The following is a 72,089-nucleotide window of genomic DNA, read 5'->3' as shown; positions in this document are numbered from 1 at the left end:
GCTATGCTATATAATTATAACTTATATTGATATTTATCTATTGATGACCATAACAGGTATATAGCTCAGTGGTTAGTGTGTTGGCTTACAAAGTGCATGGTCCGCGGTTCGATTCTCCGTCCAGGCGAAAGGTAAAAAAATTTTAAAAATTTATAAAACCGTATAATTTCTTCTACATTGTTGGTATTACATGAAAAGGTGTTAAGAACTAAAAAACCTCATGTGTGTGAGAAAGTGTGAGGGTAAATGCAATTAGCAAGAAAACAATGTTTTTTTTTTTTTTTGAGTTTGTCTTTATGAAATTGTTTTTACATCCAGGAAAAGAATAAACGTTTATCACAAAAAGTGTATACTTGTATACATTTGAGCGTAATAATTTTTGAAATCACTCAAATTCCAAATGAAAGAGTCATGACACGAACCAGGCCTACTAGCATCCACGACTCTTATTCTCATTTGGTAGTCACAGACCTAAATTTGACCGAAATTATCAATTAAAGCTAATCAAAGTTTAGTATGAATACGATCATTGCAGTTAGGCTGAAGTAGCCCTTTCTGTTGTAGTATAATGCTTCCTGTTCAGAAGGCTTTATCATACGAACGTGTGTGCCGTCTATGCAGCCGACTATGCCGGGTATACCATAATTTTGAAAAAAATATAACTTTGATGCATTTATTTCTACAGAACTCATATCCATTGTAATCCACGATGGACATATGTGATCCTCTATGGCATTTACAACTTTCCACAATATTTTACAAAACGTAGTTCTTCCAATGTTTAGATACATATCATTGGCTATAACTCCTTGAAAAGAACCAACTGCAATAAACCTTAAAGCAGCCGCCACTTGAATTGGGGCTGGTATGGACCCATGTCCAAGATATGGAGAAATCTTGTCAAGAATAAGCGAAAATCCTTCCTTGTTCAAACGGAATAAGCCCACAAAACTAAAAAAATAAAAGAAGTCAGCCGAGTAAATATTATAAAGTCATCTTACCAAGAATTTGGAATATCCATTGGATTTGTAACATCGCGCAATCGGCGCCTTTGTATCCGTGTGTCAGAAAATGAGTTTCTTCGTATACCATTAACCATTAACAAAAACGAAGCAGGCATTTTGATTTTTTTCAAAAAAATTTGAAAAATACTTAGTTTATGACAACAATGTAAACAACTTGTTTACTTTTTTCTGCAAACCATATGATTTGCAGATTTTCATTTTTCGGCAAGCGAATTCGAAAAATCTTGTTTCACGGGAAACACAGAACATGAATGTCCGTACAAAGTTCTCCCATCTGTGAGGTGAAAAGTTGCATGCAGAACAACTCCTACGGGAACAATTCCCCGCAAGTCTTTCTACCCTTGCAGGTAGACAGGCCTTGTAATGGTAATTTTTTGGAATATTCTTACTATTTAATACTAACTAAGCTGATATCGTTATCGGCTCTAGGAAATACTCTTGAAAACCGTAAGTTAAAAATCAATATGTACGATAGAATTTGATATTATTCTTATATTTTGTATAACTTTGCAATTTAAGATGCTTATAAAACAAATCCGCACAACAAATTTTTTGAAATAAAATACTGGTGGTTATAGCAAATTGACTTGTTTTGTACGAAAAATTTCTTAGTTGCATACAGGCTTGTTGTACCTTTGATTCCTCAATTTCTCTACTTTTTTGAAAATTATACTGACAAACAGTTTATTTCAAACCAATTTCTTAATACCGGTTTCCCAAAAAATTGTTCATTTTCCGGATAGCAGGAATATTTTGAATGAGTTTAAGTATATTCTTCCCACAGCGTAGTAATAGTGAACTAAAATACGATGCAATACATGAACTAATTTATAAGAAAATCATGAACTTATCTAGATGATAAAAATCTTTGGCACCAAATCATGGTCATTCTTACTATGGGTTAGTTAATTATACCCACCACCATAGAATGGTGACGGGGGTATAATAAGTTTGTCATTCCGTTTGTAACACATCGAAATATCGATTTCCGACTATATAAAGTATATATATTCTTGATCAGGGAGAAATTCTAAGACGATATAACGATGTCCGTCTGTCTGTTGTAATCACGCTACAGTCTTCAATAATGAAGCAATCGTGCTGAAATTTTGCTCAAACTCGTCTTTTGTCTGCAGGCAGGCCAAGTTCGAAGATGGGCTATATCGGTCCAGGTTTTGATATAGTCCCCATATAAACCGACCTCCCGAGTTGGGGTCTTGGGTTTATAGAAATCGAAGATTTTATCCAATTTGCCTGAAATTTGAAATCTAGAGGTGTTTTATGACCATAAAGAGGTGTACCAAAAATCGTGAATATCGGTCCATGATTTGGTATAGCCCCATATAGACCGATCTCCCGATTTTACTTCTTGGACTTATAAAAACCGCAGTTTTTATTCAATTTACCTGAAATTGGAAATCTAGAGGTATTGTAGGACCACAAATACGTGTGCCAAAAATTGTGAGTATCGGTCCATATTTTGGTATAGCCCCCATATAGACCCATCTCCCGATTTTACTTCTTGGGCTTCTAGAATCCGTAGTTTTTACCCAATTTGCCTGAAATTGGAAATCTATAGGTATTTTTGGACAATAAAGAGGTGTGCGATGGTCCATGTTTTGTTATGGTCCCCATATAAAACGACCTCCCGATTTGGGGTCTTGGGCTTATAGAAACCGTAGTTTTTATCCAATTTGTCTGAAATTGGAAATCTAGAGGTATTTTAGGACCATAAAGAGGTGTGCCGAAAATGGTGGGTATCGGTCCATATTTTTGTATAGCCCCCAAATAGACTGATTTCCCGATTTTACTTCTTGGGCTTCTAGAATCCGAAGTTTTTATCCTATTTGCCTGAAATTGGAAATCTAGAGGTATTTTCGGGTCATAAAGAGGTGTGCCGAAAACGGTGAGTATCGGTTCATATTTTAGTATAGCCCCCATAAGAACGATCTCCCGATGTAACTCCTTGGGTTTCTAGAAACCGTAGTTTTTATCTGATTTGCCTGAAATTGTAAATATTCTGGTATTTTAAGCTCACAAAAACGTGTATCGGATTAAGTTTTTATCGGTCCATTTGGTAATGCCTCCATATAGACCGACTTCACTTCTTGAGGGTGTAGAAGGCGCACTGATCATGAAAATTTCCAGAATTTACTTCTACAGATTTAAGATTTCAAATCAAGACGTTATTTTATAATTTTCTTGCACACTTACAAGAGATGTTAATGATTCCTCTAAAACTCAAACAAAAATGGTTCTTATAAATCCAGAATCTGACATAGTCCTCATAGGTGAAATCTTTAAATTTATCTTCGGGAAGTGTCCTCAAGTCCTCAAGCCCTCGTGAAATTTCAAAGGAAATCCTAATATTTGGTTCATGGTGGTGTGTATTTAAGATTCGGCCCGGCCGAACTTAGTGCTGTATATACTTGTTTTTCATAAAAAATAGTAAACTTTTTTTCGGTGTAGCACCCTGTAATATTTTCTTCTTTAATGACGTTTTTTTTTGTATTCACATATTTATCCCTAATAGTTATAAGTACCTAAAAGAGAATATATTAATATATTAGAAAAAAGTGACCCCTTCTTTAAGTTAAAATGAACTCATTGAGAAGAAAGTTGAACTTCGTATAGTGCCAAAGACATTTGTATTTTTTTGAACGATGTGATTTTCATTGAAATTAGGTAGAATGCATTCCATATATTAGTTAACATTTCCCTATATTTATGTACCCTTATACTAACAGGTTGGCTGATAAGTCCCCGGTCTAAGAAAGAAAAACACATTTTTTGGCATAATTCGTTTTTATTATTCAACATAGTTCCCTTCAAGAGCGATACAATGATTATAACGACCTTCCAATTTTTTGATACCATTCTCGTAGTACTCCTTCGGTTTTGCCTAAAAATAGGCCTCAGTTTCGGCGATCACCTCTTCATTGCAAACAAATTCTTTCCCTGCGAGCATCCTTTTGAGGTCTGAGAACAAGAAAAAGTCGCTGGGGCCAGATCTGGAGAAAACGGTGGGTGGGGAAGCAATTCGAAGCCCAATTCATGAATTTTTGCCATCGTTCTCAATGACTTGTGGCACGGTGCGTTGTCTTGGTGGAACAACACTTTTTTCTTCTTCATATGGGGCCGTTTTGCCGCGATTTGCCCTTCAAATTATTCCATGCTCATCCAAAAAAACAGAGGCCATTACTTTGCCAGCGGACTTTTGAGTCTTTCCACGCTTCGGAGCCGGTTCACCGGCCACTGTCCACTCAGCCGACTGTCGATTGCACTCAGGAGTGTAGTGATGGAGCCATGTTTCATCCATTGGCACATATCGACGGAAAAACTCGGGTGTATTACGAGTTAACAGCTGCAAACACCGCTCAGAATCATCAACACATTGTTGTTTTTGGTCAAATGTGAGCTCGCGCGGCACCCATTTTGCACAGAGCTTCCGCATATCCAAATATTGATGAATGATATGACCAACACGTTCCTGCGATATCTTTAAGGCCTCTGCTATCTCGATCAACTTAATTTTGCGGCCATTCAAAATCATTTTGTGGATTTTTTTTGATGTTTTCGTCGGTAACCACCTCTTTCGGGCGTCCACTGCCACTGCTTCCGCATATCCAAATATTGATGAATGATATGACCAATACGTTCCTTTTATATCTTTAAGGCCTCTGCTATCTCGATCAACTTCATTTTACGGTCATTCAAATTCATTTTGTGGATTTTTTTGATGTTTTCGTCGGTAACCACCTCTTTCGGGCGTCCACTGCGTTCACCGTCCTCCGTGCTCATTTCACCACGCTTGAATTTTGCATACCAATCAATTATTATTGATTTCCCTGGGGGCAGAGTCCGGAAACTCATTATCAAGCCAAGTGTTTGCTTCCACCGTATTTTTTCCCTTCAGAAATCAGTATTTTATCAAAACACGAAATTCCTTTTTTCACAATAACAAAAGTTGCTTCACAAAAGACGCTCTATCTCACAAACTAATTGACTTACAAACGTCAAATTTTGACACGAATCATTTGAGGGTTGGTACTATATAAAAACAATAAGCATTGTTACAGAATGAAAAAATTTAACTGAATTGAATTCATATATGGAATGATTTTATTGAACTTTTTCATTCATTGGGACAAATCTTACATATTTGTGGTAAACCTTTTTACTTCAAACTTAGAACTACTTACCTTCGTTTTTAAATATAATTTTATTTATATATAGGCAATTTTTCTTCAATAAAATACACGTTTTATTAATATATTAAATATATTTATTAAGAATCAACAGCATCGACTGGCCTTGAAATATTACGTAGTTTATTGTTCCACAGTTTCCAATTTCCATATAATGTCATCAACTGTAAACGCATTTTTTCTTCTTCTTGTACCTTTCACTTTTAATAAGTTGCTGCGTAACGATTTTGTCCTCCTTTTACAATTCCAATACCTACAAATATAAAAAATCATAAACCAATATTTTCCCAAAAGGTTAGCGTCACTGAAAGTTACCTGTTAATTGAAGATTCCAAAATGAAGACGAATGAAGGGGTTGTTATTCTGTTTGCTTTCTTTATAAACCATCACGAACATATTTTTTTCTCACTAATTTGAAATAACAAATATTATATATATTTTATTTGTTATTTATTATATTATTACTATATTATTTTTAACAATCCCTCCGTATACCATAACAACGCGATTCCAAAAAAAAAAAAAAAAAAACAACCCACGCACAAACATATCGATTACATCGATGACAGGTATCGATTACAGGTAGATAAAAGAAATATAGGAAAATTTCCTATATTCTAACAAGTGTATTTCCTTAAGTTTTGAAAGGATTGAATACTTCTTAGTACGAATGAACTAAAATAATTTTCTATGCCAAGTGTTATTCGTATGTATGATAAGCTTTCTATAATAAAGGAAGTCAGAATTATCATTTTATAAAAAATTTACTAAATTTGAGGAAACTTGGTTTTAGTTCATATTTTGCTTATTTTTACGAATGTAAAAAAAATTTCTTTTTCAGTAGTAAATTATTATACCCAGCGAAGAAAACAGTATTATTAAAATTCAATGCTTTATTGTAGTTAATGAACTATTCCTAACTGCTTTCAGTTTAGGATTTTTTTACTGAAGCAAGTAAATTTTATTATTTTAAACAAGACTTTATCTTATTGGAAATAAATTGGCTAAACTAAATTGATGAACATTTTTTCTTTTAGTTCCGTAAGCACTTTTTTCTGGGTGTAGGCCTTTATGCCCTATTTTTGGAATAATTTGGAATAAATATAATAAACATATTAAAACGCAAAACAGAAGATTTTAACGTTGGGGTATCACAAAAATTGATTTTGGAAGAGTACACAGAAAAAAAGTGTCTCGTATTTAAATAATTAATTTAAGAAGATTTTTACAATAATTTAATATTACAATATTACAATAACTTATTACAAGAATTTTCCAGAATTTTAGTTCATTTTTCGTATCTTCAACGAAAATTAACTACTCGAAAGGAAATTTTACAAATTCTAAGTAGCAATCGTTTAGTTCATGGCCTACAAAATACGATGGAAATTTCCTTAAAAAATTTCTTAAGTGGTAGTTAAAAATTCGTTTGTTATGCTATAAAACTACTTGTGAAATGTAAAGTACTTTCTGAATAATAAGTGCAAGTTACTATAAGATTTTTTTGTATGAGAAAATATTTTTTTACGAAAAATGAACTTGAAAGTGGATAGCAATTTCTTACTGACAATTCCTATAGTTAATAATTGTTGGTAGAAAATTACCCAATAAAATATTTTTAGTTCACATGTAATTAAATTTCAGGAAAATCTTGCAAATTTTAAGTTAAACGTTTCATCGTTCATAAACTGGTGTGCCTTTACGAATATTATTCTTAGAGTAAATTGTCAGCAGATGCGATGAACTAATGCATAGTACAGAGATCTTTATCGGCATATTGGAATGTGATTAATGTAAAGATGATGTTACTTGAGTTTTGTTGTGTATACATGAGCGTGTTGTTGTTTTTATTTTTGCTCATTTAGTGGCTTGTGTGTGTGTTTGTTATTCGCGGATGTTTTATTTGGCTGGATGAGGTGTTGTTTTCAATAAAGGCACATGTGTTTTTGTTATTGTAGGAATGTTTTGGCTTTGCTTGGTTTTGTTTGGCATGCTTCAGTAGAGGTGGAGAACTATCGATAGCACTATCGGCACTATCGACTGTTGGGCACTATCGAGCTACTATCGATAGCAGCCAGACATTTTCGATAGTACTATCGATAGTTAGTCGATAGTTTGGCTTTCACATCACCAAATATTTTCCTTTTTTGTGACGTCTGCTGCAGCATTAAAAGGAATGGATCGCTTTCTCCAAAGAGGTGTAATATTTACTTTTAAAGTAGTTCTGAGTTTTGACTATGTGTTGAATTTCAGCTAAACTTCGGAGCTCCATGACAGTCAGTGAGTCGACCATGTCAGGCATGTGATTACAACAGCACAGACTCAGAGAAAGATTTCGGTACCGAGAGAAAAAAAAAAATAAAATCTTTCAAGTATGGAAATATTTTAAAAGGTCAGAGGACAAACAATTTTCAAAGTGCCTTAAATGCGGAAAGGAGTATAAAACGAGCAGAAACACATCGAATTTTCACGACCATCTAAAAACATACCATTCTGGCTTGGAAATTCTAGCCTCTGATTCCAGCTATTTCGGCGGATACTGCCAATATTGCACCGACAAGCAGAAGTTGTAGATCGTCAATACATTCAGTAGATTCTTACTTTAAAAGAGGCGTTTTGTACGACACAAACATCCCTGAAACAAAGCGGGACAAATTGTTTTCGAGAGGCGAAAAATGTTAACATTATTTTATTTTTAAACCAAATCTTTTGAATCAAATAACTTTAATATCGTAAAATATTCATATTAAAATATTAAACAAATTTTAAATACGAACCAAATATGTAAATTATTGTGGACGATACTATCGTCGAATATCGATAGTACTATCGTCAACTATCGATGGTTGTGAAATTACTATCGTCGACTATCGATGGCGCCGACTATCGATAGTTCTCCACCTCTTTTAAGCAGGTATGCAACAAGGGAATAAAAAGGCATGGAATATTTTGAATTTTTGAGACATATATTGGTGTTTGTTTATTAAACCTTTTAAATGAAAGTTATTAATATTTTATCGGTAGTTTAGAAAAAAATTATTAAGAATATTTAAGAAAATATGTTGAAATTGAAAGTGTATTGAAATTTTTATTATTCAATGTAAAAAATTAATATTCAATTCCAGATCAATTTGGAAAATTTTTGTTATATCTTAGCGTATAGTTTAGTCATAAATTGGTAAGTATTTTTTTAATATGACTTTCTTTTAAAAAGAATGTTTTTTATGTATATTATTATTATTTGTTAATTAATTTTTTTGGAAACCAGTTTAATGTTTTTCTTTGTTGTAAAAGCAATATTTAATTTCAGAGCAACTCTAGATGGATTCTAACAAATTTGAAAAATAGAGAATTGGTAAGTTTTCTTTAAAAAATTGGCTTTCTTTCATCTAGAATAATTACGCTTTTATGACCTTTTTATCATCAAAACTACAGGTTTTAATACCTTATTTTAGTATTTCTTTAATCAAATTTTATGGAAACCAATGTAATATTTTCAATGTAAAAAAACAAATATTTAATTTCGGAATAACCCCTTAAAAATGTGGAAACATTTTTAGTACTCCTTTGCCCGTAATTTAATATTGAATTGGTAAGGATTCTTTAACTTTCTTTTAACCCTGGACAGTCATTCTTATTTTTTGTACATTAACGTCATCCTTCGTCATTTTGACTACGGCTCATTTCAAGACGCTATAATTTTTATCGTGAGCGAAAAAGTGAACCAAACTCAAATTTATTTTGTTATTCAATTTGGGTTTAATTAGTATAAAACAAAAATTCATAAAACGCTCGAATTAGTATAACTTAAATTTACCATTTCCCAATAGACTAAAATGTATTTTAAATCGAAAATGAAATTACGTGTCGTCATTTTGACGAATGATGACTGTCTAGGGTTAACCAGAATATTTGGTTTTTTTATGCAAATTATTATTTTTTTCATTAGTTTTTTTTTTGGATATCTATTTTATAATTTTATTTAATGTAAAAAATAAATATTTAATTTCAGAGTAACCCAAATAAATTTCGACAACTTTTTATATTTCCCTCAGCATACAATTTAATAGAGAATTGGTAATTTTTATATTAAAACTTTGGCTTTCTTTCAACTAGAATATTTATTTTATTATATCCTTCACATCGATAACAACACAGTTTTATGAGTTTATATAGAATACTTCATTATTTCTCTTATTGTTTCAGGTACAAATTTTATGAGATACGTTTTCCAAAGAAAAGTTGAATTCCTGACACCATTTGATAAACTGCCCCCACATATGGTAAGTTACAAGTTAAAATGAAGAATTGTAAAATTATATTTCATTACATGGTGTTAATTTTTAACAATTTTCATTATTGCTTCCATTTTTTCCAGCAAGATGTGTTAAAAAATACCTACGATGAATAAAAACAGGATAAATCAAAATTTCCAAACAGCGAGTTCAAATGAATTACTCTCTGTTCCACGTGGTCATAATTTCTACACCCAGAAAAAAGTGACCCCTTCTTTAAGTTAAAATGAACTCATTGTGAAGAAAGTTGAACTTCGTATAGCGCCAAAGACATTTTTATTTGTTTGAACGATGTGATTTTCGTAGAAATTAGGAATAATGCATTCCATATATTAGTTAACATTTTCCTATATTTATATACCACTATACTACAGAATGAAAAAATTTAACTAATTTGAATTCATATATGGAACGATTTTATTGAAATTTTTTCATTCATTTCGACAAATCTTACACATTTGTGGTAAAACTTTTACTTCATAATTAGAACTGCTTACCTTCGTTTTTAAATACAATTTTATTTATTTCTATAAGCAATTTTATCCTCAATAAAAGACATGTTTTATTAATATTTTGAATATATTTATTAAGAATCAACAGCATCGAATCTCTTTGAAATATTAATTTATTATTCCACTATTTCCAATTTCCGTGTGATATTACACGGATGAAAAAGACTGTTTTTCATTGTTTGGCTATAAACATTATATGTTTGGAACACAAATTTTTAAACACAATATTTTTGAGTGCAAGCATATAATGTTCATAAACTAGCATAACATGTTTGGGACATATATGTTAATATGTTAGAACATATTATGTTTGGGACATAAAATGTTTTTAAATATAATATGCTTGGATGCAAACATATATTAATTTAGAAATAGCCTATAAACATATATGTGTTTAGTAGCTTGGAGCGCTATTTAACAGGGAGCGATATTGAATTAAGTTGGTGGTTGTTGCTTGTTATTACAAAATTAACATTTTATTTTTCCTTGGGCAATTGATCAGCTACTTCTTTGATCCTTACAAACTGTGTGGTCCGCTGTTCGAATCCCCGTCCGGCAAAAGGTAAAATTAAAATAAAAAAATCATACAATTGAATAATTTCTTCTACAATGTTTGTATTACAGAAAAAGGTGCTAAGAACTAAAAAATCTCGTGGAAGTGAGAAAGATGTGGGGGAATATACAATTGGGCAGAAACAAAATTTTGAGCATTCAGGTCGAAAACCTATGTTGTTAGCACCTATATTACCTGTTTATTTTCATAATTCATTATGATTGTAAATATATAAATAAATAAATAAAATTTTGAGCACAATATTGTTTGGGAGAATTTTTTTTAAGCATATAATATTTTTGGGTGCAAAATGCTTCCAAACATATTATATGTTCACATAATAACATATTGTTTTTTGGAAGACAACATTATTGAATTTGGATGCAAAAATACAAAATGTTTGGAAATTGACTACCCAAACATATATTGTTTAGACCAATATGCTTTCAAACATATTATATATTGGAAGAGATCAAACATATAAATGTTTGGGCAATAGCCAAAAATGTATATGCTTGAAGCAAAATATGTTTGGGAGTATATGTTACAGAAGCGATTTTTTGTGAGCGTGTATCAACTGTAAAACGCACTTTTTCTTCTTCTTGTACTTTTCACTTTTAATAAGTTGCTGCCTAACGATTTTGTCCTCCTTTTACAATTTCAATACCTACAAATATAAAAAAGCATAAAACATTTTTGTTGCAAAAGGTTAGCGTCACTGAATATTACCTGATAATTGAAGATTCCAAAATGAAGACAAATGAAAGGGTTGTTATTCTGCTTGTGTTTTCTTTCTTTATACACTATCACGAACATTGATAGATTTATTTAAAAAAAAAAAACGAAAATTTTTCTCACTAATTTAAAATAACAAATATTTTATATATTTTATTTATTATTTATTATATTATTTTACCATATTATTTTTTAACAATCTCTCCGTATACCAAAACAACGCGATTCCAACTAAAAAACCAACCGACGCGCAAATATATCGATTACACTCACGCGCAAACACATCGATTACGATGACAGGTATCGATTACAGGTAGACAATAGAAATGTAGGAAAATTTCCTATATTCTAACAAGTGTGTTTCCTTAAGTTTTGAAAGGATTGCATACTTCTTAGTACGAATGAACTAAAATATTTTTCTATGCCAAGTGTTGTTCGTATGTATGAAAAACTTTCTATTATAAAGGAAGTCGCAATTATCATTTTATAAGAAATTTTACTAATTTTGAGGAAACTTGGTTTTAGTTCGGTTTTTGTTTATTTTTACGAATGCTTTGTTATCGGTGAATAAAATTTTCTTTTTCAGTAGTAAATTCTTATACCCAGCGAAGAAAATAGTATGAGTAAAATTCCATGCCTTATTCTAGTTAATGAACTAATCCTAACTGCTTACAGTTTGGGATTTTTTTACTGAAACGAGTAAATTTTATTATTTTTCACAAAAATTTACCTTAATGGAAATAAAATGGATAAACTATATTGATGAAAATTTTTTCCTTTAGTTTCGAAGGCACTTTTTTCTGGGTGTATTCACAAAAAACATTGTATTAAGAACTTTCATCATAAGTTTTTATAATAAAGTACTTTTGCTTACAGAAAGTTTAATTTTAATGTATGAAAATTTTAATAATAGTAAAACGGTTTGTTGTCCCTTTAATTATTTAATTTCTCTGTACTGTGGAAGGATTGATTTAAAAATAGTTTAGTTGTCGACATTTTAAAGAGACTGTTAACCAATTTTTATTATCCGGTTTCCCACAAAATAAGCAAGTAAACCAAAATAATACTGACTTTTTAACTTGGTAGGGGTATATAAATCTTATGGTGTTGTAAAAATGAACTACAATACAATGTTATAGATGAACTAAAATTTAAGAGATTTATAAACTAGACAAGTTGAAAAAAATCTTAAGGGCTAAATCATAGTCAATATTACTACAGTTTAGTTCATTTTGCAATGGAAAAGGGTTCACTGTTTTTTCAGTGTACAGTGTTCACACATTAACTGCGCCTTGAGTTATAAACAGAGGATGCACCAAAACTGTGCACTGAGGTAGAAGAAACCCTAAGACTACCACAGAAGAATATCATATAATCAAATGAACTGTGCAAAAATTCATTCAGATATCAACTAAAGGAGTCAAAAATCCAATTAAACTGGATAAAACAACCATAGCGATCAGATGTAGAGCTTTAGAAGTCGGAGTGCGAATATACAAAAATGTTAAAAACCCCTCATTTCCAAGAAAAATAGGTAAACTCGCCTTCAATTTTCAAAAAAACACCATAAATGGCCAGAGGAGCAGTCGACATGTGTTATATTTTCCTGAGACTCAAAGTTTAACTTGCACGGATCGGATGGAAGAAATGTACTACGAAGGCTGAAGGGAAAGTCTTTACCCAAGAAATACAAAAAGTTCCGTCAATCAAAGTGGGGGCAATATTATGGTCTGGGGTGTTTTTCTGGACAAGTTATTGGCCCGATTAATACAGTCGAGGGTATTATACCATCAGAAGACTACAAAAACATTTTGTCCCATGTGATATTATCCTGCATTCCGGAAAATGCCGTCTGCATGGATTATTCAGCGCGATCATGACCTCCAGCACACGTGTAAAGTGGTAAAACAAGGGATTTCCGGGTGCTTGACTGGCCTGCTCAGTTGACTTAAACCATTAAACCATTGGATATCATTGGATATCATTGGACATTTAAACCTAATTACTGACAAGAAGTTGCGCAGAAGTAATCAAACGGCACTGTGACACTTAATATTAGCTACAAATGTTTTGGACATGAGAAAACTCATATTTTTAAATAATTTTATAAATTATCAAAAAGTCTCTGTCCTTAACTCCCTTATTCCCTGAAATCTTTAAAATTGGCATAATAAGCAACAACATTGCATTAAAAGTTTGGTTGTAATATTTTTATTTTCATTATAATTTCGGTTTATATTCAACAGGGAATGTGGTTGCAAATGTTTTGAACAGCACTGTATATGGGGGCTATAATGACCAAAATTGGCACACATTGCTTAAATATTAATTTTATTCTCTATGCTAAATATCAGAATTTTCGAAGTGAAACTTTACCCTCCATGGTCATGTGAATCTAAATCGGGCAAATGATATATATGGGAGCCATATCTAAATCTGTACCGATTTCGACCAAATTTGGCATGCATATCTCAAATGCAAATTCTATTCTCTGTAAGTAGCCACCGCTCAATGGTTAGCAAAACCTGATTTAGATATATGGGAACCGAACCGAACAAACTCAATAGTATTCTATTCTGACCCAAAATTGATACTTGTGCCAAATTTGAAGTCGATTGGACTAAAACTGCGACTTATACTTAAATAACAAAAATGTGTACACATACATACAGACAGTCATGGCTAGAGGGAAATGGTCGACCTTGAGCAATATTGCCAAAGACATCATGTGTATATCTCGTTTCCTTCTGCACTTCCACAGAGTGGGGCAGGGTATTATTACATGGTACCTTAATGTATCATCATAGATGATAAATTCGTAATTTAATGCATATATATATATATATATATATATATATATATATATATATATATATATATATATATATATATATATATATATATATATATATATATATATATATATATATATATAATATAATATAATATTTTTAGAAAATTTGAACTAAACAGTATTACAAACGCTGGCATCACGTCGATAAGTACATATTTTTCGACAAATTCAAGAAAAAATTTTTGACATAAATAATTTTTTCCACTTGTTGAAGAAAATTTTGTAGTGAATTGAAGGAAAAAATTGGACTTAAAAATTGAAATACGAATTTAGTAAATCTTTATGCTGGATTTGTGTATAATTTTTTTCCCGTTGTTTAGTTCAATTAACTAACGTACGCAAAAAAAAAATATTAGAGTAAAGAAGACTTTCTCCAAACATTATAATTCCATGAACTATAATAAAGTCAAATTGGCTTTAGTTAAATAGAGAGTTAATTTTTTTTTGAGTGTAGCTAAACAATATTTATTTCGGCCCAAGCTATTATATACTTCCGTAAGAGAAGACTCTTATCTCTACCCAACCTATATGAATGACGTAAACAATTTTAAATTGAAAGATATAATATTAAAATACATTTCCAAAAAAATATTTTTAAGAAATTACGCCATTTAGCTTATAATGTACGTTATGGGTATTGCAATATAGACCAAAAATGATTCGGCGAAAACAGTGACGTAGTTTGCGTATACTTCATACACATAAACACTCAAATTTGCACAGAGAAACAGAAAAGCAACCAATGTGATATTAAAATCAAATATTTTAGATACGATAATATTATAATGATTTATATTTTAATAGTATGTTATGTACACACAAAAAATAATACATTTATTTTATGAATAGTGTTCACAAAATTTTAGAAACACGGAATTCATAAATTGTATGAAAAAACTTTATAAATTATAAAATACAGGTTTTCATTGACTATGATCGTATACATCATATAATTAAAAAAATTTACTATTATAAATAAAATATATACATTTTGCGACATTGAAAAGTATGTACTTCTTGCATAATTGATCAAAATGTGTGAACGCATTTATTAAAAACCACATTAAAACCCAGTAAGTAAAGAACATAATTTTATAATATTTTATATAACTTATAAACAAGAGCACCAACGCTTCCAGTTAATTTTGTTTTATTTCGTGAATCTTTTCCAGCATAAATAATTTTCGAATCACGACCGCGACTCAAACTGTACTGAAAAATCCAAACACAACAAATACACGAGTTACCTTCAAAAACGTTTCTTTTTATATTATATATTTGTATTGTATACATCTGAGAGTAACTCTATGTTGTGGCTCTCTCACGCTAAGAGAAAATCAGCATTTTTGGATATATTATATACACTGGTAGAAAAAGTTTCGTTATATTAATGAAATGTGTCATTAAAATTGAGCCAATGAAAAAAATTCATTGATATAACGAAATTTTTCGTTATTATAATGAATTTTCTGTTAGTCAACGAAACGTTTCATACTATTAACGAACATTTTCATTGTCCTAATGAAAATGTTTCGTTATATCAATGAAACATTTTCGTTGGCTCAATTTTAATGAAATTTTCTTTGTGTGTATAAGTTTTATTAATTTTATGAAAGAGTCCATGCACATTAATAAACATTTAATAATTAAATAACATGTATTTAAGAAAAAATATATTACATAAACGTACATCTATTTTATGGAAAATTCCATAGATTTATAAAAGTGTAAAAATTTATGTACAAATTCATATTTTATTTTTTTTTGTGTAGTAGGCACGTAGGGAAATTTATAGTGTTCCAGCCAAAACAGGAGTACAGTGCACTCGCGGTAACGTGAACTAAATAAAACCAAGAGAGTTCATGTTAGCGAAAATGTTCACGTTAGCGAATTTCAGAACCAAACATAACCATATCCGGGATTTGTACACGATCTAGCGAAATAGCCTTTTATTTTTGTTATTAGTAATAATAAAAAATTAATTTAATTTCATGAAAAAAATTAAAAACAAAGAGATGGGAAAAATATCAGTGGGTATGGAATTATAAAGCAATTTAAATTAATAATTCAAATTCACGAAAAAAGCCAAACTAGATCACTAAAAAATTCCGTGTGTGTATTTGAAATTGTACACCTAGACCTCGCTTTGCGTTTCAGATACGTTCCAAAAAAAAACACGACGCAAGGTGAATTATTAGTTTTTATGGCAAACCATGCAAAGATTGGAGCATTGCATGGGAACATTCATTCATAGCGCACACAACTGCACTCTTGAAACAGTTCGAGAAGACTGAATCATCGTCGATAACACTAGGCAACAAATAACAAACTTTTCTCTGTTAATTGTTTCTAGCATATTTTTTCTTATTGGTTATGACCTACTAAACACGAAAATAATTTTTAAGTAGTTTGGATGTTAGCGGCTTAAAAAGGTAAAAAAACGGCGTTTTTTAAGTAAAAATGTGGCAAAAAAAACATATAAAAATTCATATAAAATATAAAAAAAATTCTAACGGCAATTTTTTGTTTTCATCTCATAATCAATAAGAAAAAATATGCTAGAAACAATTCACAAAATGGTTGTTAGCTAGTGTAATCGAATGAATAGAATCCGAGCAGGGCTGCCAATTTTGCCGATTTATCGGCATTTTGACGATTTTTTACTCACAAAATGAACAATTCCGATTTTTTCCCGATTTTAACTCCGTTCATTAGACACATAGTTTAGGGAGTTAAAGTTTTTACATTTTGAAGAAGTTTTTGAAAATATTAAAATAAATTTGAAAAATTTTGAGAAAAATTCTGAAAAAAAAACATGGAGTACTTTGGCTATTCGAGTTTTGTCAAAATTCGTACAAATAATCACGATTCTTCCACGCTCCACAGCAAACGTAGAAATTTATTACTAATTATGATAAAATTCTAGTACAGTATAAACAACTAACCACATATAGACATATCTACCGGAAACACCACAAAAAATCACCTGTTTCTGAAAACACGGGACTTTTTCTTGAGTTTCAAAATATTTAATTTTTAAATAAAAATGTTACTCAATTAATAACAATATTTATAAAAATAGATTTTTTATAAAAAATTAAGAAATATTTTTGTTTAACTAGAAAATGATTTTTATGTTAATGTTATTTGCATACAAACCTGATTTCTTTGCATTTTATTTAATTGAAATGCATAGTTGTGTACATTAATTTTCTGTTTTCTAACATATGTAAAATAAATACTTCTGTTTTGTGTTCGTTTCAAACCATGTCCACCAATCATACAATTACATGCATTCGAACCGATTCGATCAAGCGAGTGCTCGTATTCAGGGCTGCCAATAAAATGTCAAAAAAATTGTCACTTTTTTCGATAAAAATCGTCATAATCGGCACTTGCATTATAAAAATCGGCAATATAAATAATATTATAATTAAACATATTTTTTGGGTAAACACAAAACAAAGGTATTTATTTCACATACAAAACAGAAAATTAATAATAAAGAAATCAGTTTTGTACGCAAATAACATTAACATAAAAATCATTTTCTAGTTAAACAAAAATATTTCGTAATTTTTGTATAAAAAATTTATTTTTCTAAAATAGTGTTATTAATTGAGTAACATTTTTATTTAAAAATTAAATATTTTGAAACTCAAGAAAAAGCCCCGTGTTTTCAAAAACAGGTGATTTTTTATGGTGTTTCCGATAGATATTTCTATACGAGTATGTGGTTATTTGTTTATACTGTACTAGAATTTTATCATATTTAGTAAAAGTTGCTTTTGCACATTCTGAGTAAATCATTATCAATTTTGGTATTAAAACAACTTGAGTTATTTCATTTTACGTTATATTCTCCACACTGTTAGAAAAATATGTTTTTCATATGTTCCGATATAAACAAAATGTGTTTCGGGCACGATTTTAAACCACAATATATTTAAGTGCGAACATGTAATGTTCCTGAACTAACACTAAATGTTTGGGACATCTATGTTAATATGTTAGAATATATTATGTTTGGGGCATGAATGTTTCATAAAAATCATATATGTGAATACAAACATATATAAATTTACAAATTTCGACTAAACATACATATGTTGTGATATTTTATTCAAAGCGACAGAGAGAGTATAGAGAGAACTAGAGATGGAAACCGGGAGAGTTGACGAAAGATATCAATATAACACAGCAAAAGAGTCAAAAGAGAACAATTTCTGTGAAACCGCTTGTATGTTGTTTCGGAAAACTGTTTTATGATAAGGCCAAAAATTTGATATGTTTAAGTCTAAATATTATTTAATTTGAATAAAGAGAATATACATTCTGAACCAAGAGAATAGACATTTGAAAAACAAACAGCTTATGTTTTCGCCTTGAGAGCAGCATTTTATGTATTTGTGGACATGGGTTTTGTTTATCATTTTTGCATTATGGGCACAATTTTTTTCTTGGTTCGTTAAAAGAAATCAGGGGTCTTCCTAAAAATAACGAAAGGGCACTATACTCTTTTTAGAGTTGGGACAGTAAAATGAAATAAGGAGGAAATTGTGAAAAATTACACAGTAAAATGTAAAAAACAAACTTTAGTTCCTCTTTATTAAAAAGTAGTCCACGAGGAGTTGACGGACACCATCAAATATAAAAGCGGGCATTAAGTTCGAGTTTTACAGCTAAAACAATTTAAAAAGTTTATTTTCTTTAAAATGAATTATTAAAGAAAAATAAAAGGAATTTTAGAGCGATGGTGTTAAATGCTAGTAAAAAACTGTTCACTCCTAAATAAATTTATGTTTATATTATAAAATTATGTATGTATGTTTATACTCGACTCCACGTTCTTCTTTTGTTAGTTTTTGAATTCCTTCCAAATTTTAAAGTTTTGTACAAAAACAGTTTTTTATTAAAGATTGTTATTTTTGCAATAAAAAATAATATTTTATCCAAAAATCAGTCAATTTCGTTTATATCAAGCACTGTTACTGACTATAAATCTTTAATAACGCACATTTCGAAGTTTCATTTAAAAAAAAAATTAATATAGTATAAATATAAATGTGTAAATTAAAAAAAAAACAACAAAAATATTCGGTCGGAGCAGGGATTGAACCCACGACCCTTTGCATGCAAGGCAGACATGCCAACCACTGCTCCACGTGGCAAAAAAATGTATGTTTCTGTTAAATAATGTTATGTTTGCATAGGCTCGTGGGCGCTGCAAACTATGCTATATAAATGTAACTTAAAACGATAATTATCTACTGGTGACTATAACAGCTACGTAGCCCAGTGGATAGTGTGTTGGCTTACAAACTGTATGGTCCTCGGTTCGATTCTCCGTGCAGGCGAAAGGTAAAATTTAAAAAATTTATAAAAGTGAATAATTTCTTCAACATTATTTGTATTACAGAGAAAGGTGCCAATAACTAAAAAAATTCGTGGAAGTGAAAACTACGAGTATGTTAGGGAATGAGCACAATCGTGTTTGGGAAAAATTCTTCCAAGCATATAATATTTTTGGCTCAAAATGCTTCCAAACATATAATATGTTCACATAAAACAAACATATTAATGTTTCGGCAGTATGCAATAATATATGTGCTTCCTGCAAAATATGTTTGGAACATATGTTAAAGAAGCGATTTTTTTTGAGGGTGCAGCTATCATCTAATTTTAGTTTTTTGCTTAAAAATTTCTACGTTTGCTGTGGAGTGTGGAAGAATCATGATTATTTGTACGAATTTTGACAAAACTAGAAAAGCCAAAGTACTCCATGTTTTGTTTCCGAATTTTTTCCCAAATTTTTTCAAATTTATTTTAATATTTTCAAAATTTTTTTCACAATGTAAAAACTTTAACTCCGTAAACTATGTGTCTAATGAACGGAGTTAATATATCGTTAAAATCGGAATTGTCCATTTTGTGCACGCAGAGAAGAAATATGATTGTCACAATCATATTCGAAGAGCAAAATAATATGATAGGAGCTATTTTTGCGGCGACCATGTAACATTTTAACCTGCAACCATGTTGGATCAGTGAACATGGTTCTAAGAAAAATATAATTGTCCTCATCTAAAATGTTATTATATTGATACAAAGAATTTTGTTTGAATGAAAAGACAATGGTCACGATTTAAAATGTTATGGTATTCATTCAAAATGTTTTTCTTCTAGTTAAAAGAACATGGTCACAAACTAAAATGTTTTGATCTTTATTAAAACACTTTTTTCATCGTCGAAAAAAGGACGCCACTTGAGAAAAGAAAACACAAAATTACATTTATTTGTTTGTTTTTATTTATTTATAAACTAATTCATTGTTTATGTGTATTTATAATGCCGTTCAAGCAAACATCATATATTTTTACACATTCTTTTTTTTTCAATTTCAACAATAAGTAATTATTATACCCTCCATCATAGGATGGGGGTATATTAACTTTGTCATTCCGTTTGTAACACATCGAAATATTGCTCTAAGACCCCATAAAGTATATATATTCTGGGTCGTGGTGAAATTCTGAGTCGATCTAAGCATGTCCGTCCGTCCGTCCGTCCGTCCGTCCGTCTGTTGAAATCACGCTAACTTCCGAACGAAACAAGCTATCGACTTGAAACTTGGCACAAGTAGTTGTTATCGATGTAGGTCGGATGGTATTGAAAATGGGCCATATCGGTCCACTTTTACGTATAGCCCCCATATAAAGGGACCCTCAGATTTGGCTTGTGGAGCCTCTAACAGAAGCATATTTCATCCGATCCGGCTGAAATTTGGTACATGGTGTTGGTATATGGTCTCTAACAACCATGCAAAAATTGGTCCACATCGGTCCAAAATTATATATAGCCCCCATATAAACCGATCCCCAGATTTGGCTGGTGGAGCCTCTAAGAGAAGCAAATTTCATCCGATCTGGCTGAAATTTGGTACATGGTGTTGGTATATGGTCTCTAACAATCATGCAAAAATTGGTCCACATCGGTCCATAATTATATATAGACCCCATATAAACCGATCTCCAGATTTGGCTTGCGAAGCCTCAAAGAGGAGCAAATTGCATCCGATCCGGCTGAAATTTGGTACATGGTATTGGTATATGGTCTCTAACAACCGTGCAAAAATTGATCCACATCGGTCCATAATTATATATAGCGCCCATATAAACCGATCCCCAGATTTTGGTTGCGGAGCCTCAAAGAGAAGCAAATTTCATCCGATCTGGCTGAAATTTGGTACATGGTGTTGGTATATGGTCTCTAACAATCATGCAAAAATTGGTCCACATCGGTCCATAATTATATATAGCCCCCATATAAACCGATCCCCAGATTTGGCTTGAGGAGCCTCAAAGAGAAGCAAATTTCATCCGATCCGGCTGAAATTTGGTACATGATGTTGGTATATGGTATCTAACAACCATGCAAAAATTGGTCCACATCGGTCCATAATTATATATAGACCCCATATAAACCGATCTCCAGATTTGGCTTGCGAAGCCTCAAAGAGGAGCAAATTGCATCCGATCCGGCTGAAATTTGGTACATGGTATTGGTATATGGTCTCTAACAACCGTGCAAAAATTGATCCACATCGGTCCATAATTATATATAGCGCCCATATAAACCGATCCCAAGATTTTGGTTGCGGAGCCTCAAAGAGAAGCAAATTTCATCCGATCCGCCTGAAATTTGGTACATGATATTGGTATATGGTCTCTAACAATTATGCAAAAATTGGTCCACATCGGTTCATAATTATATATAGCCCCATATAAACCGATCCCCAGATTTGGCTTGCGAAGTGTCCAAGAGAGGCAAATTTCATCCAATCCGGTTGTAATTTGGAACATGGTGTTAGTATATGATCTTTAACAACCGTGCCAGAATTGGTCCATATCGGTCCATAATTATATATAGCCTATATGGGGGCTATAAACATTCTCCGGAGCCTCTTGGAGGAGCAAAATTCATCCGATCCGGTTCAAATTAGGAACGTGGTGTTAGTATATGGTTGCTAACAACCATACCAAAATTGGTCCAATCACACAAAAATTGGTCCATATCGGTTCATAATCATGGTTGCCACTAGAACCAAAAATAATCTACCAACATTTTATTTCTATAGAAATTTTATTTCTATAGAAAATTTTGTCAAAATTTTATTTCTATAGAAAATTTTGTCAAAATTTTATTTCTATAGAAAATTTTGTCAAAATTTTATTTCTAGAGAAAATTTTGTTAAAATCTTATTCGGTTCATAATAAAATTTTCATCATTGTCAAAATTTTATTTCTATAGAAAATTTTGTCAAAATTTTATTTCTATAGAAAATTTTGTTCAAATTTTATTCGGTTCATAATCATGGTTGCCACTCGAGCCAAAAATAATCTACCAAGATTTTATTTCTATAGAAAATTTTGTCAAAAGTTTATTTCTATAGAAAATTTTGTTAAAATTTTATTTCTGTAGAAATTTTTGTCAAAATTTTCTTTCTATAGAAAATTTTGTCAAAATTTTTATTTCTACAGAAAATTGTGTGAAAATTTTATTTCTATAGAAAATTTTGTTAAAATTTTATTTCTGTAGAAAATTTTGTCAAAATTTTATGTCTACTTTGCCAAACTGAATTATATACGTATTGGATCGATCTTTTTTGATTTAATATATACCACGTATGGACTTACATACAATTTAGAAGATGGTGTTAGGAGGTTTTAAGATACCTTGCCATCGGCAAGCGTTACCGCAACTTAAGTAATTCGATTGTGGATGGCAGTGTTTAGATGAAGTTTCTACGCAATCCATGATGGAGGGTACATAAGCTTCGGCCTGGCCGAACTTACTGCCGTATATACTTGTTCCATATTTACATCGTGCCCATCAAATGTACAAACGCAGAAATCATGTAACTGCAAATAAAAATAAATGATCCATATAGCAAAATGTAGAACAAAAAACAGGTACATTTTTTCAATTACATTTTCCTTTTTTGTGTTCACATAAAACCACGTGCCACTTCTGAATAAATAAATTAACACGAAACACAGTAAATCCGTATTCTCCGCCCATTCCAAGAAACAATCAACACACGACTGACGCGCAAAATGAAAATCGTGTGTACCTGCTCAATGTTTTTATAAAATTCTTTTCGCTGCAAAAAAGTTAAAAAATTAAGTGGTCACGAAAAAAAATGTAAATGGTCTTTATGGTCATGTAATGGTTCTAGACATATCTATACTTAACCTATAAAAAAATACTTTTTTCCCGTTAAAAAATAAAAAAAATTGAATGGTCAGGTACATGATTTTCCCGACCATTTAATGGTCTCAAATTCTATCATTTAAATGATAGAACATGTTTGCGGTATTTGATAACCATTCAAATGCTTATTGCCACCATACATTTTTCTCCGCTCGAGAACTATTTTTACAAAGACAAAATACATGGTTTTCGCGGCAATTACATGCTCTAGATAAGCATTAAATGGATGCGGCAAACATGGTTTTTCTGTGCGTGTGAGTAAAAAATCGTCAAAATGCCGATAGATCGGCAAAATTGGCAGCCCTGAACGAACCCCATAAATCAGTATCGAGCGAATGTTGTCGTGACGTCACTGACTGAAGTTATGGATTCGTTCCAATTCGCGTTCGCAAGCAAACATTCGAATGCATTTGGTGAAACGGGATAATCGAGAATACTCGAACATTCAACGGTAGTTTTGGGTATTTGCAAAGTTCTCGAGTATGTTATGAGAAGAAATGGAATTATGCTTAATGAGAAAAGAAGTTACTTATTTGGCGTTGCTTCAAGTGCAGTATGTAATTCGGAGTAAAGTTTATGGAAAATAAAATGAGTGATTTTAAAAAGGTAAATTTTTATTGTTTTTATGATTTTGAATGCAACAAGCAAAGTAAATTAATGTTTGTTTTATTTTTTTTTTTCTAAAAAAATAATTTTGCAAGACAAAATATTTTATTGCCTTTAAATACGAATGGCATTTATGCATAGCATACACGGTTGTAAAAGACTGTTTTTCATATGTTTGGCTATAAACATTATATGTTTGGAACACAAATTTTTAAACACAATATTTTTGAGTGCAAGCATATGATGTTCATAAACTAGCATAACATGTTTGGGACATATATGTTAATATGTTAGAATATATTATGTTTGGGACATAAAATGTTTGTAAATATAATATGCTTGAATGCAAACATATATTAATTTAGAAATAGCCTATAAACATATATGTGTTTAGTAGCTTGGAGCGCTATTTAACAGGGAGCGATGTTGAATTAAGTTGGTGGTTGTTGCTTGTTATTACAAAATTAACATTTTATTTTTCCTTGGGCAATTGATCAGCTACGGATCAAAGAACCTAAGGATCAAAGAACCTTACAAACTGTGTGGTCCGCTGTTCGAATCCCCGTCCGGCAAAAGGTAAAATTAAAATAAAAAAAATCATAAAATTGAATAATTTCTTCTACAATGTTTGTATTACAGCTAAGAACTAAAAAATCTCGTGGAAGTGAGAAAGATGTCGGGGAATATACAATTGGGCAGAAACAAAATTTTGAGCATTCAGGTCGAAAACCTATGTTGTTAGCACCTATATTACCTGTTTATTTTCATAATTCATTATGATTGTAAATATATAAATAAATAAATAAAATTTTAAGCACAATATTGTTTGGGAGAATTTTTTTAAGCAAAATGCTTCCAAACATATTATATGGTCACATAATAACATATTGTTTTTTGGAAGACAACATTATTGAATTTGGATGCAAAAATACAAAATGTTTGGAACTTAGACTACCCAAACATATATTGTTTAGACCAATATGCTTTCAAACATATTATATATTGGTAGAGATCAAGCATATAAATGTTTGGGCAATACCCAAAAATGTATATGCTTGAAGCAAAATATGTTTGGGAGTATATGTTACAGAAGCGATTTTTTGTGAGGGTGTAGACGACGCATTTTCCAGTTTATTTTAAATTTTGTTCTCAGAATTAAATACGAAAAACTTACTTTTTAAAGTGAAATGCATGTCTAAAGAATTCTTAGTATATTACCCAAAAATATCATCAAACCCATTTTTGTCCAAAATGTTTCTCTTAACAACTAGAGCAATATTTTGTTGTGCTATTAGTACCCTTTACATGCATGCAGAGAAGAAACATGATTGTCACAATCATATTCGTACACAGAAAAAAAGGTGTCTTGTTAATTTTAGGACCAGTTTAACTTCCACATAGTTCAAAAAATTTACTGTAATATAGTTCATTTTTCGTAACCACTGCGAAAATTAACTTAGCTAAAGGAAAACTTATAAAACTTCAGTAAATGTTTTTTAGTTCACTAACTACGAAATGGGACGGAATTTTCCTTAAATAAATTTCCAATACAATAGTTAATGCATCGTTGATTGTATTATAAAAAGATATAGGCAATATAAAAATCTTACTACGAAATGTGGACAATTTACTAAGAAAAATTTTTGTATGGAAAAAAATTTTTGTAGTAAAAATTAACTTAACCACAGTACCGATTCGTATGACGGCTTCCTACAGCTTATTTCGGTTTTTACTATAAGTTGGAGGATATTTCCTCACATTGAAAATTTTAGATAAAGTAGAATAAAAAGTAGTTAATTTAATCCTTGACGGGTGTATATAATTTTTTATGGATTCCTCGTAAATTTTGAATATATTTTACCTTATCCTATAAATAGAATACCAACTAATCAATAAACGTGATACTGGAAATTGAAGTGAGAAGAAATTATGAAATTATTGCATCATCTTTTTTTTTGTTTGTTTGTGTTTGTTATTGCGATGATGTTATGGAATGTGTGTTGTTGGTATCTTTTGTGGTGATAGTAGTTTTGTTGCAATAGCGAGATCTGAAAGGGATCATGTGTGTGTGTGGAGTTGTTTTTCTTTACATATGTGTCCTTTATGACTATTTGTGTCTTTGAGTTTTATTGGTGCATTCAGTTCTGTTGATGCATTTATGAAGCGCACACGTGGTGCGCTTGCGTGCGGTATTTGTGTTTATTAATAAAAATACATTTATTTCGTAACATTTTAGAAACTGATAAGTGAATGGTGTGATGTTAGAGAAAACAAAAACACTTTATATTGATAAAAAATAAATAACTCTAAAATAAATCACATATTAAGAAACTGTATATTTCTATTAATAATTTAAAATAAGTGCGGTTTTAAATTGGTTTACATAAAAATATTCATAATGAGTGGTAATAAAATGATCTATATTTACTCTACATCTGGATCACAGTACAATTTTTTGAGTCTATATTTTTATGTTATAGCGAGTCCTTAAGGTGTGTACTAAGTTCGAGTTTAGGCGCTAAAATCAGAAATAAATCAGTAAGAAAAGTATAAAATTATACGCCTTCGATGCAAATTTAAATATAACTTGATGGAGAATAGCTCGAAACAAGTTTTTTATTAAGTTTATATTCTTTAAATGGATTACACGATTAAGAACAGAAAATCGTTTTTAAGCTTATGTAGAACGCTGTGTTTTTAATTTAATATGATGAATTGTTTTCAAGTTATTCCAATATATATAGCGGAAGTGCCTTAATTTTGAACATAACCGTATATCTCAAAAAGTCGAGCTCTTAAAAAAACAAGTGTAAATTTGGATTCAGCGACCTCAAATTACTAAAAATTTGATATAAATTTTAAATGAACACAAAAACGGTTCAATTTTGTTCCCATGTATTTCTAAAGAAAACTAATCATGAAAAATTGGGATTTTAGCCACTAAACTCGAACTTAATATCCACCATAAATACTAAATGCTATATTGAGAAGTGGAAATTATATCTAATTTTATAATATTTTTATTTCATTTATATTCTGAGAAGCATTTCAAAAATGTCCCATTTGTGCATGGATATGATTCCACTAATGTAGTAATTGGATGATTTTTTTCAATGTGGTAAGTTTTTCGTCCATTTGTAAAAAAGCCAAAATTTCTATTTATTAAAAATAATTTTCATTTGCAGGATGACAGCAAATCTAATGGTATTTTTTGGAATCTTCTTACTGTTTAATGCTAACTAAGCTGATATCCCTATTGGCTCTAAGAAAATTCTCTTGTAAGTTAAAGATCAAAATACCATCGAATTTGATAATATTTTTATATTTTATATACCTTTTTAACTTCAGAGGCTTATGACGCAAATCCACACAACAAAAACTAGCGAAATCGGTGAAATTGGACAAAAATGAAATGAAAATAGCAACTTATGGCATATATCTTTCATATGGATAGAAAATGGAAATTGATATTAATTAGTTTCATTCTACTAACATAGAATATTACTCTTTTGAAGAAGCAATTAGTAACTACCGAAAAGTAACAGCATACAGCGTACGAATAAAAACATTTCTTTTGTTGTATATCATAAGCCATAGTTTTATGTAATATAATAATAATTTTTTGAAACAAAATACTGGTAGTTATGAAAAATTGTCTTATATTGTACGAAAAATTTCTTAGTTGTATACAGGCTTGTTGTACCTTTAATTCCTCAATTTATTAGTTTCTTTGAAAATTATACTGATAAACAGTTTATTTGAAACCAATTTCTAAATATAGGATTCCCAAAAACTTGTTCATTTTTCCGGATAGCAGGAATATTTTGAATGAGTGTAAGTACATTCTTCCCACAGCGTAGTAAGAATGAACCAAAATACGATGCAATACATAAACTTATTTATAAGAAAATCATGAACTTATCTAGATGAAAAAAATCTTTGGCGCCAAATCATGGTCATTCTTACTATGGGTTAGTTCATTTTTCGTAAACAATAGTATACTTTTTTTTCGGTGTAGAGCACAATAATATGATAGGAGCTATTTTTGCGGCAACATTTTCACCTGCAACCATGTTGGCTCAGTGAACATGGTTGTAAGAAAAATAAAATTCTCCTAATCTAAAATGTTATTATATTGATATAAAGAATTTTGTTTCCATTAAAAGGCAATGGTCACAACCTAAAATGTTTTGATCTTTATGAAAAAACTTTTTTCATCGTCGAAAAAAGGACGCCACTTGAGAATAGAAAACACGAAATTAACTTTATTTATTTTATTTTTATTTATTTATAAACTAATTCATTGTTTATTTGTATTTATAATGCCGTGCAAGCAAACATCACATATTTTTACACACTCTATTTTGGTTCGATTTCAACAATAAGTAATTATTCCATATTTACTTCGTGCCCATCAAATGTACCAACGCAGACATCATGGAACTGCAAATAAAAATAAATTATACCATAAGCAAAATGCAGAACAAAACACAGGTACATTTTTTCAATTACACTTTCCTTTTTTGTGTTCACATAAAGCCACGTGTCACTTCTGAATAAATAAGTTAACACAGAACACAGTAATTCCGTATTCTCCGTCCATTTCAAGAAACAATCAACACACGACTGACGCGCAAAATGAAAATCGTATGTACCTGCTCAATGTTTTTACAAAATTCTTTTCGCTGCAAAAAAATTAAAACTTAAATCGTCACGAAAACAATGTACCCATGATTTTGGGATCCTTACACCTTCCCATATGCCTTCTCCTATCATGCATGCTAAAATGTCTTGCACTTCCTTTCTAAAAAATGCCCACAAGCATTATTCTGTGCCTTCTTTGGGAATTGGAAAAAGAAGGACCTACATTGTTGTTATAAGAACGAAAATTCAGTTTTTTTATATAATCATCAAACAAACATTTGTATCAACATTTTTAACAGGACACGGTTTTAATCCGATTTGCCTCAAAACTAGAATTTGCTGTTATTTCGCAAGATGATTTATATTTAGATATAGTTCTTGATTTTAATTCCAGAGCATGTAATGCGCTATTCTCATCCATTTGCCAGAAATTTGGAAATTAGTATCCCTCCCCGCTTTCCAGTGTATTTAAAATAGAATATATCTTTATACCCTCCACCATAGGAACAAAAAAAAAAGCAGTAGAAAAGTGAAGTTTTGTATTCGAAACAGCGTTTCTGGCGGTGTCTTAAAATTTACGTATTTTTGGTTCATTGGTTTTACTGTATTGGTTTTACTGTATACGTTTGTTTTGATCGTGATATTTCTATTTGTCTTCTATATTAGTTGTTGTTATAATACAGTTTTGTAATGTTGTTGTGAGAGCATACACACAGAAAAATTTATTTGACTTCAAATCTTTTGACTTTTCCTTAAAGATTTCGTTATTGAATCTGAGATATTGTTTTTTAATATAAAGTCACTTTTTTGGAAGCTAACTAGCTCTAGATCTAGGCTCTGTGAATTTAAAGCGAAAGGGTGATACGGTCAAAATTTGGTCATGGGAAAACGCGTGTAAATCGGTGAAATCGTTTATTTAAAAAATCAAATTAAATTTCTTTTTCAAGTTCAATTAGTATAAAATTCAGGAAAAATATTCAGTTAGGCTTTCGCTTTTCCAAATCCAAATTGCCGGGCCTCACGCTTGACACCTGCCATCAGATTTTGTACAGCCACCTTGTCCACCTTCTTCGCTGCAGAAAGCCAGTTTGTCTTGAACTGCTGCTCGTCCTTAGCAGTTTTTTTGGTCTTCTTTAGGTTCCGCTTGACAATAGCCCAGTATTTCTCAATTGGGCGGAGCTCTGGCGTGTTGGGAGGGTTCTTGTCCTTGGGAACCACCTGCACGTTGTTGGCGGCGTACCAGTCCATGGCCTTTTTACCGTAATGGCAAGATGCCAAATCCGGCCAAAACAGTACGGAACAGCCGTGTTTCTTCAGGAAAGGCAGCAGACGTTTATTCAAACACTCTTTCACGTAAATTTCTTGGTTGACAGTCCCGGAAGTTATGAAAATGCTGCTTTTCAAGCCACACCGAGCAAAAACTCTCATTACCCGGAAATCTTGTAGGTAATCCCAATCAAAAAGAAATAACCACTTATAAATTGGAATCGCTTCGGATTACATTTATATAAGCATGTCCTACGAAGAAAGTACTTCTCCCCAGGCATACTTTCAGCCATGAAATAAGTAGTGCATTTAGAGCATATGTTCACCTAATATGTAATCACTTATTTGTAGATATACAAAAGTTTGTAAAATAACCACTTATTGACTCTGGTAACCAAATTTCGAAAATAATGACTTCATTGCTTTGGATCAAAATACGCCGAGTAATGCTATAAGATAAACAATACTTGAGTATTGTAGAAATAGAAAATCAAATCGAAAATAATGACTTCACTCGCCGATTACATTGGATCAAAATACGCATAGTAATGCTGTAAGATGAACAATACTTGAGTAGCAACGAATATTGTAGAAATAGAAAATCAAAAAAATTATATAGTTGTCTTTAATGAGATGTTTAAAATGAAATTGGATTAAAGACCGAGGGTATCTTGTTATTTTCTTATAAGAAAAGTAATTTCTTTCGACTTGCGATTCCGAATACTAGAACATGGGGTAATATATTCATCTAAGAAAACTAAACGCGAACTAAATTCACGCTTAAAATGGAAATAAAAATTGGTTCGTGAAATATTCGTGAAATACTTTATAATATACCTAATAAATATATATAATATGGTGAGGTTATGTATTTAAAACACAATTATTATGAAATATTTATGAAGAATACTCCTAAATGAAAAATCTTCAGGATTACCGTTACATTACACATTCTTTTTCATATAATTTTTATATTTTATTAAGTTATTAACAGCCAACTGCATTACATTTTGAGAATTATCAAATATTACCGGGAAGTATTTGTTATTGTCATTAGATGTTAGTCATTATAACTCATCGCAATGTAATGCAACGTGTAATGACACTTTTACTACTGGTAATGCAAATTGTAATGAGATGTGGTTACCTAGTTTTTGCTGGGCAGGTACAGATGGATTGCCAAACCAGATATTTCTTTGCGAACTTTGACAATTTTATGTGCTTGAAAATATCTGCTACCTTTCCCCTTCCTTTTGCCGTATAAAACTCCTGTCCCGGAAGCTACTAGTAGTCGGCTTTGACGTAGGTTTCGTCGTCCATTACCACGCAGTCAAACTTCGTCAGCATCGTCGTGTACAGCCTCCGGGATCGCGCTTTGGCCGTCGTATTTTGTTTATCATCGCGATTTGGAGTCACTACCTTCTTGTAAGTCGATAGTCCGGCTCGTTTTTTGGCTCGATGCACGGTTGTAGACGATACACCCAGCTTATTTGCGGCATCTCGGAGAGAGAGGTTAGGGTTTGGCTTGAAACTACCGGCAACTCTCTTTGTCGTCTCAGCGGCTTCCGGTTTTCAATTTCCCCCCTATCCAGACTTCCTGGCTGTCAACAAACGTTCCCCAAACACTTTAATTACATTTGTAACTGTTGATTTGGCAACTTTTAGCGATTTTGCCAGCTTTGCGTGCGAGTAGCTCGGATATTCGCGATGCGCAAGCAAAATTTTGATACGCTGCTCTTCTTGCTTGGACGGCATTTTGACAACTGAAGAGTGAATTCCAAAATCAAAATAGGAGCAACATTCTACACACACACCTTCAAATTGAGGGGTGCTCAGGTTTTTTAAATGCAAAATTGAAAGAAATACGTCAAGTTTATATTGACCAAATTTTGACCGGATCACCCTTTAGGATACAGGTCTCATTTATTGAATTTTCGTTCACGTTTTGCGATATATCAACACAGGTATACAGCTATAAATAAATTTCGAATAAAAATCCAAATTGTAAAATACATTTTAATGCAACAAATGTTTTCTTATTTTCAAATAAATTTTTAACCAAAAATGCAAAATCCTCCAAATAAATATTAGCCTATTTTGATTTCTTTTTATCTTTAATACAAGGGTTCAATGTCATAGTTAATTAAAAGATTATTCACTTAAATCGTTTTTTTTCTTCTTTATATTAAGTGAAATTGGCCTTACTTTAAGGTCCTATAACTTTGATAGAGGCACGAACATTTCAAAGATTCGTGTACTAAATTTAAATAAAATAGATTTTAATTTAAGATTATGAACCTTTTTCAATTATTTTTTTGTATATGTGCAGCTTTATCTCTTCATGGTTACTATAGTTTGTTCTCCCCTTGTATAGCACTTGTTGTATTACATATCAGGCACCCTGTACATATGGGGAGGTATATATAACTCCGATCAGGTTTGAACTAAACATAGTAAAAGTGCTTGCCACTCAAAAAAAAATGTTTATTCAAAATTTCAAAAAATTTGCATCAGTAATATGAGATGTAAACTCATATCGGACGATTATATATACGGGCGCTATATATATACCTGACACGATCTCTTTGAAAATTGACAGAGATACTACTATTAACAAGAGCAAACGTTTTGCCAAATTTCATGTAAATGGGTTGTTCCCTTGAATTAATACCAGTTTGGGGATCAAATACCCCACTGAGCGACGGGATACTTTGTACAAGTAGCTACTATTTATGTAGGTCGGATGGTATTGCAAATGACCTATATCGGACCACATTTAGGTGTAGCCCACGGTGGAAATTTGATACGTGGTCTGTAACAACCAGGCAAAAGTTAGTCCAAACCGATCCCCCGATTTTATTTCCTGCGCTTTCTGGAGGTGAAAAATTCATTCGATCCAGTTGAAATGTGGTACGTGGTGTTAGTAACTGGCCTCTAATAACGATGCAAAAGTGGCCCATATCGCTCCAAAAATATATGTAGCCTCCATAAAAAGCAATTTTTATTATTTATTTATTATTTAATTTATGTTAACCGATCAAGAACTGATTTAGCTTATATAGGTATTTAATCTACCTCCATGTACATTAAAGCAATGTTAAGAGGTTTCAAGATACCTTGTATTTAGTAGAACTTTCTTCGTAATACATGGCCTGCCTGACATTACGGTCGTATTTACTTATTTTTATAGTGCGGTTAAATAAATAAACATAAATCTTTCTAAATAATTAATAATTAAATTAATAATAACAAAAATCTATAACTTTGCCTATGGTAGAATCTGTTCGAACCCACCAATGATCCCATACTCATTGAATGCGTAGCACCGAGAAATAAAATAAATAAAAACACAAGGATTTAGTTTTTCTTTTCAATAATGTTTCAATAAAACGTAATTTTATTGAATTTTTTGGGAGATTATTATTTACCTTTTACAAAACAATCGTTGGACGGACGTAATCCAGAAACCAATAATAACAAAAGCTTAGACGCCGCAAGACGGTAATGGCGCGACTCGTTAGAAAAATGTAACGAATTGTGCTGAAAGCACAGAGCTGCATCCAGAGCTTAGGGTACATTTTCTAACGAGGGGGAAATTGTCATTTTACAAGATTTTAAGTCCCCATCTAACGAATAAATTTTGACCTTACGAATTTGAACTTAAACATTCCGCCCGCCTTGCAACATCCAGCTATGTTGTAATTGAAATTCATTAATACATAGACATTACATACAATATTTTAATATCAAAATAAATATAAAATGCGATGTCAGTTTCATTTTCAAATTGAGCAATTTTTTTTTTTTTTTTTTTTTTTTTTTTTTTTTTTTTATTAGTTCTTTTAATTTTTTTTCCAGACTTCATTCTTTCTTAACTAAATGCTCGTAGAGCCGTTGACCCGGAGGGTCTGCAGTGTCTGGGTTATTGGCCAGGATGACCTACGACACATATTCATGGTTGACATTGCCCTGAAATCACCCAGCCGAATATCGTCAGCTGCGCCAAGGGGAATCCCGGACTCGAAAACATTTGAGGCTTAATAACCCTTGCGTATACGTCGGGCCCCAGGACCAACCCCACCCCGGAAGGGCGATAAAACACTGGATCGGCCAGCTGGAGACATTCAAAATGCTCTCGTATGGAGTCTGGAGCCGACGCCGATGGGGTGACCACACGGGATAAATCTGTCACCCGGGCGGAAAAAATCAATTTATTTTCCGCGTTGTGCCGGGATACGACGATCAGCGGACAAAAGGCGTTCTGCGCTGTCATTGCCGAAGTAAGCCGTAAGCTTTGGGCAAGACTACTGCATATCATACTGTACCCCGCACATGGGTCGAGGACAGCTCGGACGGGAATTCGACGACCGGACAAGACGAGTATCAACACAATAGTGGGACCAAGCGTAACAGTTGGTTGCAAAACTAACAACGGACTAAATATGGGGGTAGCATTTGTAATGCAGTACGCGGACGAATTAACGGACGGACTTGAATTTGACTTTCTCTTAGACAAATCGGACGATGGAGCGGAAGGACGTTGTTGCTGGTCGAAGGAGTGCAGAAGCGTATGGTGGCTCTCTCCGCATTCGCGACACCTTTCGCGACTATTGCAGGTCGATCGCATGTGTGACCTGCCCAGACAGTTGGAGCACACCCGATGAAGAACTACGGTGCGCAGCCTTTGCTCCAACCGCATTTTCAAGAACCTGCGGCACGACCGTAGATTATGCTTCCGCCTGCATAACACACAATTGTTTAAATGAAGCTTTGGGCTCGAGTCCGAATTTCTTTGGGCAGTCCCCGTAGGGGAAGACGAAGATTCTGCTGCCTTAGTTGCAGATACTTCAGCTGGAGCCGTATCAGCCCCCGACGGAGGGACAACTTTTTGTGTCGGTACTACCTCTTGTGAAGAGGCGACGACTGGGGTCATCCCGACGTCAGGGACCTGCTCGATTGCTGGTAACGGCTCGCGAAGAACCGATGCAACATCACTTTCTATAATCTCTATTTCCTCATCGGACATCGGGACGTCATCCTCGTAGTCAGGGAGAGTCTTAACAATTTCCCTCATATTTTCCATTGTACTGCGAAAAGAAAGATGACGCTTACTATATGAACGATCGAAAACTATTCGGTCAGTATGACCAATTTTACCACCGGTCGTCTTACAACACCGTTTGCCGTTCTCACGTCTGCAACTCTAACGCGACCGTCAGATCCTGGGTGGACGTCATCCACACGACCTAATTTCCACGATGTAGGAGGTAATTGCTCATCACGAATTACTACCAAGTCCCCTACTTCGATATCACGCTGCGGAAATTTCCATTTATACCTTTTCTGTAAGCCTTTCAAATATTCATCTTTCCACCGTAAGCAGAACTGTTGCGACAGCGCCTTCATTTTCCTAAATCGATGCACCAAATGAAGTGGTGATTCCTCCTCTAACTGTTCAGGAGGCGCCAAGATCGGAGATCCTACCAACAAATGGCCGGGCGTAAGTGCCACCAACTCTTGAGAACTTTCACTCATCGGGCACAACGGCCTAGAATTTAAACAAGCCTCAATTCTCGAAAGAACAGTCGAAAACTCTTCAAATGTATATTTGAATCCAGATGCATGTTTCCTAAAATGCGTCTTGAAGCTTTTGACAGCAGCTTCCCAGAGACCACCCATATGTGGCGCCCCGGCAGGGATAAACTGCCAGGAAAGCTGCTGAAACTGGTATGCTGAACACACCTTATCACGTCCCTCCTTAAGAACACTTCTCAATTCTTTTTCCATTTCGCGTGAAGCGCCTACAAAATTTGTACCATTATCCGAAAAAATGGTCTTGGGACAACCACGCCGAGCTATAAATCTGTGAAAGGCAGCCAGAAATGTTGTCGTAGACAAGTCTGATGTGGCTTCCAAGTGTATGGCCTTCGTCGAAAAGCATACAAAAACGCAAACATAACCCTTTGTTATCTTACATGCGCGCCCTATAAATGACTTAATTTCGAAAGGCCCCGCAAAATCAACGCCAGTCGTAGTAAACGGTCTGGTAAGCACAGTTCTCTCCGGTGGGAGAGCCGCCATGATCTGTGTACAAGACTTCTTCCTATCCAACAGACACCGTTTACACCGGTTAATAGTCGATCTAATCAAAGATGTTAAACGAGGAATCCAATACTCTATCCGAATAAGACGTAGAATCAACTGGTTCCCTCCGTGAATAGATATGTCGTGAACATGTTTCACCAGTAACCTAGCGAATCTACTATTATACGGCACTATAATTGGATGTCGCTCACTATACGAAAGGGTAGGACACCTACTCAAACGACCATTCAACCTCATAACCCCCTCCTCATCCAGGAATGGATTCAATGACAACAACGAACTCCTGGAACCTAACGGTTTCTTTTCCATCAAACAACCGTACTCATCTGGATAATGAGCCCTTTGAGAAAGAACAGCTAGACGTAATCTCACTGCCTTTAATTCAGTTGCCGTCAACGTCGTGTCGTGATACACATTTCGACTAGCATGTGAATAATGGGTCCTTTGATAAAACCTAAATATATACGCGATGACTCGTAGAGCCCTATTTAACGAAGAAAATCTCTCTAAAATGTCCTCATAGTTCGTAAAAAACGATGCGTGAGTCTTGACCGCCCGTACCTCAACGTCAGTCTCAAGAGGGGTCAAATCACTAATATCCCACTGAGAACTAGCTGAGCACAGCCACTCTGGTCCATGCCACCAAAGCGTTGAAACTGCCAACTCTGCAGGCGACACTCCGCGACTTCCCAAGTCGGCCGGATTGTCCTCAGAACGAACATGGTACCAATTCTGTCCCCCAGTATTCTCCTGAATCCTACATACGCGATTCGCAACGAAAGTAGACCACGTAGATGGCGTCTTTCGAAGCCAAGAGCGGACGATCGTAGAATCCGTCCAACAATAAACACGTCGAAATTCAATATCTAACTCCCTGGCTATAGACTTGTAAAGTTCTGAAGCCAAAACTGCCCCACAAAGCTCCAAACGTGGCAAAGATATAGATTTGATGGGGGCTACCTTAGTCTTACAAGATAGCAAATGGGTGAAGATATGTCCCTGCGGCGTAACCACACGAACATATACTACCCCCGCGTATGCTTTTTCCGAGGCGTCGGAAAAACATGTAATTCTACCTCACAGTCTGTGGAGTAATTGACCCATCGAGGAATACGAACGTGATTCACATCCTGATAGGTCTCGACAAACTTTCGCCATTGTCGCTCAGTTTGTAACGGAAGAGACTCGTCCCATCCTATCTTATCCAACCAAACCTGTTGCATAATTATCTTCGCCACTATAATAACTGGCCCCAGCCAGCCTACAGGGTCAAATAGCCTAGCTATAGCCGACAAAACCTCTCTCTTCGTAAACCGAGATTTTCGCTCAATCGGTTTCATCTCAAAATAAAACAAGTCTAACTGCGCATTCCACCTAATGCCCAACGGTTTCGAACTACTGGCCTCAACAAATGCCAGTAATTTGGCGTCAACCAAATGGTCAGCCGGAAGCGATTCCAAAATGGCTAGCTCATTAGAAGTCCACTTCCTCAGTTCGAACTTTGCCGATGATAATACCCTAATCAATTGATCCCTAGATTCAACAGCAGTATCCACGTTATGGTACCCTGTCAAAACATCATCCACGTACATGCACCTTCGTAGAATGTGTGCCGCGTGGGGATATTCATCTTCGGAGTCATCGGCCAATTGCAATAACGTCCGTATGGCTAAATAGGGAGCACAATTCACTCCAAATGTCACGGTCTGCAGCTCATAGTCTTGTACATCTTTTTGAGGGGTGTCCCTAAAGACAATTCGCTGCAGAGAAGTATGGGCCGAATTTACCCTAATTTGGCGGTACATCTGTGTGATGTCGCAATTAAAAACATATTTGAAAAATCTCCACCTCAAAATCAAATTAACCAATTCCAATTGTAATGTGGGTCCCACATAAAGAATGTCGTTCAGACTTTTACCATTTGAGGTCTTATGCGAAGCATTAAAGACAACTCGAAGTTTGGACGTCAATTTGTCCGGATTGATTACCGGGTGGTGTGGCAAATAACACACAGTTTGATCTGCAGGAGAAGTCGACGACACTGGTCTCATATGTTGCAAGTCCAAATATTCTTTAATCACCCCGTCATACATTAATTTCGTTTCAGGCTTTCGTAAAAGCGAAGCCTCACCACGAATAAATTGCTTCAAACAACTTGTCCGCGAATGTCCAAGCAAGACGTGTCCCTTTAATTCGGGTTTTATCGGAAGAGTCACTACGTATCTTCCATCGGAATCCCTATATGTGGTATTCTTAAAATTTTCCTCACAAAATGTATCTGCGGGAGAACAAATTGCCCGTCTTGGTAAGTCCTCTAATTCCCAAAACCGAAGAAGAGTCTTGTCAAGACCATCTTCTTCCATAAATTCAACAGTCGTTGAAAAAACCGTCACATTAGAAGTGGGAATTGAACCAGTAATGAGCCAGCCGAAGACTGTCTGTTGAGCAATCAACGACCCTAAAATACCAGACCGAACCCCCTGTAATATAATTCTGGGATACACGTCTGCCCCCAACAATAGATCAACCGGACGACTATCGAACAGATTAGGATCAGCTAAACGCAAATTTGGCAAACGTGACATATAATTCCGACTCACTTGGAAAGACGGTAAATTCCCAGAAATCCTAGGCAGGACCAACGCAGTCGCCTCTACCAAGACCGATCCATCTATGGGTGACCCTATACTCAGAGGGCAAATACCTCGAGAAGTTATCGAAACCGATTGATTCACGCCCGATATCGAAGACGTCGCACTCGTTATCGAAATCCTAAGCAACTTTTGCATTTTTTCGGTAATAAAGGAGGCTTCCGATGCTGGGTCAATAAGAGCCCGAGCTGGGTACGTCATACCCTGATGAACGATGTTCACCATAGCCGTCCCTAATAGTACCGACCTGTTCTGGGAAACATGAAATACTTGCCTGGCCGAAGTGCCAGACACGATTCCAGACGAAGTGGAAGGCTGCGGGTCAATCAAACCGCTAGAATCCGTAGGACGAGCGGCCGAAACCGTCGAAGACGTAGTCGCCACATTCGTAGAATGGGAAGAATCGCGATGAAGCAAAGTATGATGCCTTCCTTGACACTTCTCACAACTGCGAGATGTAGCACAGTTGTTAACGTCATGTCTACGAGATAGACAATTGAAACAACAGCGGTACCGTTTCACAGCAGTCAACCGATCATTCACAGAAAGATTCCTAAATTTCGGACAAACACGAAGATGATGGCTTTGTCGTGGACAAAGAACACACATCTTATCGACGGAATCTCTAGAAGAATGAGAAGTGTATTGCGAATTACGCGACCTAGATGGCGAAGATTTCGGAGCTGCATTCGTAAAATGCGTTCGCAGTTTCCTGCCATCAGTTCTCCTCGAAGCATCGATACCCTTCAAATCGCGCAGACACGTGAGTGTCTGAATCCTTTCCGTAAGAAAACGATCCATGTCCACCCAAGACGACAACGCAGACTTATCACTTATACCCTGTTCCCACAAAGTAACACTAATCTTCGGTAGACGTTGCACACACAAATATATCAAAATCGGATCCCAATCGTTCGTAGGAACGTTATTCACAGCCATCGCCGAAATACATGCATTTATACCACGCTGCAAGTTCTTCAACCCAGAACTTGTCTCGGTGTCTAAGACCGGAAGGTCAAAAAGAAGCTTCAACTGATTGCTGACTAAAATTCTCAAGTTGTCATAAGTTTCCTTTAACGTCCTCCAAGCTAACTCGAAACTCCTATCAGTGAGAGGAAATCTTCTTACAACTTCACGGGCGTCGCCACTAGTCTTTTTGAGCAAATGACACAAGCGCTCAATATCACTCAGACGGGAATTTTTTACATAAACAGCAGTAAACAAATCCCTAAATGTTGGCCAAGACTGAAAGTCACCATCGAAAACCTCAATATCGCATGGTGGTAAAGCCAAACTATGGACCGCACCATGGTCAACACCTAACAAAAGAGAATTTCCCGATACATCCACATTACCAGAACGAGCAGAAATATCCGCCACATCGGCCTGCTGTATAGGAGTTGACGCCCTATGAACGGCTTTCAGACCGTCTATTTTCCTTTCGATAGTGGAAACAATACGAATATAGGCATCATAAGTTGCCTCATACTTGCCGTCAGCAGATTCTACCTTTCCCTTATCTGAATCCTCCTGAAGATCGTCTAAACACTCCTCATACCTCTCTTTCACTTTCTCCCAGAGTGATTTCGCCTCTTCGACCTGAGCCCTTAGAGAATAAACATCTAAATTCTCCTCCTTCAAAGAGCTAACCCGTGTCCCAAACTTCACAACCGCATCAGCGGCTCTAATGAATCGCGCGAATGTATTAACTGGCATATTGAAAATAATTTAGCGTCACAAAAATTCACAAAAACTCGTAAAGTATGTGAACACGCACTTATCGACAGCGAAAACTGGCCGAAAAATCAATAAATTTGCACAAAATGCCCAAAAAATGCAAAAACAAAAATTTACAAAATTTTTCTTTCAGTGTATCAAATTCTCACACTGCACCAAAATTACCACAAAATTTCTTGAAGTGTAAACAATTGTTCGTAAAACAACCACTTCAAAACTTAAAATCAAAAATTTCAAACAATTTGTAAACTATTGGACTATTTTTCTCTCAGTGTAGAGACAATTAATTTTCGTTCAGTGTACCGAATCACAAAATATTTTCCCCTTGTACAAAAAATAGGCAAATTATTCAAGTTGAATTCAAAAAATCTCAAAATTCTACTAAAATTTTCAAACTATTTCTCTCAGTGTATGAATGAATTTACGAAAATTACGCTCAGTGTATCGAAGAATACTGACTGCCGCCAATTTGTATCAAAACTTCACACACGAAAACCAGATGATCAAAAAAATTCAACAAATTATAAGAAATTATAAAAAAAATGTCTGTAAGACCAAATGTAGGGTGCACGGACTGTAAAATACACCTCTACACTTCCACGCCAAATAATCTCCCCAAAAAAATTAAAAATCGCAAATAATAAAAAATATAGAAATAAAAATATATACGTAATATATATGATAAAATAAAAATTATACGATCGTACCGGACCGCCTGTAGGGTGCACAGTGACCAAACCGATAATTTTTACTAATGCGCGTAACGCTAATGGGTCATACAACACGAAAACCCAAAAAACTCAATTTCAAAAATTTTTATAATTTTCCTCAAAATATTTACGACTCGCGGCCCCGTGAGGGTTAACAAATAAACCAAAGAAACACAGCTCAAAAAAAATATGTATGTATATACGTGTGTGTATCACTGATCATACGTAGGTATGTAATTCAAACGTTGACTGCAGTGACGATTGATGTTTGTTTACAATAGTAATACGACCAACAGAGCCTTTGGAGTCTGCGTGTATTTTGTTATTGTTTTATTTACTTCAAGTTAAAGGCAACGTAATTGCAAATAATGTTTTGAAGTAAATAAGGACTGTCAACGTTTAAATTCACCACACAACACCAATATATACAATAGATTTTTCACTTTTTATTTTGATTATTCTTTCACTTGAATATCATTTAACAAAACGAAATCAAACAAACGAAAGAAATGTGCGTACGTATGTAGCAACGAATGTGTGTTTTTAGAAATGCAATTTGCCGTCGGCAAAACGAAATAATTGAATCAATGTTGTAAAACGACCGCGGTTTAAATTTAAAACACTCGCGATTTGCTCAATTATTTTAATAAAACACTGACATACGCACCTGTGTGTTGATAAATAATTATTTAAATAAATTTTCAATATAAATCCTTCACAAATATGGCTGCAAAGTGGCTGCTTTTTGTTGTTGCTTCACAATGATGAGCACTTTCCTTTGGAAAAGAAAAAGAAAACCCTTTATTAATTGCTGTAAGCAAGTATCCGGCTCGATTGGACCAATGAATGCGTAGCACCGAGAAATAAAATAAATAAAAACACAAGGATTTAGTTTTTCTTTTCAATAATGTTTCAATAAAACGTAATTTTATTGAATTTTTTGGGAGATTATTATTTACCTTTTACAAAACAATCGTTGGACGGACGTAATCCAGAAACCAATAATAACAAAAGCTTAGACGCCGCAAGACGGTAATGGCGCGACTCGTTAGAAAAATGTAACGAATTGTGCTGAAAGCACAGAGCTGCATCCAGAGCTTAGGGTACATTTTCTAACGAGGGGGAAATTGTCATTTTACAAGATTTTAAGTCCCCATCTAACGAATAAATTTTGACCTTACGAATTTGAACTTAAACACTCATTCTTTGATGGCTGCCAAGCTATTAATTTGCTTATGTCTACTTACTCCTAACTTTGGCCTTCTAGAAGACATTCTCTGTAACACATAAAAAAGATTCGATACCCATTATACGTTCACTTCCAACAGAAGGGAACGCGGAATGACCTCACGTGTAGCTTAAGTTTACCTTTTGGCGCCCACATCACATAAATGTGTCGTAGATCAGTGGATGAGTGTAGGAGTAGTTGCTACGTCCGACTTGCATGCCAAGGGTCGTGGGTTCGATCCCTGCTTCGACCAAAGTTTTTTTTGTTTTTTTTTTTACATGTATTCCAGATATGTTCGGAAGATTCCGAAAAATGTTCAACATTACATTCTACTATATTAAATTTTGAACTGTAAAATGTGTCTTATTAAAGACCTAAAGTCAGAAAAGAACAGTGTTTGATATAAACGAAATGGACTGTGTTGTTGTTTCAAAAATAACTTTTTTATTGAAAAAATAAAAATTTTGTAACAAACGAATTTTTTTGGTGATAAAAGTTTAAAATTTTCGAAGCAATTCAAAAAACTCTAACAAAAGAAAAACGTTTTCGGTACGGGTTTTCCAAACGTTTTTTTTTCTTTGCGTGTAGCTACCCGGACAGCACTTTCATCATCGATTCCACGTCGCTTCCATTTCCCGCTGGGTAAACAAACGTACAATACATATAAAAGTTGTTGTTGTTACTATATGAGGGCAAAAAAGAATCGAATTCCTCGATTCCTATACTCTGTTTTCGAAAACAATATGACTCGTTGTGTTTGATCCCGAAGACTGAAGTTGTTTGATTGACCGTTTCATACAACACAAACGAGAACGAGTTATGGTTGTATTCGAACGTACAAAAATCGGTCTAAACGGGAACGATTACAAATCTCTACCTTACTTGTTGGGCTTCGAGATGTTCTCGAACACAAAAATATATGACCGATGCAATGCTCTAAATAATATCCTAAAGTATAAATTGACCTCGTCAATGACAAACTCATGTTAAAGTGATCGGTCCCTTCCATACGTTTTGATCTGAACACCCAGAATCTCTTTGTGTATCGGTCCGGATATTGATCAATTTCCTATAGGAACAATAACGAACGAGAAACAAAAGATTTATTCATAACATATTTAAATGCTGGAGGGCTCTAACGATCACCTTAGACATTTTTGTCCTGACTTTTAATTTTTTTCCGATGGTCGGACCAAATGGAATTTGTAATTTTGGAGGGTCTCGGCAATATACGAAGCAGCACCCAAGTGTTTCGTAGTCGGCCATTGTTTCATAGTTTCATAGACATTTTTTCATAGTAATGTTCCTAAACTAGTATTAAATGTTTGGGACATATATGTTAATATGTTACAATATATTAAGATTGGGACATGAATATTTCATAAAAATAATATGTGTGAATGTAAACATATATAAATTTACAAATTTCGAATAAACATAATATGTTGTGATATTTTATTCCGAGAGCGACAGAGAGAGTATAGAGAAAGAAATAGAGATGGAAAACGGGAGGTCGAAAGATATCAACACAACACAAAAGAGAGCAATTTCTGTGAAACTGCTTGTATGTTGTTTCGGAAAACTGTTTTATGAGTTCATTTGTGTTGGCTATGCGCGTGGCATGGCCAAAAATTTGATATGCCAAAGTCTAAATATTATTTAATTTGAATATTAAAAAAATGTGAACTCGGAGTAAAGAGAATACACATTCAGAGTAGACATTTGAAAAAAAGAAAGTGATTTTCCTTGAGAGCAGCATTTTATGTATGTGTCGGCATGCGTTTTATTTTTATCATTTTGACATTATGTGCACAATTTTTTTTTGCTGGGTTCGTCAAAAAAAATCGGAACGTACGACGTGTAAGTCAACATATTCAGACAAAGGAAATTAAAACAAAAACATTTGAAAATATGTAAAAATTACAAAGGGACCCCCATAAAAATAACGAATGGGCACTCTTCATTAATAAATAGTCCAAGAGGAGTTGACGGACACTTTCAAAAATAAAAGCGGGCATTAAATTAAAAAACAAAAATTATTTTTTATTTTAGCGGTAAAACTCGCCATTTAGCGAGATAATGCCAACTTAATACCGGCCTTAAAGGTAAAAATTAAATAAAGTGTAAAAATATTCGTTAATAAAAACTCATATTTATTTGTATTTCTAAATGCTGGAAAAAAATAATTCACTACTAAATAAATTTATGTGTGGGTTGTAAAATTATTGTTTAGGAGTTATATAGTGTTTTGAATGGTTATCGTTAAATAACTTTAGGATTCGATGTTTTTATGTTTATACTCGACTTCACGTTCTTCTCTTGTTAGAGTTTTTGAATTTCTTCGAAAATTTCAAACTTTTATAATAAAAACATTGTTTTCTTACCTAATTTTTCTTTTTGCAATAAAAAAAAATAATATTTGATTTGAAAACTCAGTCCATTTCGTTTATATCAAGCACTGTTCTTTTCTGACTGTAAATCCTTAATAATCCACATTTCGAAGTTTTATTGTAAAAATGTAATATAGTTTTTTAGTAATATGTAATGTCGAACATCTCTTCGGAATTTTTGGAATATATGTAAAAAAAAATTTTTGGTGTTCGGTCGGATCAGGGATTGAACTCACGACCCTTTGCATGCAAGGCGGCCATGCTAGCCATGGCCAACAAATATATGTTTCTGTTAAATAATGTTTTGTTTGCATCGGCTCGTGGGCGCCGAAGACATACAAGAAACTCCAAGCGGTTTTTTCTTTGCGTTTAAAAATATATGTTCTTCTTGCAAAATATGTTTGGGACATATGTTGGATAAGCGATTTTTTTGAGGGCGTAGGACGATTTGACGAAGAACTTCCAAATATTTGCGATATTCTATAATAAACTAATATTTTATCGTGAATTTATGATATTAGATTTAGAATTAGTTATGTTAGGTTACGCGGACAAAAAATAATGCTGGTGTAAAAATTGGTGCTGGTGGTGTAAAAATTATATATTTGGGACTCAAATGTTTAGCATATTATTTTTAAGTGCAAGCATATAATGTTCATAAACTAGTATAATATGTTTGGGTCATATACATTTAAAACACAGCGGACACACTATGAATGAAAAATTTTGGTTAATTTTTGAAGATTGTCAAACAAATATTTTATAAACGCAGATGTCACGCCGATTTCAGAAAAAAAAGTAACTATTTTTCGACAAATTTATTAGATAGATTTATTAGATATAATTATTTTGTTAAAAAAAAATTCAAAATTTGAAGGAAAACATGGACTTCAAAAAAGTTCAAGATAGGCACATTATTGGTAAAATGTACAAATTATAAGAAATTCTAGACTATTTACGCAAAAGATTACACTAGTTTACACAGAAAATGTACGGCCCCATGAAATAAGTTCCCTAAATTGGGGACTTATTTCATTATGAAATAAATCCCCAAAATATTTTATGAAATTATACCCAAAAAAATGAAATAAATCCCTAAAACGCAAAATGAAATATATCCCCAATATTTTAGGGACTTATTTCTTAAAAATAATAATAAATTTATGGATAAAATACATTATTTCTTCATTATAGTTCATAACAATGTCAACTTCTAACATATGCAGTAGTATAACAGGTTGGCTGATAAGTCCCCGGTCTAACACATGTTTTCGTCAAAATTCGTTTTTATTATTCAACATAGTTCTCTTCAAGAGCGATACAACGATTATAACGACCTTCCAATTTTTTGATACAATTTTGGTAGTACTCCTTCGGTTTTGCCTCAGAATAGGCCTCAGTGTCGGCGATCACCTCTTCATTGCAGCGAATTTTTTTCCCTGCGAGCATCCTTTTGAGGTCTGAGAACAAGAAAAAGTCGCTGGGGGCCAGATATGGAGAATACGGTGGGTGGGAAGCAATTCGAAGCCCAATTCATGAATTTTTGCCATCGTTCTCAATGACTTGTGGCACGGTGCGTTGTCTTGGTGGAACAACACTTTTTTCTTTTTCTTATGGGACCGCTTTGCCGCGATTTCGACCTTCAAATGCTCCAATAACGCCATATAATAGTCACTGTTGATGGTTTTCCCCTTCTCAAGATAATCGATTAAAATTATTCCATGCGCGTCCCAAAAAACAGAGGCCATTACTTTGCCAGCGGACTTTTGAGTCTTTCCACGCTACGGAGACGGTTCACCGGTTGTTGTCCACTCAGCCGACTGTCGATTGGACTCAGGAGTGTAGTGATGGAGCCATGTCTCATGCATTGTCACATATCGACGGAAAAACTCGGGTGTATTACAAGTTAACAGCTGCAAACACCGCTCAGAATCATCAACACGTTGTTGTTTTTGGTCAAATGTGTGCTCACGCGGCACCCGTTTTGTACAGAGCTTCCGCATATCCAAATATTGATGAGTGATATGACCAACACGTTCCTTTGATATCTTTAAGGCCTCTGCTATCTCGATCAACTTCATTTTACGGTCATTCAATATCATTTTGTGGATTTATTTTGATGTTTTCGTCGGTAACCACCTCTTTCGGGCGTCCACTGCGTTCACCGTCCTCCGTGCTCATATCACCACGCTTGAATTTTGCATACCAATCAATTATTGTTGATTTCCCTGGGGCAGAGTTCGAAAACTCATTTTCAAGCCAAGTTTTTGCTTCCACCGTATTTTTTCCCTTCAGAAAACAGTATTTTATCAAAACGCTCAATCTCACAAACTAATTGACTTGCAGACGTCAAATTTTGACACGAATAATTTTAAGGTTGGTACTATATAAAAATAATATGCATTTAATACTAGCGACGCCATCTATGTGTCAGACCGGGGACTTATCAGCCAACCTGTTATTTATTTGGGTATATATTTGTAACCAATTTTTAACTAAAGTACGACAATCAGCCGGGAGTCTCATTAGACATTCGCTATAAATGTATAAATATCTGCAAGGCCTAATCACGAGATTAGGGAGTATTATCCCTACACACTACACATTCATTAACCGAGTTTGGATACACGTCCACTTCGTTAGTCTCTTCATCATCGGATGATGCATTCTGCGTGAATACGTCTGGAATAATAACAATAATATTTTATGGAATTGCGCTATTTTTAGAAGTACGTACGTACTGCAAAAGATCCCTACGCTTACTCATATTTCGTTTTACAGCCTGCCAGAAATTAAATTCGCGCGAATGGTTTTAATTTCTGTTTCTCGCACGCTCCAAAAACTAAAAAATCTTTTGCTTTTGCAGAAAAAGAAGTGGAAGACATACACCCTCAAAAAAAATCGCCTCTTTAACATATGTTCCAAACATATTTTGCAGGAAGCACATATATTATTGGATACTGCCGAAACATTAACATATTTGTTTTATGTGAACATATTATATGTTTGGAAGCATTTTGAGCCCAAAAATATTATATGCTTGGAAGAATTTTTCCCAAAGACGATTGTGCTCATTCCCTAACATACTCGTAATTCTCACTTCCACGAAATATTTTAGTTCTTGGCACCTTTTTCTGTAATACAAATAATGTTGAAGAAATTATTCACTTTTATAAATTATTTAAATTTTACCTTTCGCCTGCACGGAGAATCGAACCGAGGACCATACAGTTTGTGAGCCAACACACTATCCACTGGGCTACGTAGCTGTTATAGTCACCAGCAGATAAATATCGTTATAAGTTACATTTATATAGCATAGTTTGCAGCGCCCACGAGCCCATGCAAACATAATATTATTTAACAGAAACATACATTTGTTTGCCACGTGGAGCAGTGGTTAGCATGTGTGCCTTGCATGCAAAGGGTTGTGGGTTCAACCCCTGCTCCGACCGAACACCATTGGTTTCTTTTTTTTAATTTACGCATTTATATTTATACTATATTAAATTTTTATAATGAAACTTCGAAATGTGGATTATTAAAGATTTATAGTCAGTAACAGTGCTTGATATAAACGAAATTGACTGATTTTTGGATAACATATTATTTTTTTATTGCAAAAATAACAATTTTGTAACAAAAACCTGTTTTTGGTACAAAACTTTCAAATTTGGAAGGAATTTAAAAACTCTAACAAAAGAAGAATGTGGAGTCGAGTATAAACATACATATATAATTTTATAGTATAAACATAAATTTATTTAGGCGTGAACAGTTTTTTTTACTAGCATTTAACACCATCGCTGTAAAATGCCTTTTATTTTTCTTTAATAATTCATTTTAAAGAAAATAAACTTTTTAAATTGTTTTAGCTGCAAAACTCGAACTTAATGCTCGCTTTTATATTTGAAGGTGTCCGTCAACTCCTCGTGGACTACTTATTAATAAAGACGAACTAAACTTTGTTTTTATACATTTTACTGTGTAATTTTTCACTATTTCCTCCTTATTTCATTTTACTGTTCCAACTGTAAAAAGAGTATAGTGCCCTTTCGTTATTGTTATGAAGACCCCTGATTCCTTTTAACGAACCAAGAAAAAAATTGTGCCCATAATGCCAAAATGATAAACAAAACACATGTCCACACATACATAAAATGCTGCTCTCATGGCGAAAACACATGCTGTTTTTTTTTTAATGTCTATTCTCTTGGTTCCGAATGTCTATTCTCTTTATTCAAATTAAATAATATTTAGACTTAAGCATATCAAATTTTTGGCGTTATCATAAACCAGTTTTCCGAAACAACATACAAACGGTTTCATAGAAATTGTTCTCTTTTGATTCTTTCGCTGTGTTATGTTGATATCTTTTGTCAACTCTCCCGGTTTCCATCTCTATTTCTTTCTCTATACTCTCCCTGTCGCTTTGAATAAAATATCACAACATATGTATGTTTAGTCGAAATTTGTAAATTTATACATGTTTGCATTCACACATATGATTTTTATGAAACATTCATACCCCAAACATAATATATTCTAACATATTAACATAGATGTCCCAAACATTTAATGTTAGTTTAGGAACATTACATGTTTGCACTTAAATATATTGTGTTTTAAAATTGTGCCCGAAACACATTTTGTTTATATCGGAACATATGAAAAACATATTTTTCTAAGAGTGTAGGTTAGGTTAGGTTAGGTTAGGTTATGTGGCAGCCCGATGTATCAGGCTCACTTAGACTATTCAGTCCATTGTGATACCACAGTGGTGAACTTCTCTCTTATCACTGAGTGCTGCCCGATTCCATGTTAAGCTCAATGACAAGGGACCTCCTTTTTATAGCCGAGTCCGAACGGCGTTCCACATTCCAGTGAAACCACTTAGAGAAGCTTTGAAACCCTCAGAAATGTCACCAGCATTACTGAGGTGGGATAATCCACCGCTGAAAAACTTTTTGGTGTTCGGTCGTAGCAGGAATCGAACCCACGACCTTGTGTATGCAAGGCGGGCATGCTAACCATTGCACCACGGTGGCTCCCAAAGAGTGTACAATTCGGTGAATGCAAAAGCAAAATATTTTTTAGTTTTTGGGCGTACGAGAAACAGAAATTAAAAAAGTCGCAAGAATTTTTTAATTTATATTAGATTGTAAACACTCTCAAAAAAAAGTGAACCCTATATTTCACTAAATTTAATTCTCTTTTAGTTCATGGAATTATTACGTTTTAAGTTTCCATGCCATTAACATTTTTTTGCGTACGTAAGTTAACTTAACTAAAGCAGAAGAAAAAATTATACACAATTGAAGTATAAAGATGAACTAAATTCGTGTCTCCCACAAAATAGTTCAGAATTCCTTAATATTTGTAAATTTTACCAATAATGCGTCCATCATGAACTTCGTATGGCACTAAAGACATTTTTGCAATTTTGAACTCCAATTTTTTCCTTCAAACTACGAAATTTTCTTTAATAAGTGAAAAATAATAATTTTGTCTGATAAATCTTCTCAAATTTGTCGAAAATTTTTTACTTGTTTTTGCGAAATCGGAGCGGCATCTGCGTTTATAATACTGTTTAGTTAAAATTTTCTACAATTAATCAAATTTTTCAATAATTAACTAAAATTTTCTTTCCTGGTGGGTTCACTGTTTTTTCAGTGCAATTTAAATCAGATGACATTTTATTTCCTTATCCGTATAAGGTTTCATTTCTGGCAGGTGAAATATGGTTAACCTTTGGGATCACTTGCAGTATATACGTGCGATCACAAATGACTCAATATTAGAGGTATGCACGTGACATGAAATTGTCGTGACGAAAACTGATTCTTGCGTGAGTCGTGAGTCACGCTCATGACAAGAGCGTGAGTGTTCGTGAGCGTGATTAACAAACCAAAATGTCGTGCGTGATCGTGAGTCACAAAAATAATATCTTCGTGAGTGTGCGTGAGTAACGAATTACACTCACGAAAATATTCCTGCTCACCAACATAAAACGCTTAAGAGTTAAACTCAATTACAATTTTAGTGACACCTGGGATGTTAAGAGTTTAATAACACTCTCGATTTTAATAATGCTAATATTTTTCGTGAGTCACGGTATTTTTCATGAGTCACGACGATTTCGTGCGTGAGTACAAATTTTCTTTTCGTGAATGTGCGTGAGTCCTACCAAAAAATATCGTGCGTGAGTATGATTTTTCAGTCGTGAGTGTGCGTGAGCGTGATCTACCAAATTACAAAGATATCTTGAAGTTGTTGATCAAATTTTTGTGGTTGGTATATACAAAAATTTTGTTTTATTCGAAAGAATAAATTTATAGAACATTTTGTTAAAATTCTATTTCTACAGAAAAAGTTTTCAAAATTTTATTTCTATATTTATTTTTGCGTGGTTGTTAGAGACCATGTGCTAACACCATGTATCAAATTTCGACCGGATCGGATGAAATTTGCTTCTCTTAGAGCAATCGCAAGCCAAATTTGGTGGTCCGTTTATATGGGGGCTATACGTAAAAGTGGACCGATATGGCCCATTTGCAATACCATCCGACCTACATCAATAACAACTACTTGTGCCAAGTTTCAAGCCGATAGCTTGTTTCGTTCGGATGTTAGCGTGATTTCAACAGACGGACGGACGGACATGCTCAGATCGACTCAGAATTTCACCACGACCCAGAATATATATACTTTATGGGGTCTTAGAGCAATATTTCGATGTGTTACAAACGGAATGACAAAGTTAATATACCCCCATCCTATGGTGGAGGGTATAAAAACGGTGGAGGCAAAAATTACAAAGGGATCTCATAAAAATAACGAAAGGGCACTATACTCTTTTTAGAGTTGGGTCAGTAAAATGAAAAAAGGAGGAAATAGTGAAAAATTAAACAGTAAAATGTAAAAAAAAACAAAGTTTAGTTCCTCTTTACTAATAAGTATTCCAAGAGGAGTTGACGGACACAAATAAAAAATCGGGCATTAAGTTCGAGTTTTGCACCTAAAACAATTGAAAAAGTTTATTCTCATTATTTCATTTTAGAGCGATAATGCCAACTTAATACCGGCCTTAAAGGTAAAAATGAAATTAAGTACAAAACACTATAAGTTTTAAATGCATTTAAAATGGTGTTAAATGCTATTAAAAAACTGTTCACCCCTAAATAAGTTTATGATTATATTATAAAATTATTTGTGTATGTTTATCAAGGATGGAAAATGCAGTACTATAGTACTTTTTTCAATACTTTTCCACCTTGGTCAGTACCGTAGTACCCCCGCGAATGATTTAGTACCTTTTGTGTAGACATTTTTGAGCCGATATCAAATGTATGGTACAATGGTTTTGACATAATATTTTAATATTTTGAGACAGTCTTTAACAAACTTATTTGCTAATAGTCTTTTTCATATTTGGCAAAGCAGACAAGTTCATGCGGGAAGAAAATCTCGATTTTTATAAAAGCCATTACAGTCACGGTCGAAACTTGAGAGAAAAATAATCTACCAAAATTTGGAGAAAATCTTACCAAAAACTATCAAAAAAATATTATTTTGCAAAAATTAATTTCTTCAGAAAGTTTTGTCAAAGTTTTGTGTCTACAGAAAATATTGTCAAAATGTTTTCTTTTGGAAAATTTTGTCAAAAATTTATTTTTTTATTTTTTGTCAACATTCTATTTCTATAGAAAATTTTGCCAAAACTTTATCTCTATAGAAAATTTTCTATGGAAAATTTTGTCAAAATTTTATTTTCATAGAAAATTTTGTCAAAATATGATTTCTATAGACAATTTTATCAAAATTTTTTTCTATAGAAAATGTTGTAAAAATTTTATTTTCATAGAAAATTTTATGAAAATTTTATTCCTGTAGAAAATTTGTCAACATTTTATTTCTAAAGGAGCCCTTGACAATAATTTTCCAATAGAATTTTATTTGAAATTTAGTGAAAAGTACCTTTTCGCTTAAAAAATACCTTATTTGTACTTTCTTAAAAATTGTATTTTCCATCCCTGCCAAGTACATGCAAATTTCGATATTAATCTCTTCCTTTGTGTAATCGGAAAAACTTCGGACTCAGCTGAAGTGATAAAAATGCAAAGAATGAAATGTGCCAACATTATTAGAAATGTTTTATCGCCTCACTTCAAAGAAGATTTGCGCAATGATATTGGAAAAAGTAAATTTAGTATTTAGTAATGTTAGTATTCAACAGACATAAGTTTAACAATACTTCTTGGCAGGGATCCGGAGCGGAGCGGAGCAAGCCCTTTTTTTTGCCGGAGCGGGAGCGGCATTTCTAAAATCCGGAGCGGGATCGGAGCGGGAGCGGAGCGGTTTCCAAATGAAAAACCGCTCCGCTCCGACTAGAATATTACTTGAATGAAATGTGTAACTTTGAAATTACACTGTGTAGGTAATTTCAAATATAGCTAGTACTTAGCGTAGTATGAGTAAACGTTTAAAATGTACGATATGTATTTTTGTACGTACGTACATTGGGGAAAACACAACGTGTTTTTTTTAGTAATTGTTTTCAAAAATGGCAAATGTCAAAATATATCTCTAGTATGTGTTGTAAAAGTAACAACAGTACTTTCGATCAATTTCATCCCGTATTACTACAAAGATGTTTGTAATGAAGGTTTTTTAGTTTTCTACACTGAAAAAAATATTGTCGTGAAGTCAAAGATTTCATGTCCTTAGAATAAGAATGCAAATTTTGCTTAACATGGAAGACGCAGTTCTCTAAAATAACGTTTTTTTCCTTGTCCAAAAGTCAATAAACTTTTGAATGAAGTTGTAATGTCCTTATAATTAAGTGATTTTACTTAAAAATGTGTATCATAACATGAAAGATAAAATTTTTGAGGTAAGGTCAACATGACTTTAAAAATTAAGAAAAATTCTTTAAAATTTATAAAATTGACTTTAAATTTGTTTCCTTTTTGCATCTTACCTACAAAGCAAAAAATCGTTAAAAAATAAGACATGTTTTTCAACACTTTAATAAAAAGACGCTTTTTACTTGAAACATAGCATAATTTCTACTGGAAGTCGAGTCTTAATATGGAAAATAAAATTGTCGTTAACTCGTTTTTAAAGGATTTTGATAACAACTGACGAAAAATTATATTACATGTTAGCCTGATACCGAAACAGGCAATTGACGTCCAAATGCATTATATCTAATTATACAATTATTTTTCGAGCTTTATGGACAGATATAGATTAAGGAACATGGTTAATAGAGCCATTGAAAAGAAAACGCCAGATACCAATCTAAAAAAATGAAAAATTAACATTTGCTTCCTAGAAGCAAGTACATAACCCCCAAATTTAAAAGATAATTGCGTCTTTAAAGTATCCTTACTTGTATTCTCCGCTTCTTTGGCTCGGAATTAATACCCAAACTGTTAAAGTAAAGACAAAATCTTTGGAACCGGCATGCTTTTTTTCAGAGTAAGGACATTCATATTTGCTTTACTATTGTACTGTATTCTAGCATTCTCTTATTTCTGATATTAGTTCTCGAAAATTTAATTGAAATTATGGATAGTTTCAATTTTGGTTGAAAAATGTGCGCATATACATTTATTTTAATTTTTTCTCACATTGAAAACTAATGACTTAATTTGTATTATTGCATGTTATCTACTTTTTTTGAGAACGAACATTTCTTAAAAACGCTGTTCGAAAATGTATTTTTACAATAAAGGGGAAAAAAGCGAAATTAGGTATCACTAGATCTGAGTAAGAATATTCGTAGGTATACCACGGACTGATTTCGATGGAGGTTGTTGCAAACATAAACATACACCCACACATTACAAATATAACAAAACCTTTTCTCTACGTCTCACAGCGGGGTTTTTGATGTCAAAAGTGGGAATTAATTCGAAGTAGCTTTCCCTGTTTATAGTTTTAACTTTTTTCGGCCAAATTCACTAAAAGACATAAAACCAATCAAATTTTAAATATTTTTTAGTCCACATTTTATTTGTTTTCCATTAGTTAATTTGCAACAAAAAAAAGAGAATGAATATCTGCTTTTTGATCTGATTCTTAACAATTATTATCATCATCGTCAGAAAATTACTATATGTATCATTATCATCAACACTGGCATTTTGATCACCATCAAGATTTGACTCAAATATCAACATTTGAATTGCTTCCATAGGCAAATTGTGGGGTTTCTTCTCTTTTAATTTCTCATTTCTGATATAACTGGATCCGAAGTATGTTAATTAACAGTCTTTTAAATATCTCTTCATTTGACTTTTCCATAGAACATTTTCGCAAAAAATGCTCTCTAAAATTTTTAAAATCTTTGTTTCTAGCTTCTTGCGCTTCTTCTGACAACTGTCCAATTGGAAGTAAAGCGTGGTTAATTATTTCTGCTCCAAGTAATAAATATTTGTGAACAGTTGGGGACATATAGTACCAGGGGTTGAAAAATGTATTTCCATTTAATTTCGAAATGTGCAAAAAAGTGCAGACAACTTTTTCATCTATGCTTTCAAAAGAGTTTATTGTTTTAGAAAAAATAAACTTTTTTACTTAATTTGGCTTTATTCACAACTATTTGTCGACATATTTCTCGAAATCCTCTAATTTAAAGACTTACGAGCGAAACTAAATTTCATATAATAACACAAGTCAAATATAAAAATAAAAAACACAAAAATAATCTTATTAACCTGAGGATGAAGGTTCCATTATTATTTTTTTAATTATCGCTTTAGAAAACACTCAAAACTAATTTTTAAGACACCAATAATTTACATTTATATCGCACGCAAGGAAAACGTAAAATAACTCCAACTTCAAACATATATAGTGACACAACGGTACTTGTCAAAGACACAATTTTTGCGCTAGTGATGTGGAATTTTGTGTACTTTTACCGACTATAAAAATTTTTTCGGTTCTCCTAAATTTCATTTTTCAATTAATTCCCATTTTTGGTATCAAAAACCCCAATGTGCGTCTGTTGCAAAACAAGAAAAAAAAAATTCGGAGAGTAGTTACTTCTACTCTGTGTATAGACTTTCAATTCCAATCAGCGTTGCCGTTTTGTTCCGATCGGACCAAAATTGGTCCAAAAGATTTCTAATTTTTAAATTTGGTCCGATGGTCGGACCAAACAGAATTTGGTCCATTTTGGTCCATTTTCATAAATTTGGTTTCTATCACATATTAAATAGTACATGGTGCACCGCAAAGAATATTGTCGGGAGGCCAAATATTTCACATGCTTAAAATACGAATACGAATTTTGCTTAGAATAGAAGACGTATTTCTCTGAAATAAAGTTTTTTCCTTGTCTAAAAGTCTCTAAACTTTTCAAATAAGGCTGTTTGTCCTTATAGCTAAGTGATTCGATATAAAAATGTGTATCCTAACATGAATGAAAATTTCGTTTTAATGAAGTCAAAATGGATTTAATATTTCTGAAAAAATCTTCAAAATTAATAAAATGTATCAACACATTGTTTTAAAGTCATTATACCCTAAACCACATAGTGGTTAGGGTATAATAAGTTTGATCTGCCAAAAAATGTGCCTACCAGAAATATTGCTTTTAGACCCCATAAAATATATACCGATCGACCCAGAATCACCTCCTGAGCCGATCTAGCGCTTGGTGTCCGTCCGTCTGTCCATGTATTTGTTGTTCACAGGATTCCGGTCGCAATTATTAACCGATTTTGATGAAATTTGGTACAGGGAGTTTTTTGGGCACAAGGACGAACGCTATTGAATTTGGAAGAAATCGGATCAAATTTAGATATAGCTCCCATATATATGTATCGCCCGATTTCGACAAATGGGGTCACGCTGTGCCCCCATAAAATAAAACTCAATTGAACAAATAATACAATGTTTGTACTATAATTTTCTCGAGGAGGAGCGGAGCGGTTTATTTTTCTCCGGAGCGGAGCGAAAAAAAATGGACCGCTCCGGATCCCTGCTTCTTGGTAAGGGAAATAACTAACTTCAACAAAATAGTAATTAATTTTCTTTGAAAGCTTGTGGTCAGTGGAATGAGGTAAAATCACATAAACTTTTTTAGGTCTAGTTCAACTAGTCAGTGGAGATTCTGTTGGCATCGTAAATCCATTACTAGAAAAGTTAAACAACTGGAAATTAGACCCAAAAAACTTAATCGGTATCGTAACAGACAATACAAGTAGTAGGACGGGAAGAATTCGGGGTGTCTTCGCAGAATTAAAAAACGTATACCATCACTTATTTTAATTAGATGTGTTTGCCACTCTGTGCAACTTGCCGTAAACCATTCTTGTGAGAAGTTTCTTCCTGACACACTTGAGTTTTTAATACATGAGACATACAATTGGTTTTCAAAGAGTTTAACTCGTCAATTAGCGTATAAGAATATCGATCAACTCATAAATAACGATAAGGTACATAACTATAACCATAAATAAAATAGTAGTTAATAACTTATTTTAGGTAATTAGGTATTTATTTTAGGTGTTAGAAAAATAACATAATAACAACATTAACATTAGGACAAATTATGTATAGTTTGAATGAGACTAACGGCCATTTTCTTGTAGCTCCGTTAGGCTTTAACTAACAGTTAACAGAAAGTAAATTGGAAATATCTTCTCTACGGTTAATTTTAACTGAAAAATTTTACTAACTGACATATGGAATATATATGCAAAATGACAAATATGTCCATAGCGGCGTTTAAAAGTTTGTTAGCTAACGTAGCACTAATGGATCTTCATGAAAATGGGGGTTAATAAACCTTTATATTTGGTTCAAAAGTAAAATTTTATATTTAACTTTTAAGGATCCTCCCTAGAAATCCCTAGAGTAAGTGATACCCGATGTATTTCTATTGAAAGGACCGTGAGCAGAGTTCTTGAGCAATGGATTGATTTAAAATTACACTTCAAGTTGGCCTCTCATAACGAAAAATGTCACAAGGCAAAAAATTTTAAGCGATCTATGTATATAGCGGCGAGCATATTCACTTATATCTCCTATTTCTTAAACTTATATTAAAAGAAATGCAACGAATTAACAAAAGATTCCAGAGCAACAATGCGAACTCTACAAAATTATTGCAAGATCTAATTTTGGCAATCAACTCTCTTCGTTCTAAAATTATACCTACTGACATGGATATTGATATAATTCAAAATGACTTCGAAAATTTTGTACAACGAGATCTCTATTTAGGGTACGACTTCGAAAACAACACCCACAAAAAGTGACCACTTCTTTAAGTTAAAATGAACTCATTGTGAAGAAAGTTGAACTTCGTATATTGCCAAAGACATTTTTATTTGTTTGAACGATGTGCTTTTCGTAGAAGTTAGGCAGAATGCATTCCATATATTCGTTAACATTTTCCTATATTTATGTAACACTATACTACAGAATGAAAAAAATTAACTGAATTGAATTCATATATGGAATGATTTTATTGAACTTTCTTCATTCATTTGGACAAATCTTACATATTTGTGGTAAACCTTTTACTTCAAAATTAGAACTGCTTACCTTCGTTTATAAATACAATTTTATTTATTTATATAGGAATTTTTTCTTCAATAAAAGCCATGTTTTACTAATATATTAAATATATTTATTAAGAATTAACAGCATCGACTGGTCTTGAAATATTAGTTTATTATTCCACTATTTCCAATTTCCATGTAAAGTTACCAACTGTAAAACGTAATGCTTCTTCTTGTTCCTTTCACTTTTAATAAGATGCTGCGTAACGATTTTGTCCTCCTTTTACAATTTCAATACCTACAAATATAAGAAATTATGAACCAATTTTTTCACAAAAGGTTAGCGTCACTGTTTGAATGTTACCTGATAATATACACCATCACGAACATTGATAGACTTATTGTTTGTTATTTATGTTCAATAATTTTGAAAAACGAAAATTTTTTTCACTAATTTAAAATAATAAATATTTTATTTGCTATTTTTTATATTATTTTACTATATATTTTTTTACAATCTCTACTTATTCCATTACAACGCGATTCAAACTAAAAAACAACCCACGCGCAAACATATCGATTACATCGGTGACAGGTATCGATTACAGGTAGATAAAAGAAATATATTCTAACAAGTGTGTTTCCTTAAGTTTTGAAAGGATTAAATACTTCTTAGTACGAATGAACTAAAATATTTTTCTACGCCAAGTGTTATTCGTATGTATGATAAGCTTTCTATAATAAAATAATCCAGTGTTGACGTTTTATAAGAAATTTTACTTAATTTGAGGAAACTAGGTTTTAGTTTGATTTTTGTTTATTTTTACGAATTCTTATACTCAGCTAAGAAAACAGTATTAGTAAAATTCCATGCATTATTCTAGTTAATGTACTATTCCTAACTGCTTTCAGTTTATGTTTTTTTTTTACTGAAACAAGTAAATTTTATTATTTCACACAAAATTTTAACTTAATGGAAATAAAATGGATAAACTAAATTTATAAACATGTTTCCTCTCGTTTCGAAGACACTTTTTTCTGGGTGAAGGTGAAAGAATTGAAGCTTGAAGAATTAGTAGAAAAAAGAAGAAGAGATGAATGTATCTATTTCATAATTGAATTAGTAAATCAACTAAAACAAAGGTAATGGAAGCCATAGGCTAAAATGTAAAATTTGAAGTATATCTTGTGGAATTTCAGGCTCCCAGATAATTTTAAAGTATTGGAAAAAGTCGAAATGTTTTTCGTTGACAAAATTCTATGCATTAAAAAAGAAAGTATTGTAGATCTTTTGGAACATTTTGGTTTACCAAATATTGACGAAATTAAATGTGAATACGATAACATTAATTTTATTAAATGGATTAATAATGATGATACTGTGGTCAGAGGTGATAAAGTAAGGTAATTTTTACATCATTTCCGTAGATATGGCCTCCGTAGACATGAAAAGTGTTGTTACAGTTACACTGTACCAAAAATCTACCTTAAAAAATTGGAACTAGTGAATCTTATAACAACACCTACAATGAAGACTTTGCTGATTTAGACAACATCGTACTACTTTTTTAAAATTGTCTATTTTAATTTACAAATAAATACATTTTATTTCGCTATTTTTTCTGGCTAAGTTTCTTTTGATTTAGCTATTTCTGCTATATATTTTTGGGATATAAATAATGAAATTCCATTTAGCTATTTTTTCCGGCTATTTTTTTTATTTAGCTACACTGAAAAAAAGCATGCCCGGTTCCAAAGATTTTGTCTTTACTTTAAAAAATTTGGTATTGATTCCGAGGCAAAGAAGCAGAGAATACAAGTAAGGATACTTTTAAGACACAATTCTCTTTTAAATTTGGGTTTTGTGTACTTGCTTCTAGGAAGCAAATTTTAATATTTCGCTTTCTCAGCTTTTTTTTCTTCATATGCTATCAAAGTCCTTTAAAAACGAGTTAACTACAACTTTATTTTCCAAGTTAAGACTCGACTTCCAGTAGAAATTATGCTATGTTTTAAGTAAAAAGCTTCTTTAAAATAAAGTGTTGAAAAACATGTCCTATATCTGAACGATTTTTTGCTTTGTAGTCAAGATGCAAAAAGACAACTAATTTAAAGACAATTTCATTAAATTTAAAGAATTTTTCTGAATTATTAAAGTCAAGTTGACTTTAGCCCAAACATTTTTTCTTTCATGTTATGATACCCATTTTTAAGCCAAATCACTTAATTATAAGGACAATACGACTTCATTGAAAAGTTGATCGACTTTTGGACAAGGAATAAAACATTATATTAGAGAAATGCGTCTTCTAGGCTAAGCAAAATTTGCATTCGTATTTTAAAGACACGAAATCTTTGATCTCACGACAATATTTTTTTCAGTGTATTTTCTGCTATAAATTTTTCTTGATCTAGCTACTTTTGCTTCTCAATAATTGGCAACACTGCATGTGAGTACTAAGTTCGAGTTTAGTCGCTAAAATTAAAAATATATCACTAAGAAAAGTATAAAATTATACGTCTTCGATACAAATTTAAATATAATTTGATGGAGAATAGCCCAAAGCAAGTTTTTTATAAAGATTATTTTTTTTATAATGGATTATTAAAAAAAACTTATTATGAAAATTGCGATTTTAGCCGATAAACTCGAACTTAATATCCACCTTATGTTAAATACTAAATGCTATACTGACAAGTATAATTTCCACTAATTTTATATTTTTTATGGATATGATTCCAATAATGTACCTACTGGATGGATTTCTCAATGTGGTAAGTTTTTCTATAAACGGTATTTTGTCCGTTTTTAATAAAACCAAAATTTAAATTTATTAAAAATAATTATTTGATTCCGAGTCAAAGATCCGGTTTCTTTAATATAAAGACATTTTTTACGGACCTCCCTGGCTTTAAGTCTAGGATCAATAAAATTAAAATTGGATACAGATCTCATTCATCGAGTTTTTATTTTCTTTTTGCGATATATTAATAAAAGTATTTATGTACAAACAAATTCCAATTTCAAAATCCAAATTATGCCAGGTACTTTAAAGTAAAAAACAGATTTCTTAATGCTTAAAACACTTTAAACCAAAGATGCAAATCCTTAAAATAAGTCTTAGCCTATATTTAAAGCGTTTTTATCTTAAATTTAAAAATTCAATATGTCAGTTGAGTTAAAGACGATTTCTTTAAATGAAATATGTTTTTCTTTATTTTAAGGAACATTTGCCTTACTTCAAAGATCTACAACTTCAACGGAGGGACGCCAAATTTCAAGATTTGTGTCCTAAATTTAATACAAAAAAAAAAATTTTGAAGCAAGGATTATAAACTTTCTTTTAATTAAAATGTCATTATTTTAAAGGGAAGCTCTTTGAAAAATTATTCCGACTGGAGTACTTTGTCCATTCGAGGGATATTATACCTGACCACCAATTTGGCTTCCGCAAACAGCACTATCGAACAAGTACATAGGGTAACTGAAAATATAAATAACGCCTTTGAACATAAGCAAGTTTGTTCCGCTGTTTTCTTGGACATTTCTCAGGCATTTGACGGTGTGTGGCATGAAGGTCTTCTTAGTAAACTTGAAAGGTTGCTTCCAAAAAATTACTGTGAAACCTTAGGTTCATACCTCAGTAACCGCTTTTATAGAGTACGTCATGACGACGAATTTACAAAACTCTACCCAATATATTCAGGGGTACCACAAGGCAGCATTCTTGGCCCATTATGATATCTATTATATACCTACACTGAAAAAACAGTGAACCCTTTTCCATTGCAAAATGAACTAAACTGTAGTAATATTGACCATGATTTAGCCCTTAAGATTTTTTTCAACTTGTCTAGTTTATAATTCTCTTAAATTTTAGTTCATCTATAACATTGTAGTTTAGTTCATTTTTACAACACCACAAGATTTATATACCCCTACCAAGTTAAAAAGTCAGTATTATTTTGTTTTACTTGCTTATTTTGTGGAAAACCCGATAATAAAAATTGGTTAACAGTCTCTTTAAAATGTCGCCGATTAAACTATTTTTAAATCAATCATTCCACAGTACAGAGAAATTAAATAATTAAAGGAACAACAAACCGTTTTACTATTATGAAGATTTTCATACATTAAAATTAAACTTTCTTTAAGCAAAAGTACTTTATTATAAAAACTTATGATGAAAGTTCTTAATACAATGTTTTTTTTGAATAAAAATTATGACCACGTGGAACAGAGAGTAGTTCATTTGAACCCGCTGTTTGGACATTTTGACTTATCCTTTTTTTATTCATCGTAGGTAATTTTTTCTCATATCTTGCTGGAAAAAATGGAAACAATAATGAAAATTGTTAAAAATTAACACCATGTAATGAAATACAATTTTAATTCTTCATTTTAGCTTGTAACTTACCATATTTGGGGGCATTTTATCGAATGGTGTAAGGAATTCAACTTTTCTTTGGAAAACGTATCTCATAAAATTGGTACCTGAAACAATTAGAGAAATAATGAAGTATTCTATATAAACTCATAAAACTGTGTTGTTATCGATGTGAAGGATATAATAAAATAAATATTCTAGTTGAAAGAAAGCCAGAGTTTTAATATAAAACTTACCAATTCTCTATTAAATTGTACGCTGAGGGGAAATATAAAAAGTTGTCCAAATTTATTTGGGCTATTCTGAAATTAAATATTTATTTTTTACATTAAATAAAATTATTAAATAGGTTTCCAAAAAATCGAATGAAAAAATAATATTATGCATAAAAAACAAATATTCTGGTTAAAAGAAAGTTAAAGAATCCTTACCAATTCACTATTAAATTGCAAGCAAAGGAGTACCAACATTTTTTTTATTAAGGGGTTATTCTGAAATTAAATATTTGTTTTTTTACATTAAAATATTACATTGGTTTCCAAAAAAATTGATTAAAGAAATACTAAAATAAGGTATTAAAAACCAATAATTTTGATGATAAAAAGGTCATAAAAACGTAAATATTCTAGTTGAAAGAAAGCCAAATTTTAAAAGAAAACTTACCAATTCTCTATTTTCGAACCCATCTGGAGTTGCTCTGAAATTAAATATTGCTTTTACAACAAAGAAAAACATTAAACTGGTTTCCAAAAACAAAAAATAATTAACAAATAATAATATACATAAAAAATATTATTTTTAAAAGAAAGCCATATTAAAAAAACAATACTTACCAATTTATGGCTAAACTATACGCTGAGATATAACAAAAATTGTCCAAATTCATCTGGAATTGAATATTAATTTTTTACATTGAATAATAAAAATTTCAATACACTTTCAATTTCAACATATTTTCTTAAATATTCTTAATAACTTTTCTCGAAACTACCGATAAAATATTAATAACTTTCATTTAAAAGGTTTAATAAACAAACACCAATATATGTCTCAAAATTCCAAAATATTACATGCCTTTATATTCCCTTGTTGCATATTAAAAGATGCAACAGCCCACGCCAACTATACAACTGAAGCATGCCAACCAAAACCAAGCAAAGCCAAAACATTCCTACAACAACAAAAACACATGTGCCTTTATTGAAAACAACGCCTCATCCAGACAAATAAACCATTCGCGAATAATAAACACACACACACAAACCACAAAATGAACCAAAATAAAAACAACCCCACGCTCATGTATACACAACAAAACTCAAGTAACATCATCTTTACATTAATCACATTCCACTATGCCGATAGAGATCTCTGTACTATGCATTAGTTCATCGCATCTGCTGACAATTTACTCTAAGAATAATATTCGTAAAGGCACACCAGTTTATGAACGATGAAACGTTTAACTTAAAATTTGCAAAATTTTCATGAAATGTTATTTACCATTTTTGACGAAAATGTCTATAAATTTAATTACATGTGAACTAAAAATATTTCATTGGGTAATTTTTTACCAACAATTATTAACATAGGAATTGTCAGTAAGAAATTGCTATCCACTCTCAAGTTCATTTTTCGTAAAAAAATATTTTCTCATACAAAAAAATCTTATAGTAAATTGCACTTATTATTTAGAAAATACTTTACATTTCACAAGTAGTTTTATAGCATAACAAACGAATTTTTAACTACCAGTTAAGAAATTTTTTAAGGAAATTTCCATCGTATTTTGTAGGCCATGAACTAAACGATTGCTACTTAGAATTTGTAAAATTTCCTTTCGAGTAGTTAATTTTCGTTGAAGATACGAAAAATGAACTAAAATTCTGGAAAATTCTTGTAATAAATTATTGTAAAAATCTTCTTAAATTTACGAGAAACTTTTTTTTCTGTGTATGATATGCCTGTAACCGAAAGGTGCTTCATAGGAACATTTGCCGATGATACGGTGTTAATGTCTTCGGGGAGAAACACGGATGAGTCCATAAGCCAACTCCAGGAAGGCCTCAACAAAGTTTATCAATGGACAACTGAATGGGGTCTTAAATTGAACAACAGCAAATCTCTACACGTCGACTTTGCAAAAATCACTACGCAATATAAGCCTCTATACATAAACACAGAACAAGTACCGCATACAAATTCCGCAAAATATCTTGGATTTATACTTGGAAATACCATATCGATAAAAAACGTGAAGAATTGGATATCAAATATCGAAACTTACAATGGTTAATGGGCAGAAATTCCGTTCTCTCAAATGATAATAAACTCCTAATATATAAGCAAACACTAAAGCCAATATGGCTATATGGTATACAACTTTGGGGTTGTGCATCAAGTAGTGCTATAGCAAAAATTCAAAAATTTCAGAACAAAGCAATAAGATCAGCAGTTAATGCTCCATGGTATGTCCTAAATAAGGACCTGCATCGATACTTACAAATAAGTACAGTTAAAGAGGAAATCTCGAGATACGCCCAAAAACACTATATGCGTCTTCAGAACACGTAAACCGTGAAGCTGTAAAATTACTAGAACCATCATATCAACCTAGAAGACTAAGGCGATTTTATCCTCGAGATCTAATTACACGTTTTACTACATAAAACCGAACTACATAACCAAATATTTTTTTTTTTGTTTACATACATTTTCTTAATCCAATAATTTCTTGAACTAAGATAATTTTACTATTACGTCTATCGACACCAACATATAAACTACTGGTTAGTCCTTTATTAGCTAGAGACTAGTTGTAGTATAAGTTAAGCATGAAGTTTGTACAAAAATTGCTTAAATAAAAAAAAATATTTTAAAGAATTTTGTCCTTAGCATTGCGTAAATTTTGAGTCCTAAAATTTAAGTTGAATAATCTTCCATATTAGGTCAATATTTTTTTCAGTGTAGACACGCCTTGTAATGGTAATTTTTTTGAATATTCTTACTGTTTAATGACAACTAAGCTGATATCCTTATTGGATCTAGGAAATACTCTTAAAAAACCGTAAGTTAAAAACCAATATGAACGATAGAATTGATAATATTTTTCTTATATTTTGTATGACTTTGCAATTTCAGATGCTTATAAGACAAATCCGCCCAACAAAAGTTAGCCAAAATCGATGAAATTGGACAACAATTCAATGAATATAGCAACTTATGCCACATATATTTTTCATATGGATAGAAAACATGGAAATTTAAATTAATTAGTTTAGTCCTAATAACATAGAATATTACTCTCTTAAAGAAGCAATTACTAACTACCGACAAGTAACTGCATCCAACGTACGAATAAAAATATTTCCTTTATTGTATATCATAAGCCATAGTTTTGTGTAATATAATAATAATTTTTTGAAATAAAATACTGGTGGTTATAGAAAATTGACTTGTTTTGTACGAAAAATTCTCAATTTCTCTACTTTTTTGAAAATTATACTAACAGTTTATTTCAAACCAATTTCTTAATACATGTTTCCCAAAAAATTGTTCATTTTTCTGGATAGCAGGAATATTTTGAATGAGTTTAAGTATATTATTCCCACAGCATAGTAATAATGAACTAAAATACGATGCAATACATGAACTAATTTATAAGAAAATCATGAACCTATCTACACTGTTAGAAAAATATATTTTTCTTATGTTCCGATATAAACAAAATGTGTTTCGGGTACAATTTTTAAACACAATATATTTAAGTGCAAACATTTAATGTTCCTAAACTAACACTAAATGTTTGGGACACATATGTTAATATGTTAGAATATATTATTAATATGTGTGAATGTAAACATATATAAATTTACAAATTTCGAGTAAACATATATATGTTTGATATTTTGTTCAGAGAGCGACAGAGAGAGGGGGAGAGAGAGAGAGTATAGAGAAAGAAATAGAGATGGAAACCGGGAGGGTTGACGAAAGAGATCATCATAACACAGCGAGAGAATCGAAAGAGAGCAATTTCTGTGAAACTGCTTGTATGTTGATTCGGAAAACTGTTTTATAATAAGGCCAAAAATTTGATATGCTTAAGTCTAAATATTATTTAATTTGAATACTCATGTAAAGAGAATAGGCATTCGGAAGCGGGCATTAAGTTCGAGTTTTGCTAAAAAAATTGAAAAAATTTATTTTCTTTAAAATGAATTATTAAAGAAAAGTAAAAGGCAAAACAGGGGCATTTTAGAACGATAACTAAACTTAATACCGGTCTTAAGGGTAAAAATGAAATTAAGTACAAAACACGATAAGTTTTAAATGCATTCAAAATGGTGTTAAATGATAGTAAAAAAACTGTTCACGCCTAACTAAATTTATGTGTATATTATAAAATTATTTATGTATGTTTATACTCGACTCCAGGTTCTTCTTTTATTAGAGTTTTTGAATTCCTTCCAAAATTTCAAGCTTTTATACCAATCCATTGTTTGGATTGTCTCCATTGTAAAAAAATTGCGGATGCGTCTTTTTTGAACACCTGTTTCTATATGAAGGAGTTGTCAGATCGAAACAAAATTTAACATGTGTTCATAACAGAGATGGAAGTTACCGAAACACATAGCTTTTTATACCCTCCACCATACACTGAAAAAACAGTGAACCCACCAGGAAGAAAACTTTCCGTTAATTTTTGAAAATTTTTAATATTTGTAGAAAATTTTAACTAAACAGTATTACAAACGTTGGCATCACGCCGATGTCATAAAAAATAAGTAAATATTTTTCGACAAATTCAAGAAAATTTATTAGACATAACTAAGTTTTTCACTTGTTAAAGAAAATTTTGTAGTGTGAAGGAAAAACTTGGAGTTCAAAATTGCAAGAATGTCTTTAGTGACATACGAAGTTCATGATGGACGCATTTTTGGTAAAATTTACAAATTGAAAGAAATTCTGAACTATTTTGTGGAAGACACGAATTTAGTTCATCTTTATGCTTTATTTGAGTATATTTTTTTACTCGGTTTTATTTAATTTAACTAACGTACACAAAAAATTATTAGAGTAAATGAAACTTTCTCCAAACATAATAATTCCATGAACTAACATAAAGTTAAATTGGCTTTAGTGAAATAGAGAGTTCACTTTTTTTTTTGAGTGTAGGATGGGGGTATATTAACTTTGTCATTCCGTTTGTAACACATCGAAATATTGCTCTAAGACCCCATAAAGTATATATATTTTGGGTCGTGGTGAAATTCTGAGTCGATCTGAGCATGTCCGTCCGTCTGTTGAAATCACGCTAACTTCCGAACGAAAGAAGCTATCGACTTGAAACTTGGCACAAGTAGTTGTTATTGATGTAGGTCGGATGGTATTGCAAATGGGCCATATCGGTCCACTTTTACGTATAGCCCCCATATAAACCGATCCCCCGATTTGGTTTGCGAGGCCTCTAAGAGAAGCAAATTTCCTCCGATCCGGCTGAAATTTGGTAGATGGTGTTAGTATATGGTCTCTAACAACCATGCAAAAATTGGTCCACATCGGTCCATAATTATATATAGCCCCCATATAAACCGATCCCCCGATTTGGCTTGCGAGGCCTCTAAGAGAAGCAAATTTCATCCGATCCGGCTGAAATTTGGTACATGGTGTTAGTATATGGTTTCTAACAACCTTGCAAATATTGGTCTACATCGGTCCATAATTATATATAGCCCCCATATAAACCGATCATCAGATTTGACCTCCGGAGCCTCTTGGAAGACCAAAATTCATCTGATTCAGTTTAAATTTGGTACGTGGTGTTAATATATGGCCTCAAACTCCCATGCAAAAATTGGTCGAAATCGGTCTATAATTATATATAGCTCCCATATAAGCCGATCCCCAGATTTGACCTCCGGTGCCTTTTGGAGAATCAAAATTCATCCGATCTGCTTGAAATTTGGTACGTGGTGATCGTATATGATATTTAACAACCATGCCAAAAGTGGTCCATATCAGTCCATAATCATATATAGCCCCCATATAAACCTATCCCGAGATATGGTTTTGGAGCCTCTTGGAGGAGCAAATTTCATCCGAGTTGAAATTTGGTACATTGTGCTAGTATATGGCCGTTAACAACCATGCCTAACTAGGTCCATATCGGTCTATACACTGAAAAAAATATTGTCGTGAGGTCAAAGATTTCATGTCTTTAAAATACGAATACAAATTTTGCTTAGCATAGAAGACGCATTTCTCTAAAATAAAGTTATTTTCCTTGTCCAAAAGTCGATAAACTTTTCAATGAAGTCGTATTGTCCTTATAATTGATTTGACTTAAAAATGGGTATCTTAACATGAAAGAAAAAATTTATAGGCTAAGGTCAACTTGACTTTAATAATTCAGAAAAATTCTTTAAATTTAATGAAATTGTCTTTAAATTTGTTGTCTTTCTGCATCTTGACTACAAAGCAAAAAATAGTTCAAATATAGGACATGTTTTCAAAACTTTATTTTAAAGAAGTTTTTTACTTCAAACATAGCATAATTTCTACTGGAAGTCGAGTCCAGTAGAACAAAAAGCATGTCCGGTTCCAAGATTGTGTCTCCACAATTTTGATATTGATTCCGAACCAAAGAAGCGGAGAATACATGTAAGGATGCTTTTAAGACACAATTGTCTTTTAAATGGGGTTTTGTGTACTTGACTCTACGAAGCACATTTAAATTTTTCGCTTTTTCAGCTTTTTTTCATATGCTATAAAATGTCCGTTAAAAACAAGACTTCCAGTAGAAATTATGCTATGTTTCAAGTAAAAAATGTCTTTAAAGTAAAGTATTGAAAAACACATCCTATTTTTGAATGATCTTTGCCTTGTAGTCAAGATGCAAAAATGCAACAAATTTAAAGACAGTTTCATTAATTTTAAAGAATTTTTCTGAATTATTAAAGTCAAGTTCACCTTAGTCCAAAATTTGTTCTTTCATGTTATGATACTCATTTTTAAGTCAAATCACTTAATTATAACGACAACACGACTTCATTGAAAGTATCGACCTTTGAAGATCTATAAAAACAAAGATTAGTTCCTCTTTATTAATGAGTAGTCCAAGAGGAGTTGACGGATTTTTTCGAAAATAAAAGCGGGCATTGAGTTCGAATTTTGCCGCTAAAATTATTTCTCATTTTAGCGGCAAAACCAGAATAACATAACAACTTTTTCCGGTAAATTGTATTATAACATGGTGGGTAAAGATCCAAAGCAACAATTGAATAAGTTTTTTTTCTTTAAAAGAAATTATTAAAGAAAAGTAAAAGGGTAAACATGCCCATTTTAACGTGATAATGCCAATTTATACCGGCCTTAAGAACTAAATTAAGTACAAAATTATTCGTTAATAAAAATTCATATTTATTTGTATTTCTAAATTAATGGTGTAACATGCTAGCAAACAATTGTTCACACCAAAATAAACTGCTCCACGCTGCCAACAAATGTATGTTTAACAATGTTATGTTGTTAAACAATATTATGTTTGCATCGGCTCGTGGGCGCCGCAAGCTATGCTATATAAATATAAATTATAACGATAATTATCTCTTGATGACCATAACAGCTACGTAGGCCAGTGGTTAGTGCGCTGGCTTACAAACTGTGTGGTCCGCTGTTCGAATTCCCGTCCGGCAAAAGGTAAAATTAAAAAAAAATTATAAAATATAATAATTTCTTCTAAAATGTTTGTATTACAGAAAAAGTGAGAAAAATGTGAGGGAATATACAATTAGGCAGAAAAAAATTTTTGAGCACAATCTTCTTTGGGAGAAAATTCTTCTAAGCATATAATATTTTTGGGTTCAAAATGTTTCCAAACATATTATATGTTCACATAAGAACATATAGTTTTTTGGAAGACAACATTATTGAATTTGGATGGAAAAATACAAAATGTTAGGAACTTAGACTACCCAAACATATTATATTGTTTAGACCAATATGCTTTCAAACATATTATATATTGGAAGAAATCAAACATATAAATGTTTGGGCAATACCCAAAATGTTTGAAGCAAAATATGTTTGGGGGTATATGTTACAGAAGCGATTTTTTTTTTGAGGGTGTCCGTATTGTCTAATACATACCACGTACGGACTAACTCACAATTTAGAAAACGATGTTAAGAAGTTTAAAGATACCACAACCCACGTAATTCGATTGTGGATGACAGTTTTTCGTAGAAGTTTCTACACAATCTATGGTGGAGGGTACATAAGATTCGGCCTGGCCGAACTTACGGCCGTATATACTTGTTTCTGTTTATACCGCGCTTTTTGTGCTAGGCTAAGAAGTTTCCGAACTGCCCTCGTATGTGTGTTGCTCATATTTTCATGATGTGACATCGGATATGTTCACTCAATTGCTTATAACCTTGCCATTTTTCGGTCGTTTTTCTTCTAGTTTGTCTTATTACTTACGAATCATCTATACGACCTTGAAGAGAAAAAAAATTATTTTCAATGGTTTTTCCTGTGGGTTTCCACCACGTATTTGCAGAAGTAACCATGTTGTGAATGCAGTGTCGCAAAAGTGTTACCCACCAATGAAAGTGTTCGTTTACTGAATGCCAAGTATTTATTTACTATTATCTTGGTGGTTTAAAATGTAAAATCCAATATTTAACATAAAATTAATTAATTGACTGCACGTCTCATTAGGAATGCTTCAAGGCTACTAAAATGATAAATGCAATAGAAAATCTTCAAAATGTTAAATTGGTAAAGCATTCATATATAATTTGGGAGTATGGCTATAAAAATCCGATTTAAGCTAATTAAACATAATTGAGTTCATAAATTTCATAATGTTCTCTCAATCCCGCTACTTATGGTCTCTTGTGTGTTAATAAATTAACCTAAAATTACTAAAATCTCCAATCTTATTCAAATACCATTTTCAAATGAAAACTACCGCTCTGCGTTAATTTCTCGTATTGGACCTTTTGTGGAAGCGAGACTATATTGAAATCATTTCATGGCTAATTTCTAATTAATCAGGCCGACCGAAACGAAATGGACCCAACCAAAGAAGCTTATTATGAAAAATTGATATAATTTGACTACCACCATGATATTTGTGTTAGAATTAAAATCCCGTATACCACAAAATATTATATTTAGAAGAAAAATCCACTTACCCAATTCGTCTGGTTCGTGGTTTGCCAAGCCCAACCCTTATAGATTTCTAATTATGAACTATATCTGTGAAAGATATATAACCGCTATATAAACCGATCCCCAGGAAATTGGCCTATATTCGTCCATACTTATGCCCTGTTCCTATATATCGAACGAAAGCTTTCATTCGTATTCCAATCGAAAGA

General features: G+C 32.6%; 2 protein-coding genes and 1 long non-coding RNA gene across 3 annotated transcripts; 1 reads left to right on the top strand and 2 right to left on the bottom strand.

Moving 5' to 3' along the window:
• Nucleotides 1-27,110: 27,110 nt before the first annotated feature.
• Nucleotides 27,111-27,622, top strand: LOC142223819 (uncharacterized). Its single transcript, XR_012718913.1, has 3 exons — nucleotides 27,111-27,179; nucleotides 27,247-27,339; nucleotides 27,410-27,622. It is a non-coding gene; the product is annotated as an uncharacterized LOC142223819 (long non-coding RNA).
• Nucleotides 27,623-33,812: 6,190 nt separating this feature from the next.
• Nucleotides 33,813-42,086, bottom strand: LOC142226053 (uncharacterized). Its single transcript, XM_075295909.1, has 2 exons — nucleotides 41,842-42,086; nucleotides 33,813-35,058 (listed from the first exon to the last, which is right to left on the bottom strand). Exon 2 carries the CDS (start codon nucleotides 35,052-35,054, stop codon nucleotides 33,924-33,926), a length of 1,131 nt encoding a protein of 376 aa, XP_075152024.1. The 5' UTR covers nucleotides 35,055-35,058; nucleotides 41,842-42,086; the 3' UTR covers nucleotides 33,813-33,923.
• On the bottom strand, nucleotides 35,102-40,443 carry LOC142225003 (uncharacterized). The gene is made up of 3 exons (XM_075294778.1): nucleotides 37,925-40,443; nucleotides 37,106-37,864; nucleotides 35,102-36,833 (listed from the first exon to the last, which is right to left on the bottom strand). The coding sequence occupies exons 1-3, from the start codon at nucleotides 40,441-40,443 to the stop codon at nucleotides 35,102-35,104; spliced, it is 5,010 nt and encodes a 1,669-aa protein (XP_075150893.1).
• Nucleotides 42,087-72,089: the final 30,003 nt, after the last annotated feature.

The sequence above is a fragment of the Haematobia irritans genome, chromosome 2, assembly GCF_050003625.1.
Source record: "Haematobia irritans isolate KBUSLIRL chromosome 2, ASM5000362v1, whole genome shotgun sequence".
In the NCBI taxonomy this organism is placed as follows: domain Eukaryota; kingdom Metazoa; phylum Arthropoda; class Insecta; order Diptera; family Muscidae; genus Haematobia; species Haematobia irritans.
Note: the sequence above shows the minus strand (reverse complement) of the source record. Positions and strands in the feature narration are given on the sequence as shown.

Excerpts from the sequence above, each read along its gene's own strand:
- LOC142225003 (XM_075294778.1), bottom strand. The coding sequence starts at position 40,443 with ATGCCAGTTAATACATTCGCGCGATTCATTAGAGCCGCTGATGCGGTT. Across the intron at positions 37,865-37,924 it reads TTGGTTAATTTGATTTTGAG|GGTAAATTCGGCCCATACTT; the intron begins GTGGAGATTTTT and ends CCGCCAAATTAG. Across the intron at positions 36,834-37,105 it reads CGGAAAAAGCATACGCGGGG|GATTCAGGAGAATACTGGGG; the intron begins GTAGTATATGTT and ends TCGCGTATGTAG.
- LOC142226053 (XM_075295909.1), bottom strand. The coding sequence starts at position 35,054 with ATGGAAAATATGAGGGAAATTGTTAAGACTCTCCCTGACTACGAGGAT.